Here is a 72,089-nt window from a genome sequence, read left to right as displayed (position 1 = left end):
CAGTCTCACCTGCTCCTCGTTACCCTTGATGTTCCTGTAGCAAGGAACCCATACTAGAGTGGTATCGATCCATTGCCTGGCCGAGTTGAGTGCATCTGTAAATTGCATTGGGATGTTGGAAGTTATGTTATTTGAGTTTATTGCCGTTAAGCAGCCTGGCTATCCTTCAGAATGGTTATTTTGGCTCTAGCTTGCATGCTCTTCTGTAAATACTCAGGCATTAAAAACGTAGATTAGCTTCGATCGCATCCCCTTCAGATTGACCAGTGTACACTTACGTTGATTCGAGCGAATGCTTTAAGTATCACTCTGGCCCTCCCCACGTAGCATTAAAGCGTCGTTTTGATACCATTATGAGACTATGAGACCTCCAACAGGCAGATATCTACAGCCAGCTAGAGCTGTTGATGTAGGGTAGAATATCGATGCGAAATCCCACTGGATCGCTTAGCTACCAAACCCGGACATTTACATAGAAAGTGCTCAACAGTCTTCTCTTCTGCAAGGTACCCACAGCATCTGTAATGGGGGTTAAATTGTAAACCTAGCTTTTTCGGTGGTGAGTCAATCGTCAAATGATCGGTAAACACAACTACGAGTTTGGAAATTTAATGGCGTGGGGTTCGCAAGATTTTCAGATTCCTCCGGCCATTGTACTTGCGCCACAGGGTTTTCGAAATAGCACATGAAGAAATGGAGCTCCATCTGTTCTGCGCTTTCCTGAGAAACAAGATGTGAGATTCCCCTCTAACAACAGTCGGGGTAATACAGATACCGAGTAGCAGGTCTCTGAGACCAATTCAGTTCCCTTCCTGGCGAGCTTATCAGCAGTTTCAATTCCTTCCATGTTCCTATGTCCTGGAACTGAGATCAGAGAAATGTTACTTGCACATCCAAGATATTTGTTCTCCTCCTTATAGGAGTTGGATCTGCTCCATCGCGTCGTCACAGTCTTGGTTGCGACTTGACTATCGGAAAAAATGTTAATATCTCCCTCGCTCCCACGTTTCATAACACTTTTGCATGCCTGCAGGATGGCAAAGATTTGTGCCTGGAAAATACTAGCAGGCCAATTTTAAGGAGGCAGTTATGGTGGAACAATTTGTATCTGAAAAAAAAAGAAAAATGTCCAACACAGTTTTTCAATATTTCGTAAGATATGGAGTCGAACTGAAGTTGTACGTTGAGTAGAGTGCTTGGATTGTTGACACATTTATAACTCCTGTTAGTTTTTATAATTAGGTGAATATTTTAAAGGAGTAACTTCAGAGTGTACTGCTCCGTGTGTGTATCTTCTTCAACTCAGTCTTCCAGAGCTATCAAAAGCCATAGGGCTGCCCGATGCTTTCACATCATATAGTCGACCCTATTAAAGCTCCTGCAAGATGCTTTATTCTCTTTAGAGAATTTTAAAAACGTTTATCATGTTTACAGTTAATAATATTTGAACGATTGCTCATTTACATGCAGTTCATATTTTGTAATATAGTTTAACCTGATTGACTTTACCTCACTGCATACCGTCAACGAAATTATCTTCCACCTACTGCATATTATCAGAAAATCATAAATACATTTGCACTGCAAAGATCACAGCATTTATTTGAGCGCATGTGTTGCACAATTTATGATATCAACATTTAACCCGCCTTTCCAATGTATTCTCACCTGTCCAGATAGATTTCATGCTGCCACATTTTAACTTTACTGACAGCAAACAGCAGCATGCTGCTTACTATACAATACGAGTTCTGTAATGTATTTTTGTAATACACAAAGTAAGTATTGGATATTCGCATATATCGGGCATAGCATTGCATAGCATACATGAGTTACAAGCAACATAACAGATATTCCCAAACATGGATTTACCAGCACTTGATTAACATATGTCTACATGCATTTTGCTGAGTTGCACATATACCTGTATGTATGTACATATGTGAAGGGTTTTCCAATAACAGGTGTTATTTTTAATAGCCCACTATTTCGGTAGATGTCACTTTTAAAGTTGTCATTTTTTGATATTTCACAAGTAGAAACTACTCCATTAATAAAAATGTAACGATACACACTTAAACAACGCATTGAAATTATTAAAATTAAGTTCAAAAATGGTGAAAATTTGGCAGAGACGGTTCGGAAAACTCGAACATTTTTGGTTCATCGTGAAGCACCTGGTCGGACCGCAATACAGAAATTGGTAGAAATTTCGACCTGTTGGGACAAGTTAGTGATGTGAAGAATAAAACCCGTGCACGTCGCTCAAGAACAGCCGGAAATATTGCTGTTGTAGCCGAAAGTGTTGAAGAAAACCCAGGTTTGTCTATTCCTCGTTGCTCTTGGATTTAGGCATTCCACAAACGTCATTACACCGTATTTTCCATAAATATTTGGGTCTTAAGGCTTATAAATTCCAGTTAACACAAGAACTCAAGCCGGCCGCTCATCAACAACGTCGTGTCTTTGCTGATTGGATAGTTGAAATGCATGAAAATGATCCAGAATTTCATCGAAAAATCATGAGTGATGAGGGCCATTTCCGCCTCGGTGGCTTCGTCAACAAGCAAAATTGTCGGATCTGGGGCTCAGAAAATCCAAGAGTTATTGTTGAAAAGCATCTCTATCCTCAACGTTTGACTGTTTGGTGCGGCTTATGAGTCATTGGACATTACTTTTTCGAAAATGAAGTTGGAGCAACAGTTACGGTGAATGGATTGCATTATCAAGAGATGATGAACGATTTTTTAAGGCAGAAATTAGATGATATTGATCTGGACAACGTTTATTTTCAACAAGACGGCGCTACGTGCCACACAAGTAACGAAACCATTGATCTTTTATGCGAATAACATCTCTTATTGGAAAACCCTTTATGTAGATATATGTATGAGTATTGTTTGGCGCCAGTATTTTCCGTGCAGGAAATTAACTGCTGCAAAATCAGTATATTGATGATCATTGCAGTGGACCGAGACCTTTTTAATTCCCATGTACGCCTTGTGCTTTGTTATGATTACCTTTTGCTGTTGCTGGTGAAGTATCTGAAATATACCTAATGGGCTCTCATTCCTCCCAGTGGGCCTTCCTATCTGCTATAAAGTGCGTACTCGCAGTACCAACACCATTAGAAGTGTGATTCGGTTGTCTCACGGTATTTAAGAGGCACAGGATAATCGCTGCTAAGCAAGATTCATACGAGCAAAATAAATAATTGCACAGAGAAAAAAAAAATAATAAAAAACACCACTCACGAACCAATACGTCACTCCAATATTCGCTATATTTTCCAATTGATCTGGAGGTTGCAATACTTAGCTGACTTTAAGCCGCTATTTAAGCTCCTTCTGGCCCACCCATTCTTGGTTTTACAGATATGCGAAACCCCGTTAGTTCGCCAACAATGCCAAAGTATAAAATTTCTAAAAAATTATTAATTTCTAAAAATTATTAAATTAAAATTTTTTAGAAACATTTGGGGAAAGCGCAGTTTCAAGTGCCTCAAAAATTGAAAAACGCGTTGATTTTTTACAACTTTTTCTTCTGGCGGTGTTGGGTATTCTCTTCCATAGGAGTACGCGTTAAATGAAGAACTTGCATAAGACCGCGACCGAAAAAAAGTCTGTATAATATACAAGTATATGTAAAATAGTATAGAATTTAAAACATGTATAAATTTTCCGTATTTGTATTGGTTTCAAGCGGATGTAATAGATTTGATGGAATAAATAATTATTTTAAAAATTGTGAAGAAGGTCACTTTTCTATTTGATCATAGTGGCATGTACTTATCATTAATTTACGAGTATGAATCTGTATATGTGTATCTGTATGAGTATCTTTGACGATCGATTTTAATTTGCCTCTCATTTAAACCAATTACAAATTCTTCATTAAATGCCCACAAGGTCTTAAAAACCCACTCACTCTATAAACACGCTTTCATATGTCAGCATACATACCTACATATACCAACACAAATTAATAAGAACCACTTAACCCTTGTAAATTAACTAAATAAATTCGAACAGTCGCAAATTGTATTTCCACTGATTGAATAGGTAAATAAGCCAGCAGCAAAATAGCCGCAAAGTAATAAGTAAACACCAACCGACTAAATAACATTTTGTGGCATGCAACATTTCAAAACAAGCAAGACAAAGTGGCGTAAAAGGAATAAATTTGTGGCCGACTGACTGAAGGTGGTTGAAATTGTAGATAAATGGAAAATGCATGCAGCTGTAATGCATGCACGAGTGGTGCTCTAACCAATGCCCGCACACCCACACATGCACATGCACATGGCCGTAAGGCTATTTGCTAAACACAAATATTGAAATAATAATTTTTCAATTAAAATGTGTGCTAAGCACATTTGAAGGGCGCCAGCTGTAATGCGCTTACCAAACGCTCAAATATCTAATGTGCGGTACTCTCGTTCATTACTGCCTCTCAAATAGGTTTACGCGAAAAGCAAGGTCACTATGGTGCTTAATAAGGAAAGAGTAAACAACAACAAAAAATTCAATATCTATGAATACTTGAAGTGAAAATAGAAAGAAATAGAAAGGGTTTTCACTCATACTGTGTGACCCGCTAGTCATAGAGTCATCATCACCATGAAATTCAATAAAAAAAGTGGGTGAATCAGGTTTTTTCTTATATAAAAAATATTTCAAAAATAAATAAGAGAAAAATAGAGAATTCTTCGCAAATTGCACAGCGACAATTCTTGATCTAGCTCATCCCTTTTTCTGTGACTTCTCGCTGACCCGCTTACTGGTTCTCCGTAACTGATATAACTGGAGAGGCAGTAAGAAGTGGACTACATAGAGTCTCATCTCCTGGATTTTGATTAAAAAAGGTTAAGTTAGCCTGTGGTAGCTGGAGCCCTACACAGTGTTTGGGAGCTACATTTTTACAGTTTTATTTTTGTATTTATTTGATTATTTATTTATTTATTATTATGATTATTACAACTATTATTGCACCTTCAGGAATTCAGAGTACTTCTCTGAGCTCAACTCCTTCAATAATTTTTAGTATTTGCTCTCTTTTATTACATTTCATTTCCGCTTACGCATCAGTGCTGGTCAAGATGCCAGCACATGTTTGGTGGTTTCACCATCTTCCCTACAGTTCCACTGGAGTATATTCACAGGATAGTAAGATGATTCAATCTACAATGAGTTGTTAGAATTCCTGGAATTATTCTAAAATTATTCTGGTTTAACTCTATAGAATGCTTAAATAAATTTTTTTAAAGCCTCCTGGGCCCATAAACAGGAAAACCGTCCTTTTCCTTTCAAATCCCACATCGTTCCCAGTAACTATTATATGCCCCCAAATCCCTTAGGATGCCTACTCGATAGTTCTAGCCCAATACATATATGCCATCTCATCCAGATATTCCTGTATCAGTTTTAATAAAACACGTACATAATCGTAATAAAGTGTTATCTGGCTCAGTCTACAACCCCTACGTGGTACCTAGGCGATTCTACTATTGACAACTGCGCATGTCACAGAGAATGTAAATATCCCGATATCACAATCATTGACGACGGGATTGTCATTCCACTTCGCGGCCATGACGAGGTGAAGGCTAATAGCGAGAACGCGACTAAAGAAGAACAAATCCGCGGACACCGACGACTGCTGAGCTATTCAAACATGGCGGCGAGGACCTGGTAAGGTGCATGCATCAACTCCTATACAAAATATGGTCGGATGAAAGCATGACTGCACATTGGAATTTAAGTGTGCCCTGCTCAATCCACAAAAAGGGCGATCCTGCAATCTGTGCCAATTATTGCGGGATTAGTCTTCTACATATCCCCTATAAGGTTCTAGCGAGCGTATTGCCTGAAAGGCTGAATCGCACCTTCAACCAACTGCTTGCATCTTATCAGTGTGGCTTTAGCCCTGGAAAATCCACCATCGACCAGATATTCAGAATTCGCCAAGTCTTGGAAAAGACCCATGAAGGGAGACTCGACACGCACCATCTTTCCGTCGACTTCAAAGCTGCGTTCGACAGTACTAAAAGGAGTTACCTGCACGCCGTGATGTCTGCATTTGGTATTCCCACAAAACTAATACGGCTATGTAAAGCAACGTTGCTCAATACCAGCAGCGCCGTCAGAATTGGGAAGGACCTCTCCGAGCCGTTTGATATCAAAAGAGGTTTCAGACAGGGTGACTCGCTGTCGTGTGACTTGTTTAATCTGACGCTAGAAAAGATCGTGTGAGCCGCAGAATATAGCGTACAATTGTTGGAGTATCGAAACGAAGTACCTCCTGTCATCAAACACACAGTCGGGCACTCTCGCGTATCGGCACCCACGTCACTGTTGACAGTAATGATTTCGAGATTGAAAGAGACTATGTTTATCTAGGAACCAGCATTAACACCGATAACAATGTCAGCCTTGAAATTCAATGTAGAATCTCTCTTGCCAGCAATTGCTGCTTTGGACTTCAACTAAAGGTCAATTAGTATATGACCATTTTTAGCTTAATTTAGTTTCAAACTAGGCTCTTAAAAAGCTTAATTTTTTATACCAGCTAAAGTTTTGACCCAAAATAGGTCACTCAAGCGCTCGGCGATTCTAATGATATAAATTCGTAGCAGAGCTCTAAAGCGCTTTCATCGTTCTCCAATAACTATAATAGATTTAAACAAAAGCACCAAGGAGCTTTCACAGTCAATATATTACACCTGTCACTTCCTCGTACATTTTAACATTATTTTGCACTAAATGCGTGTTTTACTCTACTCGAATTTCTAATTTAATATTTTTATTGCGCCTTTCAAATTATTAAAGCTTTACATATCGAGCTTTCATTCGTGACATTACTAACCGAACGACATCTGCTGCAGGTGACAAAACTCTAATACCAATTGTAAACTCATCGACGCGTGCAACAAACTAGTTTACAATGTCTGCAACAACAAGAACAAACAATGTGTGCACATGTAATATTTTGTTGTAATAAATTCACTGCTGTTTATTGTCAAACTCGCGCTATTAAGTTGGTGTACTTGGAAAATATTTATATGTGCAATATATCTGTACACCGTCACACATACATGGGTACATATGTATGCGAATATATGTGTGTGTGCGTGTCAATGCAATTTGCTGTGTTTAGAATATGCATGACAATATGTCATAAATGCTGACACGAACATATATAACAGCACCAATAACAACAACAACAACCACCAGCCACCTAGTCAATACAATGCAAAAGACATTACTACACCAACAACAACTAAGTGTATGCAACCCATACTCGCATAACGACAGCCAATGAATGCAATGACAACTGAAGTGTAGGTGATAAATTACGAGAAAAGGTAATGGGTAAATGCTGAAAGGATTGCGGATGATGTGAAAATGTATATACAAATCAGCTACACCTGTGCGTGTGGGTGTGCTTGTGTGTGTGTTTGTGTGGGAAGCTAGCAAATGGAATGGCACTGCAGTAGGGGTATGCCGCGACTGACGGGTAGGAGAAAAACCTTGCTTTATGTAAATTTGGTATTATGACAAGCAAAATACAATCGCTGATATGCAATAATGCAATATGTAATAACAACAACAAAAGCAAAAGCAACAGCAATGGGAACAATAACAACAACAACAACATTGAATTATTGAGTAGCTTTGCTTGCCAGTTGCCTACTGCCTGAGTGGTTGCCTGGTTGGCTGCCTGGCTGCATGGTTGGTGCAGCTCCCCCACCGCTTAGTCATTTAGATCGTGTGACATGATTGACAGCCAAGGGCCGCATATGCTCCAGCTGCCAACCAACCAGTCAGCTAGATAGCCAGCCAACAATAACGGTAAATGATAATCAGTTGAGAATAAATGCGATGTTTGTTGTTGTTGTTGGTACATGTGTACATATAAATTTGAATGGCATAATACTCGCATAATTTGGGGCTAAAGTGCGACTGATTACTTACATATTTACATGCGTGTATGCATATGTATGAGTACAAATAGACGTAAGTACGCACGTATTTATTACACAATTCATGGGGCGACATTTACGATCTAATAAACAGTTGAAATTCGCAATTGCAATGTGGCACCAAGTGTATTGCGTTATGGTTAATTAATGGCCGTTTATGCGAAATGACAATTAAATTGGAGCACGATGATGATGGAGGAAACGGAGTTGTAGAGGGAGGGTTAATTTTTTCTTTCACATAAAATTTACATAAAAAATTCGGAAAAACAAAACTTTTCGTAAGACAAATTTCAGATTCATCTTCTTCTTGATTGGCGCACGATCCGCTTCCGCGATTTAGACCAAGTTTAACAAAGCGCGCCAGTCGTTTCTTTCTCGTATTAACCGGCGCCAATAGGACACACTAAGTGAAATCAAGTCCTTCTTCACCTGATCTTTCCAAAGCAGAGGAGGCCTTCCTCTTCCTGTGCTACCACCAGTTAGTACCGCATCGAATACTTTCAAAGCCGGAGCGTTTGCATCCATTCGGACGACATGACCCAACCAACGAAGCCGCTGGATCTTTATTCGTTACGCTATGTCTATGGCGTCCTAACGCTTATGCAGCTCATCGTTCTATCGCCTGCGAGATTCGGCATCGCTAACGTGGACAAGTCCAAAAATCGTGCGCAAAATCTTTTTCTCAAACACTCCACGTGACGCCTCATCGGATGTTGTCATAGTGCAAACTTCTGCGCCATACATTAGGACGAGATAACCTTATGAAATGTTAGTTTTAATCATTGAGAGAGGAATTTACTACTTAATTGCCTGCTTCGCCCAAAGTAGCTCTTGTTGGCAAGAGAGATTTTCTGTTGGATTTCAAGACAGATATGGTTATCGGTGTTAAAGTTGGTTCCTATATAAACGACAGCCTCGAAATCATAACTGTTTACAGTGACGTGGGTGCCGATACAGGAGTGTACCGACTGTTTTTTTGATGTCGTTTTGTCCTCGTTCACCTCCAGACTAATTCGGCTTGCTTCTTTATCCAATTTGGAGAAGACAGAACTAGCAGCGCGGTTGTTAAGGCTGATCATGTCAATATCGTCGGCATGCGCCAAGTCTGATTAAACAAATCAGCTAATGCCATGTAGGAAGCGTCACACCACCAGCCAACCAACAGCTTCCTTTCATCTTATTCTACGCTTTGCGGTTAAAGACGCGAGAAATAATTGCCTGATTTGGAGCTGAAATTGAAAAGTGGTCCCAGTGGATTCTAGACTAAAGCAACTTTCCTTTAATTGTTGATGAATTATGTGTCTACTACCATGCGGGAGTGCGCAGGTTCGAATCTCCGTTGATGAACATCAAATAGTAGGAAATGGCAGCAATGGCAGTAGTCCCAGTGTATTTCTGCCATGAAAAAAGTTCTCATGAAAAACAATTTTCCATTCGGAGTCGGCTTAAGACTGTAGGCCTTCCATTTGTGGAACAACAACAAGAAGCATACTACAAATACGAGGAGCAGCTCCGCCAAACTCCCAACAGAACTCTATGCGCAAATTATTTATTTAGTTTTTTAATAGAAGCTGAAGATCTCTTGATAGTCAAGTATTAAATACTTATTGCTATAAAGCCAATGGCTTTCAGATGAGTGATTGAAACACTTCAGTCTACAAGGTTATTTTGGTATTGCTTAGAGAGACTGAAAATCTCTTAGGTAGTTAGTATTATTATTGAGATGTAAAATGCAATTTCGATCGCCCCCTTCCTTGTGCTGCACCCAATATCATATCTCATATACTTTTTGAATTCCCATTGCAAAAGCTGTAACCTTTCAGAGAAGAATACTTTTGATCACTTTCTCTGTAAAAGCCCTTCTTTGGCGGCTACACGATTAAGGTCACTCGGTGCTTATTTCTTCAGCTGGGACAGTCCACGAACCGAAATCCCATCTATATTCTCCATTACATAAACACCTCTGGCTGGATATAGATATCTGGCTGATGAAGGTCCCACAATAGTGTCAAAACGGCGCTTTGGTGCTACTTGGGGAGTGCCAGACTGGTACTTCAACCATTTCACCTACCTACCTGGACTGTTCGACTAACTAAATATATGCTAAGCCAATGTTGATGTCCTCTTCATTTCCTGTATGAAGAGAACTTTTAAAGAGTACGGCTTCAATGCGGATTATTCAGCATTCGCAGTTTATTTTGTTCTAATATCGATAATGAAGATCTTGTAAACTACCATAATACGCTAACAACAATGCCCGCACGTGTACGTTTGTGTGCGCAGGTGATTCAAAACTGAAATTAGCTAATTAAATGGCGTAACTATGTTCTACTATCTATTGCCTGCAACACACTCGCTGCATAGCTGAATATAATGCACGCCAGCATCTGCACTGAAATACGCGTCTGCGTCATTTGATAATATGCCAGGACCATTTGCGACTAAATTATTAACTACAGCTAAGCACTAACACATGCATAATAAGGCCGTTGGAAGCGTACATACATTTGCCATTGTACAAGGACATACAAGGTAGATCAGCAATATGCGGCACAACCATTATGATACTACTCTCTGGTTATATTACTTGAATTGGTTAGTTTCATACTAGTCACTTTTATACCACTACTACAGGAGATCTTTTTGGAAATAAAAATCTTCTTTTAAAAACCAATTACGGCTCTGTATTGGCATTGCGCATCCCTCCTTTCGTAGAAAAATATTAAAACGCAAAATGATAATTGAAACAGAAGCTTGCTTTAAAAGTGTAAGGGTTAGTCCCAGCTTTATGTTATTCAACTGTCACAATTTCCGCACATTTTGTACTGCTTTGAAGTCAGTTCGTATATGTAGAGCTGGTGCGCTCAAGAGCATGACCAAATATCTATTGCATTCGCTCGTACCACAATCTATTATGCTCCACTGAAGCACTGTAAAATGACTTGTTGTTGTTATTTTAATTATGCTAACTAGCATTTTTGTTGTTACTACTGCATTCAATGTTAACTACCAACGAGTAACTGAGGCAAACAAGCGCCGCAATGCTGGATGCCTGGCTGGTTGGCCGGCTATTGTCTATTGCATATCTATAGGCTGAGAGCACACAGATATGCAGGTATTATACAAATCACACACGTATACGCATACTCATAACTATGTACATATGTATATTGGTTGTAGACAAAAATGTGTAACCAAAATTACGAACACATTTTAAGCCGATTTACAATAAAACCCGCCAACATCCAAAGACAAACAAATATTGTAGTTAACGCCTAAAATCATAATTTCCTTAATATGTGTCTGTATGTGCGTCACACACACATATGCTTTGCATTGTTATGGCTGTACCTCGCTCAACAGCCAGTCATATGCGCCGTAAAAGTGGAGACAATGGAGAGACCGGCTTGCTAACACAGCCTGCAGCCTATATTCCGCATTGGTAGTCGTGTCATTGTCATTTGGCATTGAATTTTGTGTTAATCCGCTGCTGCAGCGCCGTTTGCTATTTAAGCTTTTTGCAATGCTATTATTTTCTCTGCGTGTATTATTTTTGGGTGCTTTTGTTGTTTTTATTGTTATTCTAATTGTTATTATTGGTGGCTGCTGCCGCAGTAATTTTGAACTTTGCGTTGCATGTACTTAATTTTTCGAACAATTGCATCTGGTCGTGGCAAATGGGTGGGCACAGATATGAATACCTTACTGAGTGCGGGTGGCTCTTAATTTTATTTTGGAGCTTTAAGTTTTGTTGAGTAATTTTTATTTGCTTATCAAGATAGCGTAGTACATTTTTTGTTGTTTTTTGTTACAAATCGGTTCTGATTTTTAAATGTATTGCAGGAAGAATAAAATTATAGAAACAGTTTTTATATTTTTTAAGTCGATCTGGTGACCGTCCATGTAATAACAACCCACTGAATGCATTACCCTCCTAAAAACGGTTCTTTTATACCAGCTGCCGTTTGTAGGTCGCATAAAATCGTAGAGCTCACCGCAAACTTGAAGAGAAGCTCGGCCTAAAAACCTTCGAGAATGTATGTAACTGTAATATTTTGTCGAGTTGAAAACTCATAAATATTTCCAGCTTTGTACAGGTCACATAAGTAAAAAAGGATTATTAAATTACGTCACTTTAAAAATTCCCAAGCCAAACAATGGTGGAAACAATCTTTTTTTCTATTTAAGAATTTTTTTTAAATAATTTTAAGTATGTACTTGTTTAAATTATTTTTATAAACAACTTTTTTAATAAACTTTTTTTTATCTTAAGAACTTTTTTATTCGACTTTTTTTTAAAGAAATTTTAAGTACTTTTTTGAATACAAATTTTTTTTTAAATTTAAGTACTTTTCTAACACACATTTTTTAAAGAAATGTTAAGGTCTTTTTTAATACAATTTTTTTTTTAATTTTAAGTACTTTTTTGAATACAAATTGTTTTAAAGAAATTTTAAGTAAACTTTTTTTTAAGAAGGTTTAAGTACTTTTATCAAGAAATTTTAGGTACTTTTTGAATAAAAATTTTTTAAAGAAATTTTAAGTACTTGTTTTAATACAAATTTTGTTAAAGAAATTTTAAGTACTTTTTTAATGCAAATTTTTTAGAAGAAATTTTAAGTACTTCTTTGAATATAAACTTTTTTTTAATTTTAAGTACTAAAAAAATTTTAAGTTCTTTTTTGAATATAAATTTTTTTTTAATTTTAAATACTTTTTTGAATACAAATTGTTTGAAAGAAATTTTAAGTACTTCTTCGAATATAAATTTTGTTTTAAATTGCAAGTACTTTTTTCAATACAAATTTTGTTAAAGAAATTTTAAGTACTTTTTTAATGCAAATTTTTTAGAAGAAATTTTAAGTACTTCTTTGAATATAAACTTTTTTTTAATTTTAAGTACTAAAAAAATTTTAAGTTCTTTTCTGAATATAAATTTTTTTTAAATTTTAAGTACTTTTTTGAATACAAATTGTTTGGAAGAAATTTTAAGTACTTCTTCGAATATAAATTTTGTTTTAAGTTTTTTTAATACAAATTTTTTAAAGAAATTTTAAGTACTTTTTAATTCAAATTTTTTAGAAGAAATTTTAAGTACTTCTTTGAATATAAACTTTGTTTTAATTTTAAGTACTAAAAAAATGTTAATTACTTTTTTGAATATAAATTTTTTTTGAATTTTAAGTACTAAAAAAATTTCAAGTACTTTTTTTAATACAAATTTTTTTAAAGAAATTTTAAGTATTGTACTTTTTTTAATAATTTTTTTTACGAAATTTGAAGTACGTTTTTTAAAGAAATTTTAAGTAAACTTTTTTTAAAAAGGTTTAAGTACTTTTATCAAGAAATTTTTTTAAAGAAATTTTAGGTACTTTTTTAATAGTCTTGGTTTCAAGAAATTTTAAGTAATTTTTTGATTAACCTTTTTTAAGAAATTTTAAGATTTTTTTTAATAAATGAAAGGATTGTCAAAATTCATAAAAATTTCATTGTCGTGAAATATGGGCGAACGTACGTATCTCACGGCAAAGTAGTATTCAGTTCAAGTCATGCCAACCAGCACTTTTCTTAACAAAATTTTCCATTTGCCTCTGGGGCGATGCTTATAAATTAGACGATCTCATTTGACAATCAATGTTCCTAGTAACTTTTCACAGGAAGCTAAAGGCGTGTAGCTTCCGAAAGTTTCACGGATGTGAAGCCTTAATACTAGTGGATATTTTTCTATCAAAACAAAGAACAAAACTTGGTGCTAGGTAAAGGAACAGGGCAGCTGCAGCCAATACATTTTATATTCTAAAATCCCTTTTAGTTCAGCTACATTAAGCGCTCGTCGTCACTAGTAACTGAAGGGTTAATAATGCCGCGAAGTTCTTTCCATACCTGGTACAAGTAACCGACAAATTTTCGCAAAGGACGTAGGCAATTGATGAAATTTTTTTAATATCAGCCCAAACCGAAACGGCGTTACGTGAAATAAGAAAAATAAATTTTTTCATTCCCTTACACTAAAATTTTTACCCATATTCTTAGGACATTCCTAACATAGATTTTCCGTTGCACATGCGGATATTTTCGCATGAAATATTTGTCATAATAATGATCCTACTTGGAGTGTACTGAGTAAACTGTAAAATATGTTAAATGCCAGAGCCGTGATTACTGGAAACAATTGAAATTTTATGAATGAAAATATGCGCAGTCAAAATTATTTTTACTCAGAAGTTGATGCATAGTGCGCAAAAGGTTAATGATTTTCAGTTTGTGCTGTTTCAAATTTTCAATACAGTGATGATGATTTCAAATAACTTTTCTGAATCCATGCCTTGCAGGTTTAGTTTGCGTTAGGGAAAGGGCTCTAACTTTCAGAAATTAAAGTGGAATCACTTGATTTTTGCTTCAAAAGATGGGAATACGAGATCTCAAGATTCATGAATCACACTGTTATTAGCTCTAGAATCGAGATGAAAGCCATCTGTTTGTTTCGACTCGGTTCAATAAATCACGTTCTTCTTCCACTTTTTCATTGAAAGTAAGAGGGTTTTGAACGCTGTAGAGGAGGAGGAACGCTGTAGCGCATAGCCCTCCAAAGCTCACATTATGTTTGATTACTTTTGTGAATTGTTTAATCTATAGCATAATTTATGGTAGTTTCAAACTTTAATGCGAGTCTTTCAACTTAGTCATTCTTAGCCTTATCATTACAGGCCTTAGAAAATGAGTAAGAAATAATCGAAAGTGGAGTTCATAGCTATAGCACAGGGACTCCTTGACAAATTTTAACATATTATTTGTTTCATCTCAATAATTTTCATTCTAATTTCAATCTGCTTTCTACAAAAAAAAGTAAAACTCCAAACCATGTGTAAAAAAAAAATTCAATAAAATTTCGGCGAAATTTCCAACTTTTTTTCGTAACTCCTAGTATGCGGTTTTAAAACCAATTTAAATCTAATATAATAAAATCATCAAATAAAAAAAATAAAATTATCAAATATTTTTTATAACATTCTAAACTTTTTAATCCAAATTTTAGGTACGAGGTTTTATAGCCTATTCAAATCTGGTATAACAAAGTGCAAGTTTAAAGTATCCCGAAAATCGTCCGGAATGCATGGGACATATTTTATACTGCTACAAAAAGAACAATAACAATAAAAATGGTACGGTTCAAGAAGAAATATTAACCTCCCTCCTTTAAGCTACACACTCTTCGCGACATTGAGCTTACATTCGCAGTCTAAGTAAAACACCTTGGGGTCATTCAAGACTGGAAACTTGACTGGGATCCGAACATTGGCGACAACAAGAGATGCTTGTTTGTAAGTTGGCTGAAATGAAGAATGAAGCCACATATAGTACACTGGATGTACACTGCCTACATATGGCCCATTCTATTCCATAAAAGGAACCGAAACGAGCTGGCCGTGATATGTACCACATGGGGTGTATGGGTTCTTATTGCAGCGAGACTCTCGGAAACTAGCGGCGAATGAGCTGGTAAGGACTGTGACTGAACTCTAATAAGCTCAGCTCAAAATTCGGAACATCCTCAACTTTCTTGTCATTACTGGCCTAGGTTGCCTTTCATTTTAAAAGCAATTTGCAGATAAGGCATCCGATCTATTTGTGGAGTAACTGTAGATGTACCTACCAGTAAGCAGGGATTAACAAATTTTTTGCATAAATGATAATTGAAGTGCAAAAATTGTCAAGGAAAATTATTTGAGAAAAGCTTTTATTAATATAAATAAATGTCCTGGTTTTTTGAACTGTGTGAAATAAATCCAACCACATTCGCCTCCTTTAGCGGCTGCTTCTTCTTTCAGCGGCTTGGAATGGCGTATGGAGGAGGCCACACGTGCAACAGCTAATATCCTGTAAGCAAACAAAGTCATGTGCTAAGCAGCAATGCAGGCATATAACTTGATGTCGCTACTCATGCGACCGTATAGATGTTGTTATTATTTAGCTGCAACAACGCTCATCGCTCGCTTAGTATTACGCTTTCAACTTACGCCTTAACTAGACTTCTCAAGGATCTAACAGCAGCCAGCACAGCATTGAGCAAAGTGTTGGATAACATTACCATCACCAATACCAACGCAATCTTCAACACTTCCTGGCACAGCAGTAGTAATAAAAATACTAACTGTGATTTGTTGTGCCTTCAGTGAGAGTAATTTATGCGTGCAACATGTAAGCAGTAAAAGGCAAGTGAACAGGAAGTGAGCAGGAAGTGCTCGTGAAAGGGTTGATATCTGCTTTTTTTTCTCTTCATTTTTCAACCACTTGTGTTTTCATTCCAAATCTGTTTGCTAGCGAGGATTTGAAGTGGAGGCAGAAATATGCGTGAGTTTGAAGGGGCTGAGGCAGTTTGGTGGCCAGCCCGGTTACCACAAATGTGCTGTGTGCAACCTTCGGTGTGACCCATAAGTTTTCGTATTTTAAAAGTTTTCTTCTAGATTCTTTTTGTATTTTGCGTTAAAGAGCAAAAAGTTGTGCGTTTTGGTTGACCCTCCGTGGCAGAAAAATTGCCTGTATTCTGGGTTTATTAGCGGTTTGAATTGAATCAATTTTATTTGCAATTATATGTGAAGGCGCAGTGAAAGGGAAAGTTGGAGCGAGTAGTGAGAGCTGTTGGATAACTTATTCTCGTTTTTATTTTTGTAAGAGAAAAGTACCTAATTTATAAGAATATCAGAATATCGCGTTCTGATTTAATTTTTGCAATTTTCATCTCGAAATTTTTTATATCTTATTTTACTACAGAAAATATATAAAATGAAGTTTCAAACTTTGTAAATATTCAAAATATTATATCAAAATTTTAAAATTCTTATTCCAAATTTCTAGTAAAATTTTGAGTATGCAGTTTTATAGTTTATCAAATTGTAGCGTAACAAATTGCAAATTTGAAATGGCTCTAAAATCGTGCTGATTTTTGACAATTTCTTTTATTGCAGGTATTGGTTGCTTTCTTCCACATACAAAAATATCGAACCTCATCATACAGAGAAAATGCAGAAGACCACTCGCAAACAAAAAAAAAAAATTACAATTAATTCCGATCGTTTTGCGGGATACTTTAAACTTGCACTTTGTTATATTAGAGTTGAATAGGCTATAAAACCTCGTACTCAAAATTTGGATTAAAAAGTTTAAAATGTTATAAAAAATTTTTTATAATTTTATTTTTTTATTATTATTTTTTATTTGATGATTTTATTATATTAGAATTAAATTGGTTTTAAAACCGCATACTCGGAATTATTTGTGGAATTCTGATAGTTTTTGGCCGAGTCACTTCGCTGGCGTAGAACCGATTGCCGTGTGATCCACTGCCAGTAAACCAGATATGATCACTTTCGGGACCCTCTGGACGCATATTTAGTTATGGAATATGACTCCATTCCCAAGAAGAAATTAGCAAATTTCTAGTTCTCAACTCACATTAATCTTTATGAAAAATATGCTTGCACTATCTCTTTGCTCTTAAATCTCAAAAACTGCAAAATATTTACCTCAACAAATGTACTTTTTTCGCACATCCAGGGTATGCATTGCACCCATGTCAGCAATTATTTAGAAATATTGACAATAGAGTTAGCAATACATTTATCGGCAATTTTTTTTTAATAATTGGCACACAGAAGCAATGCGTCACCTTTGCCATGCACTGCCCGAGTAAATTCTTCCGGGGTTGGTCAGTCACTTGCCAATAGATGCCATAGATTGCAGGGTTGTAGTGCTTGTGCAGTTGTTGTGCTCTCGCTATATGCATACAGCTGTATATGCACACATACATACACATGTATTTAAAGTCTGTTTTTCTGTTTTATACCCATGCAGCAGCAATTCACTGCGCTCCACTTAGGCAACTTGACAGTTGGCAGTGCCCAATCGAAATCGCAATCTTGGGAAAAATTAAACGAAATGAAGATGCCGGACGCCAAGGCATACCGTAGCGGTAACGGAGGAAGCAGCAAAAAATAGACATAACTGCTGGGAGGTTTCACTTGTCAATTTTATGATGTTGCCTGTGAAAGTACCCGCTGGGCGAACACACACACACACAAGGGAACATAGGAGAGAAAGAGCCTATTTTTCCATTGCATACGAATTGGCAGCAATTTTTTCGCGTTTTTATAACAAAAAACTCTTTTGCCAAATTTTTTTCACATTTTTCAGATATGTACGAAGACTGCTAAACATTTTCTTTTAATTTTTATTTTTTTTAAATGGCTTGCGCGACAAAATTTTCTATCTTATGTCTCATTTTAAGTGTCAACAGCAGAAAATGTTGCAGCAATTTAGGGCAGTGAGACAGCAATTAATGATTAAAAACTGGAGAATGCCGTTTGTAAAAGAAACAGAGAGAATTTTGATCAGAGACAGGGAGAAAAAATGTGGCAAAAATGGTAGGAATGAGCACAATGCAGGCTGTGGTAAGTCTTTTTTGTTACTCCGGCTTGTCATATTGTCCTTCAAAGTAAGAACCCTACAGTTGTATTAAACCGCCAATCGGTATATGGCGTTTATCAGCAGCTTTTCTTATAGCACAAATTCAATACATGATGGTCACTATCGATCTAGAGGCGATCGCGTCGATCCTATAACCACTACCATTCACCCTGAGTCTAAGACAGCCTCTGATGGTTAAATCAATGTTAGTCTTAGTCTGAGGCTCAAGTCTGAATTTGAGGTTCAACTTTCAAACTGTAAAGTTCTGGTGTGTTCTGGAGCTCAAGTCAGATCTTAAGACGGAACTCTTGGACTGCTCGCTTATTGCAGAACACTTTCCTCTGCTTTTATTAAAATCGTTAAGCATGCAGGTAGAGCCATAGTCGAATGGGTTGGTGCGTGACTACCATTCGAAAGTGCACAGGTTTGAGTTACAGTGCATGAAATACAAAATGACAGAAAAAATCTTTTCTAATAGCGGTTGCTCCTCGGAAGACAATGGAAAACCTCCGAGTGTATTTTTGCCATGTAAAAGCTCATTATCATCATCATCTTTTGGTACTGCATACAGCTCTTTGTGAGCTTTGGCCTGCTGCACGTGGGAACGCCATACATCTCGCTCGATTGCGAGTTTTTTCCGAGTTTATTGAGGCCTTCCTTTAGTTCGTCAGCCCATCTTATTCTTGGTCTTCCTCTGGCTCTAGTGTTGAGGGCTCTGGCTTCTAAAATTTTCTTCTGCGCCCTCGTACTGTCCATTCTTGTTATATGACCCAGCCATCTTAACCGGTTCGCTTTGATGAACCATATAACATTTTCGCCATTTATAAGCAGGTCCAGCTCGTCATTTCATCTTATACGCCACTCGCCGTAATCTTTGATGGCTCCAAAAAAATTTCCAAGTATTTTTCGTTCGAAGGTTTGGAGTTTTTCGTTATCTGATTCAATTAGCGTCCACAATTCCGCTCCATAGCATAAGACTGGTCGAATGATAATTTTGTACAGAATCAATTTGCATTGTCTGTTGAGTACTGTCGATTTGAAGAGTTTCGTTAGTGACGCTTACGATCTGTTAGCTGCTGGTATTCTATTATCGAAATTGTTTCTACTCAGTTTGAAGTCTAAGTAGGTAAAAGATTCCACGATTCCAAATAAAAGCTGGCAATTTTCAACTAGCTAAGTTCTAACCTGTTACTCGAGTCGGTTACATGGGTCGGTTTTTCGACTACTGAACGCCGATAGAGCACAAATTATTGACTAAGCTCGTCTAGCAAGCCCTCTTATAAGAAAACTTTGAACGTGCGGCGCTTTTCTTTCATCGGGGTGTTATGTGCGTTGCCAATTCAAGTACCTTTCATTCCTTACTCCTGCTAGTAAATCATTTCACATTTATTTCTTAAATGTTTTTGATTCTCTCTTTTGTCTTTACTGGCTACGTTTCCGCTTAATGTCTATGTATTTGGGTTTGCATATGGTCACGTGTGTCCACGTGCCGTTGGACCGCATAAACTGCGCTTACGTGATGACTTTAGTTTAGTCGAAAGTTACACTATCAAAAAAGTTATGCAGCGCATAGACGAAATCTAATATTTTTCATTTACAAAGAACTTCGCTCCCTTACTTACTTATATGCTTTGGTGCTGATATTATTCGCTCCTCTTATTCTCGATTTTCTTTCATTTTTTTTTTAAGCACTTTTTACTTTTTCCCTTCTTTCTGTAGTATTCCTTTGAAAGCTTAATGTTACTTTCCTTTTTGCATTCTACATATTTATGCACCTCTAGCATATCGCCCTCTCACTCGCACACCTTACATTTTTATACATTTTTCACTGTCATTTTCAAGCAGCATTTTCCCAAGCATATCTGCTCATTTGCTTTTCACTGCTTCATAGATTTTCTACTACCGAAATGTTAACATTGCTATCACACACCAACGAATCTGAGAGCTATGATAGGTAAAGGAGTTTGGCGTCTCTGTATTTGGTTGTATAACCTAGATTTGTTGTGACATAAAATTATTACGAAAAATGCCCGTTAACCCGTTTACGTTTGAGTGAATGCATTCGTACGTGTTGACAATTTGTTTGTGCCCATAATGGTTTTACAACAATCACAAGCAAAATAACGGCACTTATGGTAAAAACAAAGCAAATCGGTAACGGCTATGGCGCACAGTGGCGCAAGTTCATACAGCAAATGAGTGGCGAAAAATAGAAAATGTTGTTGTAGAGAGTACAAAGATTTGCATCACTGAAACTAAAAAAAAATGTATTTCGTACAAAATCGGACAAAGGATTTGCTGCTCGCCCATCCATCCTGCGAAGGAAATCGCCATAAAATTTGTAGCATAAAAGTAATTATCACGAAATTTTACACAAAGGTTTGTATTAGCAATAAAAACTGAAATAAATAAAATTTTTGAAATCGGGTCAAGGACACACTCCCCACACATATATACTGAAGGACAAAACCGCAATAAAATAAGAAAAAAATAATTTAGTAAGAATAAAATTTGGAAAACTTACTTTTAGTAGTAGCACAAAGTATTGTATACAAACATTCTTGAAATCACGTCACAGGACACGTCCAACACATCTGTGTCCTGAAAAGCAAAATCGCTATAAAGTTAGAAAAAGTAATTTATTAATAGTAAAATTCGATACAGGTGCTTAAATCATAAATACGTTTTTTCTTAATCGGATCAAATACACGCCCACTACACCCATGCCTTGAACTGCAAAATCGCCATAGAATTCATAAAAATCATTTCATAACTACAAACTTACATAGATATGTTTATATTAGCTGTAGAAAGAAATTTGCAAAATGTATATCAAGTCGGGCGAAGGACACTTCAATTTCTTCCTCAATAAATATACTTTTTTTCTTCAAAAATACCAAGTCCTCAAGTGCATAATTTTAGGAACTTCTTAATTATTTCCTTGACTAAGAATTGTGTGGGCATTAGTATCTATTCAATTAGCAATATTTTTGTTCTAATTTACGCACTTTTATTTAATTTTAATTTATCCATTATTTTTATTTTATTATTATTATTTTTTTTTTTTTTTTGATCACGCGCATTACACTGTGCTCGACCCCTCACTGAGCCAAGTTTGCAAGTTATCGAGAAAAAACACGTTTGCCATTCTCCAGAGAATTCCAGATTCCGTATTCCCTACTTTAAGATACTGAAAAGCGCACAAACATTTGATTGCCACTACTTGTAGCGCATTTTTTCTTGGCCACTTTAAAATGCTTATTTTTTCAAATTTTAGAATATTTTTTTCCTATCCCACCTCTGAGTTTGAGGAAAAATGGCATGTAATATTTACATACAATATTTTTAAAGGGTTCAGAGTTCTTGATGGCAAGTAAATTGTGTTCTTCTTCCACTTCTAAATCATTTTTTTTTTGTTTTTTCCTTTGGAATTATCATTTTTCGTTTTGCTTTGCGCTCCTCAGTGTTTCATAATATTATATTATTTATTTTGTAATACTTTTTTCGCAAGCTGCCACAGATTTTGCACCCTCAATTTTATTTTATTTTTTTCTGCTGCTTGGCACCCTTCTGGTATCCGCTGTCTCTTGTGTACATTTGGATATTTTTCCCTCCCGTTTAAAATGCGTGTACAAAATTTTAAATTCAAAGCATTCTTTTAAGTGTGTAATGTCTTTTATGTTTACGCAAAATTTAAATTTTTACCTAAGTTCAGTAGCTGGCATGATTGATTTCGGTCGCTTGTAGCTTCTACTAACTCAGCTCAAGGCAGATGAGCTCGATCATTGCTTTTTGAGCGTAGGTATGTAGGTAGTTAGGTAATTGAGACTGCCTTCATAATTGAGACTGCCTTTTAGCTTGCCCTGGAACCGGGCATACTTGGACGGTATGAGCCTATTATAATATAATTACTGAGATTCGTTTTGTACCTCTCGTTTCGTAGAAAATAACACCAGTTTATTATTTTGAAATGCTTTAAAACTTCAAGAACATTCAAAGGGTTCAGGTTCGCTAGACAAACTAAGTGCATGAGCGAAATCAGTAAATAAATATTTTTGCTGCAATTTATTGAAAAATTTGCTTCACTGCATTTTATTTTTATTGAAAATATTTCATTAAAAAATATGTTTATGGAATTGAAAAATATTTTTATGGAATTGAAAAATATATTAGGTGCGCAACTAAGTTCTCGATTTTTTTCATGAAAATACAACTTTATTCTGAAAAAAAAAAATGGTACCAAGTGAATCATTGAAAGTATTGACCATCGCTGGGTACTACTTTTTCCCATCTTTCTGGTAGATCTCGTATACCGTCGCGGTAAAACTGTCTCTCTCTTTTGAGGCTATCCACGGATCAAGCCATTTTTTGATGTCTTCATATGAATGAAACTGTTGGTCAGCTAGACCATGTGCCATCTATCGGAACAGGTGAAAATCGGATCGTGCAGTATCTGCAGAACATGGCTGGCGGGGTAGGATTTTCCATTTCAGTGTTTCCAGGTAGGTTTTAACAGGTTTGGCAACGTGAGGCCGAGCGTTGTCATGCTGGAGAATCACTTTTACATGCCTCTCCGCGTATCGCGGCCGCTTCTCGCACAGTGCTCGGCTCAATTGCATCAATTGAAGTCGATACTGATCCCCAGTGATGGTTTCGCTTGGTTTTAACAGTTCATAATAAATAACACCAAATGGATCCCACCAAATACATAGCATAGCTTTCGCAGCGTGAATATTCGGCCGGGGCGACGGCGTAGAAGCATGACGGGCAGTCACCATGACTTTCTCTTCTTTGGATTGCTGTAATGAATCCATTTTTTTATCACCCGTCACGATGCGATGAAGAAAACCCTTCCTTTTTTGCCGCTGGAGCAGTTGTTCACAGGCGAAAAAACGACGTTCAACATCCCTTGGTTTTAACTCATAAGGAATCCAAGTCCCCTGTTTCTGAATCATTCCCAAAGCATGCAATCGCTTGGAAATGGATTGGCGGATAACTCCTAAAACTGTAGCAAGCTTTTCTTGCGTTGGACATGGATCCTCATTGAGCAATGCCTCCAATTCAGCCTCTTCGAAGGTTTTTGGCCTTCCTACACGCGGACGGTCGTCAACATTAAAATCGCCGTCCTTGAAGTGACGGAACCAATCTCGGCACATTTTTTCACTTAATGCGGCAGCTCCATAAACATTTTGTAGCTCTCGATGCGCTTTAACCGCCGTTTGTTTCGAATGAAAGAGCAAAATCAGCACTTCCCGCAAATGACGATTATTCGGCACAAAATCAGACATTTTCATAAAACCAAAAGTATATGAATGAAGTGATTTCTTAAATCTAAATGCAAAACCCTTTAAAAATGTAATATTTGGAGCCTGCCTAAACTCTAATTTACGTGAATCTGATATTCTTGGCATTGGCCCAGTGTATAAGAATATAGCAAAAAGACTGTGAATAAAGGTAAAGTTATAAATGTATTTAATGGAGGAAATTAAATAGCACTGTGCAAATTTTTAAGTAGCTGTTTTAAGTCCAGGGAACTAATATTGAAAGAATTCTCGAAATGAATTTCTTGCTACTCTCTTTATTATATGTTTTTGAATAATATATGATTTATTGTAAATATGTATATCAAATAAACCATTATACTACAACTACTATTAAATAATCTCCCTTTCCATTTCAGGTATGTATGTACGCCACTTTTAAGCAATTCAAGTACCAAAGCAGTATCAGTTATCAGCAACAGTCGAAGAGCGAATCTCAGCAGGCGTGTTTCATTCAAATGTCATATAAGTACAACTGTTTGTAAATAAGAGCATATCCCGCTCATATAGAGCAGCCATTAAAGGTACTAGGATACCGAGTTGGAACCTCCACTTACTTCAATGTAATAATGATAATGATGCCAATTTAATAGCGGCAACAGTTAGTGAGTACTAACGCGTAGTAATTAAGGCTGAGTTAAGAAAGAAAATGAAAACAAAAATGGCACACAAAGCACGATAGGATACGCGAGCGAGCCGAGTACAAATGTGTCTTAAATAGGAAATAAATGGCGGCAATGACAATGAATGTGCGGTACACCTATACCAGTGCACACACTTTGCTGTCTTATTCCTATGTGCATTTGTATGTATGTGTGTATGTCACTGCGTGTTATATGAGTATATGAAAATTAATTGAAACGCTTAGACAAAAGTTAGACAAGCACTTAATGCACATTTAACAGCAGCGCAAGTGAGGAGCGGCGAATGAGCGAACGCCTGAAAGTGCGTCATACGAAATGAAACTCCAAGCAAAGAAGAAACTGGCGTAGATGTATGTAAGCATGTAGGTGTGTGTGTGTAAGTATAATGTGATATATACGCGCTCGCATACAATTAAGGTGACATTAAACGACACAGATGGAAAAATTCCAACGTAAAAGCGAGGGAAGAGTGAGTAGTTGTAGTTGTAGTGGTAGTGAGTAGTGTACGCTTGGAAGTTGGCAAGAGAAAAATCCAATTTAAATCTTACTAATTACTTGGGAGACAAATTACATTTAGCGCACACACATATATGCGCATATACACGCACACAATCACTACCAGGGATATTAAACTATGCGAAGATGTTGCCAGTACGGAAGTGACAACAGCAGAAGCTACAGTAGGTGGAAATCTTTTGCTTTATTTTTGTCTTCTGACACACTGGCTGTACATGTGAGCTGAGCTGAGTTGAGCTGAACTGCGCTGAGCTGCGCTACCGGTGAGTTGTGTATGAGCTCACATTTGAAAAATTAAGTGCCCTTCGGGAATGCCAAGTAGAAGGCAACACTTGCGCACGGAGCGGCATTTACACAACACTGGCACACACACATACACACAAACGCTGCGCCGTAGATGTAATCAGTCAAGCAGGTATCTCTCCAACTAACCAGCCAGCGAGCCAAAAAGCTAGCCAGCCAGCCAGCCATCCAGCCAGTGAGCCAGGGGAGTCAGATGAGCCAGGTGACGGCTGTTGTTGCAACACCTACCTATGACTACATACATATAATTCCAATGTTGCAGCCAACAGTTTCATTTTCCTTGCTAAGGTGCGCGTGCAGCTAAGTTGGGTAAATGTGCAAGAGTAGTTGGCAGCGCAATGCAAGTCTGTTGGGAGTAAGTGTGGCGTGCTTTACTCCATGCCAGACAGTTGCTGCTGTAGGAGCTAAACAGCAAAGACTCCTTCTTGCTTCGCACAACTCTACCCACACTTAGTGCCCTAGAAGGTGTGATTTTGTAGGCGTCAATCCTAGCTAATAAGTATGTTGTCGCCCCGTTGCACATTGGCCAACTCGATATATGGTCTACTATGCCACTAGTTTGCCTCGAGCGTTTACTTCCTCTTTCACTCAGCCTCACACCACGGTCTGCTCGGCCTTGATGTAGTGCAAGCATTACAACTAATGACCGTTTCATCCTTGCCACTCGACTCTTGTTTGTCGTGGCTTTTACTTCTGTGCCTTTTCTGCGCCTTGATATATTATCTACTTTTTTCTCTAAACCTTGCTTTTGCTTTCGCATTCTTATGCCAGTTACCTGTAGTTTTGTCACGGCTGTACGTAATTTTTAATTCATTTTCGTCTGACAATGAGATAGTTAAGGATAATTACCAAGGCGGCAATGAATGCATTAAATATTAATTTCCACTTGCCTTTGTGCGACGATATAAATGAAGATTTTTTTCTTTATCTCATGCGTTTTTGCTTTTATTGTAGGTGCTGATCAAAAATTTTTAAAATTTAATGTCTCTTAAAATGAGACCAATGAAAGATGTTGCTCGTTGTTAATGTTTAGTTGAGCTTGGAAATCGTAAAGGATAACGCTGCATTCGCCCAAGTGGCTTCAATTTTCTGCTAATATTTTACCTCACTAAGAACGGACTAGAACTGAACCTTGATCGGCTTTATGGTATGGTACGACAGTTACCATTTCAGGCTCATATATTTCACGCAGTTTTTCGCAACGAACAATACAAGAGCCACCTCACCCCGTATTGTCATCGGCCAAGCTTCTCTGTGAACCAGTCGGATGAAGTTGATGAGAAACTTGCTTAGGCAAGCAATATCTGTGCACAGAATGCTTTAATTTACGCAGAGCTTTTTGTATTATGAGGTTAATCCCTCCTAGAAGGTATTTTTTCAACATGAATCGCAAAATTTGACTAACGGGCGTGTCTGTGTGCCACTAATAAGCTAAAAACTCATCAACTTAGTTGTCGAACGGCAATAAACTAAAAATGGAGTATAACTTTTTTCTATAAAGCTCTGAATTGCTTACTAGACAAATTTTAAAACGAAAACAGGATTTTTTTCAAAAAATTGCTAATTGTGTGATATTCGCTGTGTGACTAACTCCACTATGCGGGGAAAGCGGGAATAAATAGCCAAAGACAAGAGTAAAAATGTTGGCTCTCTGATTTTTATATCTGCTGATTTGTTACGGCGGTCGCCGTAGCCGAATGGGTTGGTGCGTGACTACCATTCGGATTTCAGAGAGAAAACGTTGGTTCGAATCTCGGTGAAAGACCAAAATGCGGGAAAATTTTTTTCTAATAGCGGCCGCCCCTCGGCAGGCAATGGCAAACCGCCGAGTGTATTTCTGCCATGAAAAAGCTCCTCATAAAAATATCTGCCGTTCGGAATTGGCTTGAAACTGTAGGTCCCTTGTATTAGTTGAAATCAAAGAAGTTCCGTTTGATCGACTCGTCACTACGAGTGTCTTTTATTGATTGAATCTTTAGTTATTACAATCTGGTTCTTACAGCTAAAGACAGCGTGGCTGCGCTGTCAGAGACGCCGGCAGAGGCGCGGTCAGCTTATGTATAATTCTTTGTGTATTGTTTACATAAGAACGTCTAAGGGCTGACGCGGCTCGCAACGGCGGGGAGGAGGTAATATGTTCACTTGGTTGTTGAACCGTCGGCGCATGTCAAATATGCCGACGCGGCAATGTCCATGCAGGGCAATGTCCAAGGGATCGTATTACCACAAGTGCTTGCACATTGTTTATATGAATATTGTAGTCAAGTGCTACAATGTGTTTGTAATAATATTTATGCATTCAACTGAGTACAGTGAGCATTCGATAAGTGAACATACTACATCTCCCTCCTTTAGAAAAATAACGTAATTACATGAAGTTATTTTCTTAGTGTTATTACTTATATATGTTTAAAATTTATATATATTTATTTTTTTTTTTTGATTTTATGAATTTTAATACTAATTAATTAATAGATTTGATGATATATATATATATATGGTATTAATTACTTATTATAGCTATGGCCATACTTTACTTTATAATAGTAGTCAACTGATTGTGAAGTAACATGTATTTAATATATCAAGAAATGAAAATCTTTAACCTATCTTTATGTACTTTTTGTTTCTTATTTTTACTGTCTTTAATTATTATATTATCGTAATATTCTATTTTTACTACAGTATAAGGGCCTAAATATGTTTTATCTAGCTTATGACCTGTTTCATTTTTTAATAAAACTAGGTCATCTATTTTTATGTTACTATCTATAATATTCCTATCGTAATATTCTTTATTTCTATTTTTATGTTTTTCTAATAGTAATCTAGCCCTTTTATAGGCTGATTCTAATCTAAACTTAACTTCTTTAGAGTAATCATCTATATTATAAATAGGTTCTATTTTATCTATATTTGTAAAATATTTTGGCAAGTTACTCTGTTTGCCGAAAACTAGCTCATATGGACAATAATTATGTGCCATAGAGGGTGTCGTGTTGAAACAGTATACGAAATATTGTAGCCATACGTCCCAATCTGTTTTGTCAACAGATATGTAAGAACGGATATATTCATTGAATGTTCTGTGGCTTCTTTCTACTGTTCCAACGGTCTGATGGTGGTGTGCAGTAGACGCTATGTTGTCTATCTTTAAGTATTTGCACAAGTCAGATATAATTGAATTTTTATATTCTGTTCCCATGTCCGTAATGAACGTCTTCATTGGACCGTACTTCAGAATAAAAGATTCGAATATAGCTTTTGCGACAGTTGTTGCACTTTTGTTTGCAACTGGAATTGCTACTAAGTACTTTGTCAGATCACATATTAAAGTGACTGCGTATTCATTTCCATTTTCCGTGCGTGGTAGTGGACCAATTGTATCTACTATCACTCTGTCGAAAGCATATATTGGAGTTTCAGTTAAAGTCATTGGGGTCTTTGTGTGTAATGTCGTCTTTGACATTTGGCATTTTGGACATCTACGTATGTACTCTTTGATATGACGAGTCATATTTTTCCAATAGTAGTGTCTTTTTATTTTAGCTATTGTTCTAGCTATTCCTGTATGACCTCCTTGTATTGGATCATCATGGAATGTAAACAGTATTGCTTCTTTTTCTTTATCTTTTTGTATTAGGGTCACCGGCTGGAGTAGCGCTACTCTTAAAGATTTCAATATTTCATTGCCCATTTTTTTAAAAGTATCTATTGAAATTAGTTCAAAGATCTTTTCGCTCGGTGCCACTTTGAGTTGGCTAATATTAAGTATACCGGCTTCCGTTTCAAGCCTTTGAAAGAACTGACCTAAGTCAAGAATTTCATTGGTGTACATATTGCTAACGTCAATTCTTGCTATAACTTTATTTCCATGTTTTAGTAAGCATAGAGAGTCTGTTATTCGCAAGGTCACTACTTTTCGTACCTCGTCATTTGCAATGACTTCGTATACGTTGGGCTGAGAAGCATTTAGAGTTTGCTTTCGCAAATCCTCTTTTTCTTTTTCTTTTCCTGCGCAGGAATTTAACTGTTTACTTTGATTTCTGGTAGTGACTTTCAGAATTTTATTACTTATTTGTATGTTTTTTAAGTCCTTTATTGTAATTCTTGATAGCGCATCGGCTACAAAATTATCTTTGCCCTTTAGATATTCTACTGTGAAATTATATTCCTCTAATTCAAGTCTCATACGAGTAAGTTTCGAACTTGGATTTACCATTGAGAATAGGTAAGTAAGTGCTCTGTGATCTGTTTTGACAGTGAAGTGTCTACCATAAATATATGGTCTGAAATATATTATTGCCCAATGAATAGCTGCTAATTCCTGTTCTGTTGTGCTTTTGTTGCTTTCACCTTTTGTGAATGCTCTTGATGCGTATGCAACTGGGAGTTGGAGTCCGTTTTTGTTCTGAGTTAGAACTGCTCCACATGCTTGTTTACTAGCATCTGTGATAATACAGAATTCTTTGCTGAAATCTGGGTATTGTAGGAGTGTTGGTTTCATTAGTGCTGATTTTAGATATTCGAAGGCGTTTTGGCAATTAGCTGTCCATTCGAATTTTACATTCTTTTTACATAACCTCGTTATGTGACGGGAATAATCAGCAAAATTTTTTATGAATCTTCTGTAATAGTTACAAAATGCAACAAATCTTCTAGCGCTGTCCGCATCGTGTGGGACTGGATAATTTTGGATGACGTCGTATTTTTTGTCGTCGGGCAAGATTCCTTTGTCTGTGCATTTATGTCCTAGGAAAGTGACTTCATGCATGAAAAATGAGCATTTTTCGGGATGTAACTTTAGATTGTGTTGTCTACATTTGTCAAAAACATCGGTTAAGTTTTTGAGCATCTGTTTTTCAGAACAACCAATGACTATTAGGTCATCCATATAAAGGAATGCTTGTGAAGGTTCAAGTCCAGAGAAAGCTATAGTCATCATTCTCTGAAACGAATTTGGCGCTATTTTTAAACCGAATGGTAATCGCGTGAAGCGATATGAACCATTGTTTGTTGAAAAAGAAGTAATATCTCTTGATTTTTCTTCAAGTTCAATTTGATGAAAACCTGACATTAAGTCTAGGCATGAGAAGTACTTTGCTCTACCTAGTTGATCCAAAATATCATCAATTCTAGGGAGCGGAAATTTATCAGACAACAGTTTTTTATTAATTTGACGATAGTCAATTACTAATCGCCATTTTTTTGTTTCCGAATTTGGAAGTGACTTTTTGGGTACTAATAACAAAGGGCTATTATAAGCAGATACAGATGGTTCGACTATTTTGTCGCCAATTAGTTTTTGGACTTGTTTCTGAATTTCGTCTTTGTAACTGTGAGGATTTCTATAATTTTTAATGTATATTTCTTCATCATCCTTCAATCTCAGTTTTTGTTTATAAAAATTATTTGTGGTTATTGGTTCGGTTTCTAGTCCGAATACATCGCTGTATTGTTTACAGATTGTTGTTAGTTGATTATGAAATTGTGGTGGGAAATTCTTTGATAGCTGTTTTAGTACAGATTTCTCTCTATTCTCTGGAATTGTTTTAACTACTTCGTAGCTTGAAAGTGGTTCATATTCTAATTTATTTATGTTGATTAACTGATCTTCATTTGTTGTATTAAGCATTCTTATGAATGCATTTTGGGTTGTTGCTACGGTATTTGCTATGTAGATACCATGCAGAATTTCTTGGTTTGGAATAAATACACTGTCTTCTACTGAGTTTATTGTAATTTTTCGGACCACTTGTGATCTTGCTGGCAGAACTATGGAATTGTTGCCAGAACTGTATGTTATCGGAACATAAATTGGGTATTTTAAGTTAGTTGGTCTGATTATAAGCCAGTCTTCAGACGGCTTGAAATCTAATTGACAGTTGTATTTTTTAATGAAATCTATTCCTAGTATTCCATCACATGGAATAGCGAATTGTAAATTTACAATGTGAAAATCGTGGGGGATTATGTAATTTGTGGTTTGGATTTCAATGGAAGTAAGTCCTTTAGATTTGGTTACTTCTTGACTTATTCCCTGTATATTTATTATATGATCAGTTTGAATATATTGAAAAACATCTGAATTTTCTTTTAATATAGATATGTCTGCGCCTGTGTCTATCAAGAATACTAGTTCTTTTCCTGTGTTTATATTTGTGAAGGTTACGTATATGTTTTGGCTGAGATTGATGGTATGAATTTTATTATTTACTGCTGAGTATCTAAAGGCTGTTGGGAGTTTCCCGAAGCGTTTTGGGTCACCCTTACATTATTGTTACTGTTTTGGTTATAACCTCCATTTTGGTGGTTATTTCCTCTATGGTTGACTCTGTTGTTTCCTCTATTATTACCTCTATAATTATTATATTGGTAATTATTATTCTGGCCATTATTGCGGTTGTTGTTATTATAATTATTATTATTATAATAACCTCGACCATTGCCTCTACCATTGCCTCTACCGCGATAATTATTCCTGTTGTTATAATTACCACGGCCCCTTTGGGCGAGCAATATTGAATTGGGATTGCCAGTCATTTCGGTACTACATTGTATATACTTTGTGACGGCTTCATCCATTGTTTTGAAATTGCCTGCCTCGAGGATTGTTTTTAACTTTCCGTGTTCACAATTTTTAACCATTGCGTTAATGGCTTCTTTAGTGCTGAATTTGTCAGCATGTTCGGCTGATAGGCCTTCGTCAATATACGAAGCTTCCAAAAGCTTTCGTAAATTGTCAATTTCTGTCGTGAATTTTTCGGCAGTTTTCCCTTTTTGCATTGTTTTAGACAACTTGGCTTTTACTACGTCGGATGTTTCACCGACTATAGTATCTTGCAATTTTTTGATTATTGCATTAATTGTCGTTTCATTTTGGACTTTGTATAGAGTTGAGCCAACAATTTTTGACTTAATGACCTCAACAGCTATTTCTTCGAATGTGCCTTTTGTCAGATTTATTAACTTCAAGGCTGTTACAAATCTTTGAAGATGTATTTTCTGTCCATTGAATTCTGGAATGGTATTCGATATGTACTTTATGTATGCCCTTTGGGCGTTTACATCTGTCATGATGTATTCTTCTGTGTCTGCTGAGCTTGTGCTAGAATTCAATCCTTCTTCCTGTTCTATCTCATTATCTTCTTCAGATAAAGTGATTTGTGCAGGAATTGTAAGATCTTTTAGGTCGTTTTCTTTTATGTCAGTTTCTTCGTTTGATTCAGGATCTGAATCTAAATCTGTTTCAACTGATTTCTGATCTTCTTCTCCATGTAGTGTTAATGGTGAATTTAACACTGTTGGAATGAAAATATCTAGCTGATACTTTTCTTTGACGTTATATAAATTTGAACGTAATTTGATCAACAATTTTGATATTTTTGACCAGTTAGTTTTATTTATTATACGTCTATTATCATGCACTAATATTCTTGCATCATTAAATGTTTCTACAAGAATTTTCGCATGTTTATTTAAAGTATCCTTTTGTATTGACCTATTCTGGCTTACACATTTGTAAGATTTATCAAATTTTTCTTTTAGTTCACGGATATTTAGGGTTAGTTGCTCCCATTCCATGCCTGGGATTCATTATGTATATGTATGTATATAAAAGTTTTTTTTTTTTTTTTTTTGTATATATAAACACATTACCATGAGAATCGTGTGTGCTTGTATATTATTTTCAGATCTTATCAAGATCGTTAGCTTGGCTTAAGGCTCTCTTTTTTATACATTTATTATGTAGGATGTAGGCTTTGTAAATAATATATGCACACATAATAATAACGATTATCAGTAACAATATGTTTGTTATTTTCATATCAGTATTTGACGATTCTATTTTATTTATTACATTTGCAGTGGAGTCCACTGTTTTGGTATCAATTAACCCCATTCTGGGTGTTATTATATATATATCATCAGATTTACTTATACTGTTTCTGCTCATTTATTTTAGTTTTGTTATTTCTAACGCTAATGTTCATTTAGGAGTCAATTTTAATTTAATTAATTTTTCCTGATTCGATCAACAGCGATCTCCTACCTAGTGGTTTGTATGGCTTCACGGGCCATACTCTAGCGGGCAATGCAGTTATCGCTTCCGCTTACTATATTTGTCTTAAATTAATTACAATATTTTTTTTTTTTTTTTTTTTTTTTTTTGTGTATTATATAAATATATCTAAATTCTGCTGCTGTTGATCGTCCATCTGCACCAGCTGGTCTTCGCCGGATCTGGCACGCTGGCGCTCCCTCGTGGACGCAAGCGGCGGGGTGCCTCTCGCGTTTGATGTCTCTAATTGTTGTTCGTCTTGGTGTTCGGATCCGCTGCCGTGCAGTGCTTGCACGTGTATTGGCAGAACGCACTGTCCAATGGTCCCTCGCAGTCGGTTGGGCACTTCTTGGCTGGCTTACTGAGCTGGGCTTTTATTGCTCCTGGCTGGTTTAATTTGGGAATAGTGTTATCAATTATTTTTATATGTCTTTGTGTGGTGGTAGAGGTTGAATGCTTATGGTTTGCCTTCTGGGCTTGATCAATCTGATCTAGCTCGGTTTGTAGTGCTATTGTTGCCTCCCAACGTAATGGTGGGTTGGTGGCAAACAATAGTTTGAGAATTTCCGCCTTCCTCTTTTGGAGGCGTACTCGTATGCCGCTTCTTCCGGCTTTTTTCTTTTTGGTTACTGCATTCATTGAACCTCTACTCACTCAGACAAGAAAAATGTAGTTTCCAACGCTGTTCCTGCTCTTTGCCATTTTGCGATGTAAAGTTGTCCAGCGTCCAGCTGCTTCAATACTTTGTCACGGTCCCCATGTATTAGTTGAAATCAAAGAAGTTCCGTTTGATCGACTCGTCACTACGAGTGTCTTTTATTGATTGGATCTTTAGTTATTACAATCTGGTTCTTACAGCTAAAGACAGCGTGGCTGCGCTGTCAGAGACGCCGGCAGAGGCGCGGTCAGCTTATGTATAATTCTTTATGTATTGTTTACATAAGAACGTCTAAGGGCTGACGCGGCTCGCAACGGCGGGGAGGAGGTAATATGTTCACTTGGTTGTTGAACCGTCGGCGCATGTCAAATATGCCGACGCGGCAATGTCCATGCAGGGCAATGTCCAAGGGATCGTATTACCACAAGTGCTTGCACATTGTTTATATGAATATTGTAGTCAAGTGCTACAATGTGTTTGTAATAATATTTATGCATTCAACTGAGTACAGTGAGCATTCGATAAGTGAACATACTACACCCTCCATTTGTGGAACAACATCAAGACGCCTGAATAGGAGGAGGATCTTCGCGCCAATTATTATATATATATATGTATACAAATATATTTGTTATTGCGTTATCCACTACTTTATGGTACTATATATCTTTGCCTTAGTGGCAGAGCAGCGCATGCTGGGCATTTCCTAGCCATTCACAAGCCATTTTTACCTTTGATGGCATATCTGAATTTTTTGGGAATCATGTTTGTGGAAGCGAAAGAATTCACTTCGGACTTATAAATTTCCTGCGCTACAATTAAGTTTACTCAGTTTACACCAACTAGTTTTACAAAATTTAAAACTTCAAGCCTTTCATATTCACGCACACAACACAGCTAAGTACTTACAATTTTAAATATGCATGTGTTTGTTTGTTGAGCAGCAAAAAAATAGTAATTCTTTTCCACTTCAATAATTTCTGCTCATTTTACCGCCAGCTATTTAATGCGCCTATTACTATGCAATCGCCATACAAATACATCGCCGCTGGAACGAGTTAAAGCGGTCAAAGCAATCATATTTGTACGCCGGGCGTCATCTGACTGAATGCAGTTGTATGAGTGAGTGTGTTTGTGTAGATGTTGAAAATTTAATTTCAAAAATAAACAAAAGGCCCGATCAAATGGAATAGGCTGAGAGTAAAGTTTACATTATGAAAACACAAAACGCCTAAGGTTATGCTAAAAACTTCATGTCGATGAGAAGAATAAAACTAAGTAAAGGAAGGAAATAAAGAAAATAGACGGAAGAAGTAATTGAAGTGAAAGATAGGCAAGAGGAGCTGATTGAAGAAAGCAGTGGGGAGTGAAGCAAGCGGACGAAATAAGAGACAGCCCGCTAAGACGTTGGGTGAGGCTGGGTGGAAAAGTTGGTGTGGGCAAGACCGGAAATAGTAGACAAACTGGCAGGACACGTCATGTCCAAACTTTTTTTATGATGTACCGAAGGCACAAAAAGAAAGAAATAAAAACAAAATATGTACAAGTTAGTGGGAAATAAAGTCGTAAAGAAAAAATTATAGTTGCCGCAGACAACTGAAGACCAACCAAAATGAACTCACCGAAAGAAATCTGCAACAACAAGAGCCAACATAAAGTTGAATCTTGATCAGCAAAGCACAAACAAAAAACGATTTATTTAGTCCAGAGCTGAAAGTTTTAGATTTTTTACAAGATTTTTCATGCCAATTTTTCCATTTTTTTATTTTTTATTTTTATTTTTTTTTTATTTTGTTATATGCATTTGCTTTGCTCACCATACACACAGAACAAAAAAAGAGAAGAAAATGTCAAACTTCGCTGCACAGTTGCCGTGTGTCGCGTGCGCTGCCACGCCTGAAACTATGCTGTGGCCATTCGCACGCCTGCTTGGCGCGTTCTTAACTCACGTTGACGTAGAAAATTTTGAAAGTAGTCGACGCGCACATACACATGCATACATATATACGTACGTACGAGTAGTTGTGGCGAGAGAAGATGGAAAAACTTCATTCAAAGAACTTAACTCTGGAATAGCACCAGCTAGGAATATTAATGCCGAAACGTGATGACCATAAAGTGCAGCAGTGCGGCATAATGTCCATTTCTAGTTTGGTTACACGCACACATACACATACACACACTCTATGTATATACCTACGTTCAAGCGTGTATGTGTGTGTATGTTTGGGTTGTTTTGCACCGGTCTCTAAACGAAACCAAACGTAGTGAAATCAACTTTCAACAAACGTCGCCAGGCGTGTCAGCGCGATAGCGCACTGAGTACGCAAATGTTGTGTCCCTGCTACTGGCAGCAAAAATTTTCTAAAGAGCATACAATGGAGTCTCGCGCTCGTTGGCGTATTCGGGTAGTGGCTGAAAAGCAGATCAGCACAGGCAGCGCGTGTTGCAGGCTCATCCGTTCATTTGCTCCGGTCGCTTCCGGTTTGGCTCCTTCCCAACAACACTACAAAGCTAGTTGGCGCACGTTGGCGTACAAACAACAGAGAAAAAAGGTAGAAATATCCTCACAGCAACAACTTACCATTTTTGGTGTGCCATTTGGCTTATGCGTTTTTGTCAACGCTGAAGAAGAAGAGCGAGTGGTAAAGTGAGCCATTGGATGAGATGAAGCAAAAGTTTTTCTTAATTCCGCAAGAACTTAAGAAAATAAAATTAAAATGCTTCAGCAGGTTGGCAAGCATAGTGCGGCTATAGACAAAGAAACAGGAGGAAGAAAGAAAAGACGAAAAATATAAATGTCAAAGGGGGGGAAGGGAAGCGAATAGCGGTAGGACAACAAGATGGTGCCAAGAAGAATTACATTTGGCATATTTCAAATGCGGCTGTCGGATTGAGGATAATAGCGCAAAAGTATGCAAAAAATTAAAGAAAAACACAAAAATATATAAATTGAGCTTACAGACGCAGCAAACTATTGTCAAAATGGGTTGTAATGAACCCGCAAATGAACCAACTAACGGTCAGTCAAGACAACAGCAAATAAATGAGCTGGGCATGACGCGAGTCGGTTGCCAAAAATTGGACGAGGTGGCATGGGTATAGATGCAGTTGCAGATACATGCACAGACATACAGACAAATAGAGATACAAATATAAGTAAATAGGTATTCAGATGTGGATATAGATACAGATTAAGATAAAGATACTGATATAGAGACAGAGATACAGAGATAGGACCAGATACATATCCAGATGCAGGCGGAGATAAACAGATATACAGATACAAATAAAGATATGGACACAGAAACAGGAGATGGAGCAGAGATCAGCAACCCATACGCAGGAAACACGCTCACCCGATCACCCGAAAATACGCCAAGGGCTAGTAAAGATAGGTGGGAATGGAAATGCTGAAGAGTTGTTGCAAGACGAGCACCAGATACAACAAATTCTCGAACTGACATACTCAATAACGAACTCATGTCGTATTACTTAACAGCAAGGTTCCGATAGGAGCAAACGTTCGGACAAGAGAAGGCTTTGATTTGGGTTTAAGTCCCACACGGACGGCCATAATAGCAATCTAGGCTTTCAACATTTTCCTCGTGCTGAAAAAAAAACTAAGAATGATATGGACACAGAAAAAAGAAGATATGGAAACTGAGAGTGGTCCAAGTACAGATATATATTCTCAGATACACAGATACAGATAAAAATCCGGATATAGATAAAGACTCCTAGATACACAGGTACAAATAGGGATATTGTTACAGATACAGCTTCCAAGTCTGCGACCGTTTTCTACTTCGGAATCAAAAGCACCAAAGCGCTCGATCTGTCTTCATTGTCTTGACCTCCTCGCTTGGTCCGCAAAGTTGATTATGAGACCCTCTCATCAGATATATTATTAACAATTTTCTTCGTATCAAACTGAAACTCTGGGGATGTTTTATTGTATATTTCGCTCCATGACTCAACTGAATATCTTGAATTGTTACTCCGGTAATGAGTACCTGCTACTGCTCTACTAATCTAAAGATTCGTCTGCTGAAACTCTTTGATATACATTCCCAGAGGTTTATCAGAGGGTTGCATCTCTTTCGCTCTTTGGACAGCTCCTGCATATTTGTTTAAGGAAGAAGTAGTTCTGTCGCAGTCTAAATTTACTGTTATCAACCAAAACCATTTAGATTGGCACCTGTGGTTATACAAACCTCTGCAGATGTCAGGACAATGCGTGTAACCAGGACTGCAGAAGCCAGTGAATCATCCACTTGAGTGATTTTCTTTATGGGAAACGAACTTTTTCTAATTTCTGCTCATCAAAGACAAGATATATTTCTTTAAAAGACTGATTGTTAAAAAAGGGCACTGCTTCCACAAAATATATTTAAGATATGAACGATGCATAGAGTATGGATGCCCAAGGCGGCTGAAAGCGTATAAGGATCTCTCTCCTTGAAGACCTTTGACGACGGTGTTGAACTCAGCTTTTCGTTCATATATTTGAGCTAACGTTTAAAAATTATGTTTTTACAGATTTATTTTTTTCCATTATATTCTACCATTATTTATTTATCTTCAATTGAAATCCACTCACTTTTCACCTCTTCTACTTTATTCATTGCGAAAACCAAGTTAATGTTCCTTTACAGTTTTGTCACGAACTGTGTGAAGTAGGGCGCAGAAATTAGAGAAAAAGCTTCAAGCGCGGCGAGTCAATTGAAGCAAGCACGCACGCGTGAATTTCAAATTACACACACACACACTTACATGCAATTGCATTCTCACAGCATAAACTCAAGTGCCAAAGCAAATATTTATCAACTGCTTCGAAATGAATTAAAAACACACACCGCTTACCCAACTACTGCATTCAAATTGTACACCAACAAAAACAAAAGTTTTAAGAAATTACAAGCCCAATGCAGTTTTCAACTGTCATTATTGCACTCTGCTCTTGTAATCGGCTGGCTGGTTGGCTGGCTGAATGTGACCGGCTGCAGTTTATTGCCAATGGCTGAAGGTGGGAGGCCAGTAGGAAAAATTGAGAGTAACTCGAAGGTGAGATGGTTGAGTGCTTGAGAAGTGCTTTTCACTTCAACACTTTAGCGAGCATAGCACAAAGTAGAATAAAATATCGTTCGCGAGTTTAATTTTTTTACTCTACTTAAAGGTATTTTTATTATTTCAATAAACATTCACTTATAAGACTTATTAGCAAGCAGTCGTGAGTGTTTCGCGAATTAAATTTTGACGCGCTAATGAGTACGTATTTCATAAGCATCTGTTTATTGTTTTTAAAGTTGTTGACGGAGAGCTTAAGTGCTTACGAATGTATCTTTCTAGCTCGCAGTTTTTTCGCACATTAATTTTTATTGATCCCAGAGAGTTGATCATTGAGAGTGATTTAAAATATATTTTTATGCCACTAAGAATAGAAAATTAATTAAATATCGCGCGCGAGCTAACTAGAATACTAGACTTTAAGAGTCGCCGAATTTTCTAAACTATTTAATACTGAAAATATATTTTTTTAACTTTGAATAGGACATCGAGTTATATTGAGTTATAAGTTCGCGAATACTTCGACTCGCGAACAACCTTTTCCCCATACTAATTTTTGTTGCGCTCCAGAATTCATTACATTCCTCCACATTTTCTGCGTGGCCCTCTTTTGTCATTCTACCACCAGTTGGCCCAATCGTCATCAAATGCTCAACTAACCCTTAGCACCTCTCTTGAGTCCCCTTATGGCAATGTATTGTCCAGTGAACATTTGCTAAAATTTCGCTTAGGCAATAATGGCGCAGATTACGTGCTAAAATTACTTAAAAAGATTTTCAATTGTCCTTGAGTGCAGTCGCGCCACCATCCGCACCAGCGCTAGCAATAACAGCTGAACCTGTGTCTTTGCGTTCGCACCGCGCATCTGCTGTCGCGAGTGCAGCTATTGTTTTAATATACCCAGCCAAGCTTGTCAGTATGTGCATTTGGCCAACACGTTTCGTTTTCGCTTTTCTATTTTTTTTTATTTTTTGCTGCAACACTTTATTCATTTCGCTGTAAGCTGCTTGGTGTACTTGCCTTAGAGCTGGTGTTGTTGCTATTGTTGTTAAATTTATTATCCCAAACTGTACTGATATAATGAACTTTTGTTAAGACAACAATAAATTTATTGCTGCGACAATGGTTTTCAATTTTTCGCTTCCTCCGAAAATCGCCTCGTGCACCTCCCCTCACCAAAGCCATTCGCAATGCACTACAGCAGCCGTGATGCAGAAATTCTACTCCCATATTCTTCTTCTTGAATTTCTTTTTCCTCACATTTTGTCATTCATCTGTTTATTGTTTTCTTTGCTGTTGACTTATTTGTCCGCTTTTGGTCATAAGTTGTTCGCCGTGTGTGTATGTGTGTATATGTATATGTATTGCAGTATTATTTATATTCTGTGTTCGGTTGTACGCTGTCTGCAGATAATGTTTATTGTTATCCTTAATATTAAGCAGCTGACCTGCTTCTTCGACTACCTCGCAATGTCTCTTGTGCTGGTGGACTCACTGCTTGCAATCAAATGCATTGGACAATTTGAAATTTATTTGCTATGAATAGACAATGCGAACGCATTCTCCTGTACCACCCTCTGCGCTCTTCGCTTTTGTTGGATTTTCGAATTTATCGATTCTCTGTATTCTTTTGTTCGTTCTGTGGCATTCAATAGATTTTGATTTGGTTTTGTGGAATTTATTTGATTCGGATTTTGTGATTGGAAAAATGAAAAAAAAAAAATGATTTTAAATTCTTTCTTTTTATTTACTTAGAAAATATGAAAAAAATTAATTACAAAAATTACTTACTATCAAATCAAAGGGAGTTGCATAGCGTCAAGTGCGTAAAGTTGGATCTAACAAGTAAGCCATGATACCACCCCACAGAGTGGGGCTTGCTAAATGGTTCCAGACCCAACTCATAGGGAAAACTTACTGAATGTTGTAATGCCAAAACACGAAATACCCAGCATGCAAAGATCTCACAGGGCGGAATATATTCAGGCTGTGTGTCAAAGCAAAGAGGAATTAAAAATATATCTTTCTTAGATATTTTAGAAATCCTACATAATTAAAAACCCTGCAATTTAAGATGGAACGTTTTTGTGAAATTTCTTTATTTATTTTTATAAAATTTTAATATTAGATTAATACGGTTTTTCTTTGACAATGAGCTGTAATATTGCACGAAAAAAATAATAATGAACATTGAAAGAAAACAAAGAAAAATAGTCAAAACTGGTTAAATGTTGGCAAACAAAGATAGATTTTAGATTTTTGAGATACACATGCCCCACAAAGTCTGCGTTCACCCTACAATAACTTTTTAATGAATGAAACACACAACCTGATTTTATAATTCTTATAAATTTGTATATATTTATATGTTTATGATATGTTTAAGTTTCAAAAACAAAAATAAATTTCAAGATTCCTCACATAAGTTTTTAGATAACAGCAAATAATGGCCGTAACAAGTAAATAAACCGACCATAAAGTCTGCGTTCAGTCTTAAAGTCTAATACAAAAACATGATATGCTATGTTTATGCAAAAATTAAATCTAATATTTAGTTGGATATCCACGTTGCTTCAGGACTTCACTCAGCCTATTTGGCATTGAAATTACTAGTTTCTCTGTTTCCTCTGCTGTTATCTTCCTCCATTCTACCTGCATAACACTCCACAAAACCTCTTTACTAGTAATCACTTGCTGACGAATTCTTTTTTGCAATAGATTCCACAGATGCTCGATGGGGTTAAGATCTGGGGACTGTGGTGGTGTTTTAAGCTGTTTTGGGGCGTTGTACAAGAGCGAAAGCTTAACGATCTCGGCTGTGTGCTTCGGGTCGTTATCTTGTTTTAACCAAAATGTTCGTGATAAGCCGAGATTTTCTGCACTTAGCTTTAAACTCCGTTTTAGTATGTTCAAGTATCCCCATTTATCCATCGTCGAATCAATAAACTCTAACTGACCCACCCCATTTGCCGCCATGCAGCCCCAAACCATAACCCCGCCACCTCCGTGCTTAACCGTGCCAAAAAGATTTTGCTTTCAAGAGCAGTTCCAGGTTTTCGCTAGACAATTAGACGGCCTTTTATTCCGAATATACAAAATTTACTTTCGTTTGAAAATATTACTTGTTTCCAGAACTCGGGAGGCTTATTTATGTACTCATTAGCAAACTGAATGCGTTTACGTCTGTTCACAAGAGAAATGAAAGGCTTTCTTCGGGCGACTCTACCATGGTATCCAGCTTGACGTAGAACTTTTCTGGCAGTTTCAGCGCAAATACTTTTTTTAAATGTTTGATTTATGTTTTCAACTAATTTTGAGGATGTAATCCGGGGGTTAACCTTTACCAAGTTGATTATAGAACGCGCTTCCCGATAATTCGATAGTCGATAATTTTTTCGGACGCCCTGACCTGGGCTTATACCGAAAATTTGTTACAACTCGCTGAATAGAGGAATACGTTCTCCCAATAGATTTTCCAATATATTGGAAACTTTTTCCATCTTTCCACATTTTGATAATAAATTTCCTCTCAGAAACGCTTATTTCTTTTCCCTTTCCTTCCATGTTCTTTAATTATCTCCAGTTATAAACAAAATGTTCAACTAAGCTTTGTTAACATTCAGTCGAAGTAATGCGCAATCAAAAATTAATATAAACAAGGAAAAATATCTTAAAATTAGCGGTACCATTAAAATAAACAGGCTGTGGGTGAAGTGGGGAATCTTGTTTTTTTTTTTTGCCCTTGAAAGCTGGGAATGTAGTGAATAAACAAGAAATTGTAAAGATTTCAATTTAATCATAATATTCTATTTTGTTTTTAATAAATTTAAGAAGGTTATTCGGGTGAACGCAGACTTTGTGGGGCATGTGTAGATATATAGAAATCAACGCACGGTATGCAGCCGCCGTAGAGGAATAGGTTAGTGCGTGACTACCATTCATTAGTGCACAAGTTCAAAAGCCGGGACACGAAATACCAAATGATAGCAACAAATTTTTCTAAATCGGTCGTGAACCTTATGCGTTTCTGCAATGAAAAAATTTCCTCATAAAACACCATCAGCCATTCAGAGGCGGCATAAAAGATCTGGAAACAGATGGAGTCGCTAGGGACTATATCTGCTGAATCCGGTGAATGCTCCAATAATTAAAACTTTGATTCATTGATTTATCGTTGTCAAAATGTTCTGTGGCACAGTGCATTGTCTTCATGATAAATTATTTTTCATTTTGTAAACTGGGTCTTTTTCACGAATTTTTTCCTTCAGCTGGTCTAAAAGGCTACAATAATTTTCAGAATTTACTGTTTTATCAGTTTGCAAGTAATCCACATACGAAATTCCTTTCTCATCCTGACAAAAACTGATGCTAACATCTTCTTGGCAATTTCTGGACACAAACTCGTTTCGGAGCCAAAGAGCCAGGATCACACCCCACTTTAGCCTCTCTACTATCCATGAACCATGGAGATAGATCCTGTCTCATACATAGTGATGAATCGACGCACAAAAGCCACTTTATCCTTTCGCAAATGCTCTAAATGTTGCTGAGAAAGTCGCGTTCGAATGTGTGTTTGTTCCATTGTTAGCGAATGCGGCACCCGTTATGCATACAGCTTTCTGAATGCAAATACTTCCGCCAAAATATTGCTTACGCTGCCCAATTAGATACCAAGAATGATACTAAATCTTATTCAGTCACTCGGCGATTATTCATTATCCTACGATTCTGGTGTTGTTGCAGTTTTTGGACGTCCTTGGCGTGAATCGTCAATACGGCCACGTTTAAAGTCAGCAACCTATTTTTCCATTGTACTAATTGATGGCAAAAAGTCCTTGCATACTTTCATTTGATTTTAAACCTTTAAGAAATAAAAATTCAATCACGCAAAACTTATCAGCCGAAATTCTGATATCGTTTGGCCGCCTCGGAGCTGCGATTTGACGCCGTTGGATTATTATCTTTGGGGTGCCGTCAAAAACCAGTGCTATGCCAACAAACCAGCAACAATTGATGCACTGAAGACCAACATACGCGATGTCATAGCTGAAATACAGCCGCATATAATCGAAAATGTGTTGAAAAATTGGACCGATCGTATGGGATGGTGCATGGCTAGCCGAGGCAGCCATATGAATGAAATTGTATTCCATCATTAACCGGAAGGATTGTACTTCAAAATAAAAAAAACAGTTTGGAAAAGTATTTAGTAGTTTCTTTTTTATAGCATTTTTAATTCCGTAAAGTTATATGGCGGACCCTATATGTATATATTCATTTTTATATATAAACTTATATTCGATACATGCAGAAACTACCAGCACTTCTTTTATGTTGTGTTAAAAACATTTATTCTAGTCTATTCCAGTTCTCATCAGATGAAAATGTGTCCTTTACTTTTAGTTACGGGGGCATGGTGAATTGTTGACTACGAGCACGAAGCGGTTTTTTCCTGAAATTTTGGTTTTTTGAATTATGACACTCTTGTAGCAAATTGGCGATGTATATGTATGTATGCTATTAGAAGAGTGCCGATACAGGCTTTTGCAGGTAGAGAGTTCTGCAAAGACATAGGAAACACAACCAAACACCCATGAATGATTTCCCATTAAAGATGAAAAGTAAAAAAAGCAGCTACAGATTGATAAAAAAATTCCTGGGAAGTGAAAATTAAAGATCCACGCAGTCGCACCCACCTAATAAACAAAAAAAAATTTCAAAGAGCGGCTGGTATGTAATTGCGCACTTCTCATGCCACATTTTTGCCATCACTTGCAATGCTTAGTTCAATAAATTGGAATTTTCTTTTGTAATCTACTAGACAAATAAAAAAAATACTATCAAACAAGAAATAATTTGCTCTTAAAAGTTAAAATCTTTGATGACTCAACCTGCAAAAACTGCAGATATTTAATTGCTACCCGCACATAACCTTCAGGCTGACTGAAAATGTGTTTACCAGCTCAAGACCAGACTGAGGAATGGTGGCCCCAAAAATTATCGACTGTAGTGATAGGGCACCACCATCGTATCGAATTCGAAGTGAATCAATGAAATTTCCAAAATACGTAGTACGATATTCCAGCCCACACCCTGATTTTTTTTTTTCTATTATTTATTTACTATTTCGCCTTTTCTCCTTCTACCTATTTCTGCTTCATCTTCAATTAGGCATGGATTCTTTAGGAAATTCATCAATAAATCATGCCAAGTCAGCTGAGGACTCAGGCGAAGCTTATATGTATATGCTTTTATAGGCAAACATATGCACATGTACATATATGCATGTATATATGTGTTTATAAATGAAGGCAGGAAGGAAAATAAAAATACCCGCAGGAATTTTCCGGTTTTAATGCCATTTTTCGTGAAATGTCTTTGATCAGCGGACAGGCGGTAGGCAGAAAGCGATGATGCAATAAGTAGAGCAACCAAAAGAGGGGTGTAGACTGGAGTAGCAGCAAGGGAGTAAAAGAAAAGCGTTTGAATGGGGCGGGATAGCTGGTGGGTGTGACGTTTGTACTTTTTGGCTGGTGCGTTGTGCGCTAAGGGCATAAGGTCAGCAAACAATGAAATATGCAACGAGAAGAAAACAACAATTGCACCCTAGTACATAGTTTTGTATGAGTGTAGCTGTGGAATATAGTGACATTTATGAGTAAAATGCCCACAAATATAATTTTGTAGAATTTTTTCCATTTCTTCCTCTGAATTTAGAAATTAGTTTTTCTATACGTTTGCCCCTTTTCGCCAAAATGTCACTTGAGAATATAAATTCTTTGCAACGGATATGCTGAACTTTTTTAACAAAGCAAAGAAGCGGGAATTTTTTTAACAAACGCACCGTAAAAAGCGTCGTGACATAATTTTTTTTAAGTGCCCTAAAAGGCGTCGTGAAAAAATTATACGTATCCGAAGTTTTGTTTTTAGAAAAATAATTTTAGTAAGATAATTTATAGTTTAAAAATTTTGCCATTTCTTAGATTGGGACTCATTTTCACAACGTCTTCATTGTAAAATACATACAATTAGTTGTGATTATATTGTATTTTATTTAAAAGTATAGGGTGGGCCATGAAAACACTAATCAATATTTTTTCAAACTTTTTTTTATTTTGAAAAAATAATATCGTTGAAATGACTGCCACGGCTGGCTTTACAGTAGGCCATTCGATCAACCCAATTTTTAAGCACATTTTCGATTGTTTGGGCTCCAATTTCATGAATGGCAACTTCGAATTCGTGTTTTAAAGCATCAATCGTCTCTGGATGGTTCGCATAGCATTTGTCCTTAACGGCTCCCCACAAAAAATAGTCCAACGGGCTTAAATCACAGCTCCGAGGAGGCCAAGTGATATCGGAATTCAAAACGGTAGCCAAAAGTTCGAGTGTAACTTTGGCAGTGTGACAAGTTACACCGTCCTGTTGAAACCAAATGTCGTCCATGTCATCCTCTTCAATTTTTGGAAACAAAAACTCGTTGAGCATGTCACGGCAATGCTCGCCATTTACTGTAATCGCATTGAGTCCAATTAAACTAAGAGGCTGAGGCAGAAAAAAGTACATTTACAAATTCTTGAGACGAATTTATTCATAGTTGGAAGTAAATCGAGACTTAAACAAAAGCGAGGGACGGTTTGAGAAATTTTAATTACTGACCGCAGCAGACAGCATTTGTGAACATATAAGGATTGACTGGCTCCACGGACTTTGAAAGCAGCCAATTCTGGAGCAACATTAAAATATTAAAGCAGATAGCGAGATCAAATTGTGATTTAGTAGAGCCAAAGTAAAAGCAGAAGGAGGCGTAATTTTAGTACTTTGCGGCTTCTGACGTTAATGGACTGTCATGAAAGGTACTGAAGCGGAACCTAAGTATCACCTAAGTATCCCATATTACATCCTAAGTCCACACGATCCGCATGACTATGATTTACTTTATGCGGCTCAGAACCATAATTCCTAAAAAAATCAAGAAAACCAGAGGAATAAAAGTGGGCCCCCTCGCCTAGTAAGCCCAACCGAAGTATCACTGCAAGTCCAAAGCGGTAGAGCAAGCAAGTTACCAACACTTGATGGAAAATTGCTAAAATGCTCCACTTTTTATCTGAGGTTGAATCAACACACCAAATTTTTCTAGCAGAGTCTGTGCTAAGTAGTTACTGTTCCATTAAATATACCTATAAACTACACAAGAAAATTGGTTACTTTGAGGTTTTAAGTAGTCTGGTAAAGCCTTGTGCTATTGTTGCTATTTGCTGCACGAGAAGTGAGGGCAAAAAAGCCCTACTTCTGTGAGTCCCTGTTTCTCCTACTACTACACAGTCGACTTTTTTAATTTGTATACATACATACATATATACACACATACATAGCTGCATACATACATCGCGCAGTCCTTTTAAGCAATAACAATTACAAAGTGTCCTTACCTTTGTTGTTGCCCACTGTTGTGTTTGATGTCGATGGCGATAGTGATGATGACGATGACAATGGCAATGATGATGATGATTTTTCATTGCTCAGTTTTAATTTTACACTTGAGCTGATTTTGGTGCTCGCTTCACAGCTGATGGGAAAGTTTAATGTTAAGTACCTACCAAGCGCCCAAATGCTTTTTCCCCATTTCCACGTAACAGACACATTTTTCTTCGCTAGCTGGTTTTCTTCTAAGAGTTGGAGGAAGATGAAAATTCCTTGCTGCAATGTAGCAAAGCCCGGAATGAAAACAAATATTGTTAGGGGAAAATAAAGTAGCTCAAAGATTTCAACTCTGTGACGCATCGACACACCGACGACAGTCGAAGCATTTACTCAACTGTGTGTTTATACTATTTGTTGAAGTGTTAGTGGGTGCATATGTATGTACTTCCATATATAGATACTCATACAACCATATTTTGCTAGCGAACGCATTCCTTTTGTTAGGTTTCATCAAACTTTTTCCACTCCTGCCATTTCTTTCTCCGCCAGCATCATCATCAACTCCCTAAGAACTTCAGTTATATGTATTACTGCATTTTATGCTTCATAATATTATTTTGCTGGTTGTTGTTCTTGTTTTTGTTTTTGTTTGTACTCCTGCATTGTGCGCTTATACATGCATACACACTATTGACAGGATTTGTTACAAAATTTTCATTACTTCATTCGCCTTCATCTCGTCTAGGGTGCGCAACATGGCGCTGCTTCTTTCACTATCTTCACTTTTTGCCAAACAAAAAGCAAATATCTGCCAAAGTGAGTATTTGCAGAAAATTAAGTTCTGGCATTAATGTTTACTTAGCTGGCTAGGATTAGCGAGTATGGGTAAAGTAATAAAGTGAATGTAAATGGAGCATTACAGTTCATCATTGTTGTAATTAAAGAGTCATGCATACTTGCATACACATACAAATGTACGTATGTAGATCTGAACAGCGGTAAATTTAAGAAAATTATATGAAATTTAGAGGCAAAATTCACGGGAAAAACAGAGAAGAAGAGCTTAGGAATAAAGAAAAAAATATAGTTGGTTTTTAGCGAAGATTTTCTGATTTCCAAGCTGATACCATACCTATAAGGATATCTCTCCCCAAATTGCACTTCTCTGAACTTCTTTGACTGCATATGCTGTTAGTTTCCAAATACAGGGTGGCTGATGAATTTTGCTACATTAAGAAACTCAAATAACTTTTTTTTTAGTGTATGGAATTCATTTATTTTTTTTTTCAAGTTGAAGGTCATTAAATTTTATTAAATGTAGCTTAACTAGTTTTAAAAATAATTGAATTTAAATGCCTCCCATGCTCGTTGACACAAGTGCGGCATCTTAGTAAAAAGTTGTTCATTGCTGCTTTGAGAGTTGCGACAGGAATAGCCGCAATTGTTGCCCGAATGGATTGTTTTAGTTCATCCAAATTTGTTGGCTTTGTTTTATAAACTTCTTGTTTACATAAACCCCACAAGAAAAAGTCAGGTGCAGTAAGGTCAGGCGACCTGGGGGGCCAACGAAATTCGGAGTTTCTTGAAATCTGTTTATTGGGAAATTTTCGTCGCAACTCTGTCATAACAGTCTGGGCTATGTGAGACGTTGCCCCATCTTGTTGAAACCACACAGAGTTGAAAGGAATTCTCCTTCGGCGTAGTTCTGGATAGAAAAATTCTTTCAGCATTTTCAAATAACGGTCTCCAGTAACCGTAACGGTGTGACCATTTTCTTCAAAAAAATAAGGCCCGACAATACAGCGTGAAGAAACCGCACACCACACTGTCACGCGAAGAGGATGCAATTCCGTCTCGTGGAGTATCTGTGGGTTAGAAGTACTCCATATTCGACAATTTTGTTTGTTCACATTGCCGCTTAAATCGAAATGGGCCTCATCAGACATGAAAAGGCAGTTTAACATGTTTTGGTCTTCTTCCACCATTTGCAGGATCTTCTGGCAAAATTCCAAGCGAATCGGCAAGTCTGCTGCATTCAGTTTGTTAACCATTTGAATTTTGTAGGGAAATAAGTCTAAATCTTTGTGCATTATTGTTTGCAAAGACTGTCGGCTGACACCAAGTTGAGCAGATAAGCTTCTTGTTGAAACCCTTGGATTGCTTTGTATAGCTGCAGCTACAGCAGCGATCGTTTCCTCCGTCCGAACTGGTGGGTTTCGATGATAAGGCCTTCTTGCGACTGTTCCTTGCTCAGCAAAATTATTCACCAGTCTCATTATGGTCCATCTGCTCGGGGGATCGCCGCCAAACATCCGCCTGTACTCTCTCTGTACCAAAACTACGGACTCCAGTGCGTGATAGCGGCGGACTATCCAAATTCTTGTTTGCGTGTCCCAGTTATCCATTTTAATAAATTTTAAAGATCAATGTGCAAATTAAAACAAAAATGGAACAGATAACTTAAAAAGAAAAAAAGTTATTCAATTTTTTTTTGGTAGCGGCTTTCATCAGCCACCCTGTACCTTAAAGAATAAGATGCAGGCATAATGCAAGTATGAGTACAACCTCCGGCGATGCCCTTAATGCTATGCTTGATTTGGTACCCTTGGATTTTAAGATACAACAATGTGTAGATTCCATAAAAATGGAGTCTGTTCTAATACGAAGACAAAACTTCGGGACTCACAGAAATCTTTAAGATGCTATCTGAGCAGTTTCCACTGTGTTTTGCACCTAAGGACGATATTTTGCCGATAGTTTCATTTGCATGAATAATGGAGTAGCCCACACAGCATTCAAAGAAGTTTTAAGGATGGGTCTACCGATGGGTACAAGATTGAAATAGTTTCTGCAGCCGGATGGTACTTAAACGTCAGTAGTAAATATTCTTAATTATTGACACTCTGAAAGTAGCAGAATGGATAATTGCGAGGAGATGGAGCGAAAAACAGATTGGAGTCTTTAATGACAACCAAGCCGCACTGAAGGCCCTGGAGAACGCAAAGCAAACCTCAAAGCTTGCTTAAGAATGTAAGACACAGTAAGCTTGTTCTTATATGGATCCCAGGACATTGCGGTGTTCAAGGGAATGAAATTGCCGATGAATTGGCCAATTGCTTATCAGGGGTCACCCCACAGGCACCAGAGCCTCTAATGGAAATCAGCTCTAAGGCAATCATGAATTGGATCAGCGCTTATTTATGCTATTTACATTCACAGTCTAGAACGCTGCAGAACTGCAAAATGTTTTGTGAAAAGCTCGAACAAAAAACTGTCAAACTCTGTTCTAAAACTTGGAAGAACAGACATTCGCTTGATGGTCGGTATTATTAGAGGACACAACAGACAACCACTTTTGGAATTATTGAGAACCCGATTTGCTTATTTTGTTTAGAGGAGGTGGATAGCACTGAGCTTTTTCTCTGTAAGTGGCCTGCATTTACTAGAGCAAAGCTACAAATTTTGCATTCCGATGTTGTGAGAATGAGTAAAATTGTTCTCTCACACTGGATATATTAAGATTTGCCAAAGATTCTGGAAATTTCTTATTGTCACCAGATATCTCGATCTCCGTCTCTATTTTTATCTATCTCTTTCTTGCCTCGGTAGGTAATAGCAAATCTTTGAGTGTCCAAGTATATCTGCCATGAAAAAGTTCCTCATAAAATCTATCTGCTATTCGAGGGCGTCGTAAAACTGCAGGTCCTTTCATTTGTGGATAAACGTCAAGACATACACCATAAGTATGAGGAGGACCTCGGTTAAGCCCAACAAAAGACTTAAGCGCCAATTAGTATTATTATTATCATGTAGTTTATATCATAAGACAACTTCAATACTTTCTCAATTAAAAATAAGTGGTAACTTGATTCTGAAATTTAATTAAAAAATATATATAATTTAATAAATGTGGGTATCACATCCAAATACTTAATGCACTCTTACTGCCTTTAAAGATTTTCACCTTAAGGCAGAGATGGCAATGCCATTTATAAAACTAGGTGGCAACGCCATTTGAAAATATTGTGGGGTAAAAGCTTTCTTTACCTTTAAATTGATATATATACACATATCTATTTTTACAATCAACAATTTTTTGCAATAAAATTCTGAACTTCATAAAAATAGGTGGCAACACCGGCTAAGAATATTTTTTTTTATTGAAGCGTATTTAATATTAGTTCACTTGACACTTATAGCAATATTCAATTTAAGTTTATTGGGAGTTGCTGCTCTTAATCTAGTTCAGGTGGCAACGCTATAAAAAAATATTTTTAATAAAAATAGATAGAAAAACACCGCTAAAAGAAGTTACTCAAAAAACATATAAGATCTATAGATTTTTTTGACGGTGTACAAAATATTAAAATCAGCCCGTAAGTTTATATGTGATGGTCTTTCATAGAAATTTTCCATACTTTTATGTAAGTACATATACATATATATATATATTTGGCGCGTACAACCTTTTTGGGTGTTTGGCCGAGCTCCTCCTCCTATTTATGGCGTGCGTCTTGATGTTGTTCCACAAATGGAGGGACCTACAGTTTCAATCCGACACCGAACGGCAGATATTTTTATGAGGAGCTTTTTCATGGCAGAAATACACTCGGAGGTTTGCCATTGTCTGCCGAGGAGCGGCCGCTAATAGAAAACACTTTTTCCTAATTTTCGATGTTTGCCGAGATTCGAACCTACGTTCTCTCTGTGAATTCCAATTTGCACAACGTTTTTTGTATTTCGAAGCTCATCTCTCTTAGAAGGTCTTCTTTCAACATAAATTGCATAAACTTACAAAAGAGGTGTATCTACAAATAATAATGTTCAAGCTGCAATAAGTCCGAAATGGCTCAAGCAATTGCATTGCTGTATTTTTGAAGCGGAAACAAAACCGCCCTCGTACATAGGCCCAAATAAAATAGCAAATTTACCACTCAGCAACCAGCAATTATAACGGCATAATAATGCTAAATTACTACAACAATAACAGCAAAATGTCAATAATGGCTGGAAGTAATTGAAAAATTGGTCGCATAATTGTTTTACAAATTCCCTCCTTCCTCATCCTCCTCGCCCTCCTCTCATCGTCCATCCTAATACCTCCTCCAACCCTCCTAACGCGGTTGTGAATCCCTTCATAGTGCACGAAGCGATACAAATCACTCAACAGTCGCAACAGTCGACATCCAACGGTCACGTGCTACAACAGTCTGGTTCTCTTGTTATGCAAATAAATAATTTCTGCTGTACGCTGTAAACATTTTGTGGCACGTTGACCAAATGGCTGCGTAAATATTGCAAATAGTTTAAAAAGTCATTCAATTAATTGTTATCCTTTTGCCGTTACGGTGGTCGTCTGATTTTGTCGTCAATATTTGTACTTTTGAGCGCTTGCTGTTGTGGCGAGTAGTCAGAGCAGTTAGTCGTCGACAGTCAGCAGTCAACAGTTGGCAAATTGAATGTTGCGAATGTCGTTATTTTTTTCCTTTTTTGTTTTTGTTTTCCTTTTTCTGCGGCAATTTTTAACGTTTGCTTAATTGGTGCAAATTTCACAAGGAACTGCACTTAGCTGGTGGAATTGCACACCCAGAAGCAGTGGAAAGGAGTAAAACAGGGTGCAGAATTTCCACTACGTAGTATCGGTGAACAGTTATTCGCGCTTTCATCGCTTTCCTCGCATTTCACAATATCTAATTTAACACTGACATTCTTTATTGTTATTGCCACTGTTTGCGACTATTCTTCTTGTTATTATTCCAAATGTAATTCTTCTTCTGTCGCCATTTCACATTATAACTGTTTGTCTGTTATAATTATTTGCCACCTAAGTTGGCTGACAGGTTGTTAGCATACCTAAAGGCGCTTTAACAAGACGATGCGTGCTTCGAGGGAAAACTCTCTCTCACAGACATGCACACACAAACTATTGCATATTGTGCCCTCCACATTCACTCCGTGGCTGTGGCGGCTCGACACAGCTCAGCCCTGCTGGTTTGCTGCCATTCCCATTTAATTGCTGTTGTAGCTGTTTTAATTTATTTCCATACTATTCGCTTTTATTATTACTGTTGTTAGTTGTTAAATGTTTTGTGTTATTCCTATTCGCATTCGTTTCACTTTTTTTCATGCTGGCCTTCCATGTATGTATACGTAAGTGCACATGTATGTGTATAGTTGCATGTATTTGTCGCATAGTCGTGTTGCATAAATTATTGATAAAGTTTTTTCTGCAAACGATTAAAGTTTTTAATTAAATGCAAAAACAACACTAACAAATAAATTTCACTAGTTGTGGCAGGTAAAATCGAAAAGACGCCGCGTAGTGCTAAGGTGAGGCCAAAATGGCAAACCAACTGCAAAAATTAATGAGTCAGAAAGGTCAAGAAACGATTTATAAAAATTTGCTTCAAAACGGACCATAATTTTATTTTAATTAAATATCTGCCAGACACTTCCAACTCTGGGTTATTTGAGTTTGGAAAAAGTTGTCATGAAAATTATTCTGAACTTTCCATAGTTTGAATGTCGCTTTTGTCATCTTTTTTTATTTTATTCCCATAGTTTAAGGATGGAATTAAACTCTCGTAAAAAAATTATTAATAAACTATATGAAATTAATTTTTCATCATTCGGCAATCTTTGTTATTTTTGGAAACGTCCAGGTGAAGCCACTTCACCTTACTACTTTTAAAGTGGTTTTAAGGTCATACTTTGTAGGAGTAAATGTAAAGTGTTATAAAGGGTTTTTCAATTGGCGCGGGTCGATTTTGGCGCCCATTGGTAGCCATTTTGTTTTGGTGACATCTGTCAAATCTTTTGTTTATTATTCAGTTGTTTATGCCAAATCATCATGACAAGTTAGACGATTGAACAGCACGTTCCAATGATAAAACAATATTATCAAATTGGGTGTTCATTAACGCAAACGTTGCGCGCATTGCGCCCATTTTTCGGTAGACGTGGTGGCCCTTCCAATTTCTTATGACCCATATTGAACCATATGGACCTATTCCATTTCAACATCTACCCGCCCTTATTGAAAAACCCTATATATTTTCGGAAAGCTTATTTTTTGCAGATTATTAAAAAAGTAATATGTCTTCAAATTTGTTTTAGTAATACAAAACACAGTTTCAACTAAGATAAGTTAAAAAAAGAGTTAATAAGTTTACTGAAACTTTCAACAGTTACCCGCGCCTCCCCATGTTTAAAATTTAAGTGGGATTTGTAACTTTATTATTAATAAGAAACATTTATAAAAATTGGCTGCGGATTTTTGCGATTTTCAAAGTTATTGATAAAAATGTAAAAAGTCAAAACATGGAAATCCGATTTGAATTGCGATTGCAAAGGCAATCTGTTTACCGTTTTATTTCTTAAGTTATTTTGCTGCGTAAGACGAAATTAGTGAAATTCTTTGTGCAAAAATAGTGAAACTTCTGAGAGTAGATTCCGTCTTGAAAGATGAGTTGAAACATCTAGTTCTATACAGTAAGTGGGGATATGATGGTTCATCTGGACAAATCCGGTATAAACAAAAACTTCCAGAAGGGTCTGTATTAAGGGTAAGTATTACTGACGCAAATTTGTTTATCACTTCTATGGTGCCTATTAAATTGATTAACAACCTAACAGAGGATGTGGTGTGGGAAACTTCAGTACTTTCCTCTGTTCGATCTTGTCGTCCAATATCTATTGAATTTAGCAAAGAAACTCCCGAAAAAACTAAAGCTGTTGTGGATGAGATAAAGTGTCAAATAAATTCTTTAAAACCAACAGTTATTATTAAAGAAGATAAAAAAGTGGATAGATGGCGAAGTAAGTCAAGTTTTGAAGGACACTTCATCAGCTTCCACATGTACAATATGTGGGGCTATTCCACGTGATATGAACGATCTAACTAAAGTGATTGCTAGGCCTGAAAATGAAGATTCTTATCAATATGGACTATCTACATTACATACCTGGATTCATTGCATGGAAATGATCCTACATATTTCCTACAATCTTTCCTTCAAAACATGGTCAGCTCACAGTGCAGAAAATAAACTGCTAAAGCAGGAGAAAAAAATTCTAGTACAAAAACGATTTCGCGATGAGCTAGGATTGATAATCGACAAACCCCGACAAGGAAGTGGCAATACCAATGACGGTAATACTGCCAGAAGATTTTTTACAATGCTAGCTGTTCAGCTGAAATTACTGGAGTCGACATCATTTGATTAAGTGCCTTCATATAGTTCTACAGACTCTTTCATCGGGAATGATGATAAATTCAGAGAAATTTGGTAGCTATGCTATGGAAACTGCTCAGATCTATATAACTAATTATAAATGGTATTATATGCCATCTTCGGTCCACAAAATTTTAATACAGGGGGGAAAGTATTATAAAACATTTTGCACTTACAACCTTTATGACCTTTTACATCGCAGAGTTTTCTATACTTTTTGGGGCAATTGCCAAATCCGCTTTGATATTTGTGTGGTAAACAAATGCAAAATACCCCTCAATAAAACATTGATCGCTATAGTTACTTCTCAGAAATGCGTAAAATTGTTTAAAATTTTGTTTGTCTCATTTTAGTGAAAAAGAATTCCAACATCAGATAAACTTAATCTTACGGCAGAACCAAAATGTTTCCTTAAAAAGTGTACAGCTACAGAACATCAGGTGACAACTTTTGCGCCACCTGTAGTAGCTCGCTTCTTGATACCTTTCGTATTTCGCCTTTGGAAATCTTCTTTTTCAGTAGGCACTAAGTAAATACTATTTTCTTTTTTTTTTTTTTTTGTTTTCTCAAATATTCTACACAATTTTTTATTACAATATTAATAAATGAACCTAAATTTTTCTCAAAATGTAAAATTTTGCTCTGAGTCATTTTCAAGAACAGCCATAACTTTTCAAGTTCCTCAGTCAAGTTTGCATATTCAGTATATCAGTGAGTAATTCTTTGTTTATTTAATTTTCAGTGTGTCTCTTTTGAGCCAAATTTCTTCCCACGCAATCTACTATTCCACATATCTTCCGTTAAAGTTTTAGCAATCCAAAAAATAACGATAAATTAAATGAAGAAACATCTCCGTTTCTATACTCTCCATCTCAGCTTTATCCACTCAACGCTTTGGCCACCGCCTCTGTACCGAAACGATTTATTTTCTGCTTGCAAAATGTAATTTGTATCCTGCTGTCATTGACATATTTCTTGTCATCGAAAATATTAACTGTTCAATGGCAATCACAGCCATACAACATCCACTCCATTTCATCGAGTCAGCTAGTCATTCATTCAAGCCTTGACATGTTGTGCGCCAACGACGGAAATGCGCAGGACTTCCGGCGCTATTATGCGGCAATGAAATGTAATTTGTGTTCTACGCATACATACATACATACTTATACATATGTGCCGTACACACTGTAGAGAATGGCAACATACTTTAAGTCGATTATATGGATTTGTTTCGTACGTACGAGGTTGGGTCAATAAGTTGCTGAAAATTCGAAAGAATGGCAAAGCCACGTTAAGTCACGTAATTTGCTTGTCAAGAAGCTTTTTTTTTAAAAAGAACTTAAATTTATTTTGATCTGAAATGTTCCGTCAAATAATTCGGTATTTTTTTTAAATGTGGAAGAAGTGATTATCGCATACTCTTTAAACTCTATTTTGTGGTAGAACAAATCCAACATGGAAACTAACACAAAGGTAGAGAATAATTGTAAGAGAAACTCTCCACCGTCGATGAAGAGGCCACTAGCTGATCGAATGGATCTGTGATTTTAGTTTCGCAAAAATATTTGTATATATGGAAAGCAATCCGCGAGATGGTGTTATAGGTGATAGGTGACTGCACAGGGCTTCGCCGGCTACAAACCGAAAGAATTTTCAGATACTTTTGTAATGAAACATATATTTTTTTCAAAATACTCCCGAGATAAAGGAGTTGAAGGGATAGTGAAGAGGGGGCTTTCGGTGGACATGGCGAAAGCTTCATTAGATTTCAATCAATTTAGTTATATTAACTTTAAAAGGGTTAAGGCAAATATTATGTAAAGCTATTGGATATTTTTGGCGATGAGCTAAAATATGTCAGTAAAAAGTTTGCGGCTCTCGCTAGCACAACTCTTCAGGTTTAACAGAAAAATTTAACAGAAGAATTTCACAGAACAAAAAGGAAACTAGAGAAGACGCCAGAAGGCATAGGCTCCTGAAAAAGGTTGTCTGCGTAGATAATCAACTTTCAGAGCATCCCTGAAGCAAAAGTGTATGACATCATCTGCATGAACGACAGCGCCGTACTGTTTTAAAGGCCGCCCCTAACCTGGAGGTAGATGCCTACTTTGGGCTTTTCTCGCGAGCCAAAAAGGCACCAGTATTTAGAGTTTTCGCAGTTTATGAAGATAACTCCACTGGCCGGTTGTTTCATCCGCTACAATCCTTGTTGCGCAATCCTGCTGCATCAGTATCTCTGGCTGACCTAAGAATACAAGAAGACCAGATACCCTCAGCCAAGTTTAGGCTATGAGTCGACATGGTTTTCCAGAATGTGGCGCTTGGAGTCAGAGGCAGAGAGGCTTTGGATAAGAACCAAGTCGTTTCAACGACAGCATGCAATACCAGGTCCAGCTGCTTACAGGATAGGATGCTATCTATACCCTCTACCCGACTCACCTGCACTGACACTACACTGAGAATCAAAGCTAGATAAACCCCTCACTAAGATTATACAAATTTAAGAGCTGTAACCAGTTTAGATGCATCACAAAAATCAAATTCGATAGAGTAGTTATAGGCATCTCCACGGATCAAGTGCACACCTCACGGTTTATGAAACGAACACTGTGGCTAGTCTCCCGATAGTAGATTCACGACAGTCGGTGCTATTTAACCGGAACATTCCCGGATTTATTTACCAACAAAGACTGTCACTTCAGCAGCATTCCCTATATATGTATGGAGAATGTTTATGCTGCAACAACAACAACTCGTCTTCAGAGACACCAATGCATCTCCTTTTAGAGTGTGATGCTATTTTGAGAGGACGGGGAAAAAATTTCGGTCCAGTATGGTTAAAGAAAGATCACTATAATCCTAAAACCTCATACTCTATTCAATTTTATATGACCATTGGCTCTGGTTGAAGTATTTAGAATTGTAGAGGAGGCAATAGTAATTAAGATGGAAGTGCATACCTTCCACATTTGGGTCATCGCTGCAACAAATGCCTTGTTTGAGGTCCTTAAGAAATCCCCTTACTTGGAGGACAATAAGAAAATTTAAAACCCTTATTGAGGTGTATTGAGTTTAAGTTTTTAGATACCACGTATTTTTTTAGACCTCGTGTTTGTAACTCAACCATTTTTGGGTTTTAAAAAAGATATTTGAGTTTTATCTTAAGCAGATTTAATAAATTCTTACATTCGAATGAAAAGTAATTTTGATAATTTTTTGTGCAAACCAGAGCTTAATTTCGTACCTAAAAGAACTTCCATTTTGAAAAAATTAAAAACTCAAATGCAAATAACACTTGCACAGCGCCTGTAAAAAAACATATAAATACCGGAATTAGTCCTTTGAGATATTCTTGTTTATCAGTGTCAAGTGGTTGCCCGTACGGCAGCTAAACTTGCAACTTGCAACAGCAGGGACTAGTATTTTTGCTATTTGAATAGTTCTATCAAGTATCCTGTGAAAGCAAATGGGCGTGTGGAGTAAGAGCTGGGTATACGACAAGCTCCAATGCTGCTAATATTGTTTTAATTATGCGCCGCGAAATGAAAATGTACAGAGATAATCCGCAAAAATTGCATAGCAAGCGCCAAGGCGAAAAATTAAAAGCAAAGCCGGATACGCATACATAGGTACATATGCACACACATGCTCACATATTCATATACATTTATACCTACGTAGTCACATATGTAAGTAAGCGCACATAAAGCTGCTTATCTAACTGCTTATGTAAAAATGTGGCAAAAACATTTTAAATTTCAGTCGCATGCGTGTGCATGTGTAGGTGCGCTTTTGTGGTGTGCGTGCGGCGACGTTAGCATTAGTCGGATTGCTAATGAAAGTGCCGCAATGCGAAATCTACGCCAGCGATTAACTAGCGACAGAGCAGCTATTTAGTTGTTGGCATTATTTTCCGCTTTTTGCCTTGCCTTCACTGCGCTGTGCTTCTGCTGTATTTACAGTTTTTCATTGCCAACTAAGCTCTGTTTATTACATCCAAAGTGCAGCTTGTGAAGCTCTTCTACATCTAGTTTCTTTTCTTTTTTCCAAGGCGGTTGGACCAGTGTAGGGGTAGAAAAAATATGCGTACTTTGGGAATTTTTAGCAGTGGGACTGGGAGAAAAATTTAAATCCTGAAAAAAGGACTTTATTATACAAACTCATATCATAAACTTCATAAATTTATATTTTTAAGTAATATGAAAGAAAGTAGTAGTTGCTCATAGCTTTTTTTCGACGTTACTTTTTTAAAGGCCGCGTGGCCCAAAAACAACTTGCACCTGTAACTTTTATTTAAGTTGAAAACATCTTTACAGAAGAAGAAATTTTTTATAGAAGGAATGCACGAATTGATTTTTGCGAAAACGGGCGCACTAAAAAAAGAAAGTTGAAAATTTTCGAAGGAAAAAAAATTCTCAAAAGTCCTTTGTGATAAATCGAAAAAATCCAACTGTACTAATAACATAAAGTAATTTTTAACTCAATATGTACTTTGTTCTTTACAGTTAAAACTTCAAGTCAGTCGAAGAAAATTAAAAAACGAAGTTGCAAAAAAATGCGTTTAAAGTCTTCGGGCTGGTATAGTTTGTCCTCAGAAGAGCTGCGTAAAAACTTAAAAGAAGTGCTTAGACATTTTTCTTCACTTTTCTTTGCAAATATACCACCTCAGAATATCTTTTCTTATAATACTTGTAGGTTGACATATATCGGGTTTATAAAGGGTTTTCCAATGACAGGTGTTATTGGTGAATGGATTGCAGTATCAAGAGATGATTAACGATTTTTTATGGCCAGAATTTGTTGGTATTGATCTGGACAACGTTTATTTTCAACAAGACGGTGCTACGTGCCACACAAGCAACGAAACCATTGATCTTGTCCGGCAAAAGTTTCCAGACCGTATTATCTCTCGAAGAGGTGATCACAATTAGCCACCGAGATCTTGTGATTTAACACCTTGTGACTTCTTTCTTTGGGACCACGTGAAAGAGAAGGTCTTCGCCAACAGCCCAGGGTCGATTCAATACCTCGAAGATGGAATTCGTGAGGCTATCGAGGGCATAGGGCAGCCACTTTGCAATTCGGTTATGAAAAATTTCATGAAAAGGATATTGTCCTGTAAGCGTGGTCGTGGTGGTCATTTGTCTGATTTTATTTTCCCCTATTAACGGTATACCTTCCTCTTTACAATGAAATAAACAGCCGATCATTTATATTAAAAAATAGCATTTTTGTTTGAATATCAAAATAACACTTCTTATTGGAAAACCCTATTGATATGAAATTATAATATTTCTTGTAAGGAAATTAGTTAAAAAATTTAAAAATTAGTTTAATTCGACGGTCAATCTTCTGCGTCCATGAACCCAGGAATATTGTTTTTCAGCCACTGCTGGGTGATTTTTACCTTAAGGGCTGGAACAGAATCTTGCTGGAAGATACAATGCTCTCCCTTGAAGAAAGTACTGCTCAACTGCTTCAATACGTCTTCTAAGACATCCTCCTGGTACACTTTTGCCCCGGTCTTAACGATCCAAACTATTGCGGAGGCTGGACGGTGGCCATGCTACACTCTTGGTACAACATTTTTTGCGTCCTTAGAAGTTGTAGCATAGATTTTGTCGTTTTGCTTATTAAACACTTTTTCCACAGTGATAATTTTCTCATCTGTGAAATGAGTATTTTTATGACCGTTGACCGGGGGCCACCGAAGAAGCTGCTTGCATCCGTCGAATCTAATTTTCTTCAAGCGCGGTGAGTTGAGCGACAGAAAGTTTTCATGTGGAGGTCATATCTAATTAGTCTTGACATGGATCTGATCGATACATTCATTTCCTTGGAGATGGCTTTCTGCTTTCTAAGGGGATTTATGCGAGTTCTTTCTCGAACGGCCTTTATGGCTACACTGGTTGTAAAATGTACTACCTCGTCGTAAGTTAAAGGTTACTATTTACAAAAAAATTCACGCAGTTCTAGTCTAATCTGACACCCTTATATTTTCCTCCCTCTCTGTTTGGATTTCATAGCTTAACGGGTATACAATTTATTACATATCGTTGTAGTTGTATTGGTACTCTACAAAACTCATTAACGTGGCATTTAATTCCGTTTAATAATGCACCCTGCGCACAGGCACTGCAGAAGATAACTGCGCCAGAAGCCAAGTCTTACTTGAGTGTTTGCATTTAGAAGCACCTATTGCACTCCTCGTTTGTTATTGGTGCCACTCGCACATGCAACGCAGCTATTAACTGTGTTTAATAACTTTCTCTGCAATGCTGCGTATGCTTGTGGGTATTTTCGCTGACTATTCTGTGAGTAAACATAAGCCCTGGCATACAGCTGCTGAAGGAAGGCATTTCCTCTGTTTTTTTTTTGTGTTTTTTTTTTGTGTTTGTGTTGGTTTTTGTTCTTTTTTTTTTTGAGTTTTTTTTTGTTTGCTACTCGAATGCTTATACGCTAGGCAAGAAGGTCGACAAGTTACTCTAAGCAGCTCAGAGACCGCGAGTGGAGTTACGGCTGTAATTCCACCAACCGCTTAAATACAGTTATTGGCCCTCGGTCAACAGCGCGGAATGTTTTCATTGGCATCGTTCCGCAATTCGCCAGCATCAACGCCAGATTTGCTGCCGAATGCAAAGTTATTAGTTTACTTTTAGAATTGCAATGTGGGCGGAGAAGCAAAAACAAAAAAATACCCCTACACTCGTATAAAACTAAATAAATGAGAGAAATTGTAATAAGCAGTATGAAAATAATGCTAACGTATAATTCATTGCAACATCAAGTTGCAATTCCTCCGGTTCTTTATGTCTCCTCCTGTACACTTTTCTTTATTGCCTCGCTCGGTGTCTCAGCAACATTCAACATCATTTGCCTACACTGCACTGGCCATAGAAAAGCTGCGTTAGTGCGCGTTGGCAGTTCGTCTGCGCCAAGGACATAGGCAACCAAACTAATAACACTTCAGCTCCGTTTACTTTACTCCGTTTATATATGTAAATAAGTTCTTCCTCGTACTCCTACATATTTTCTTGCCCGTGTGTGTGTAATAACTCATTTTTTTCTAACTCATTCATTCGTCTGTTTATTTAGCTGCTTTTAAATGCCAATACGGTTTTTTTTTTACTTAGGTTTGCAGCCGAGTTAAGTAATGTCAAAGTCATGGGCGCGGTTTTTTTTATGTTTTATTAGTACGAGTATTTTGTCATAATCTCCGTTGAGCGTCATGTAATTTTGTGAAGCGCAGACTGTGCAGCAAACAAACCCAGTTCTGATTTCCGTCATTTTTTATATATCAGGAAAAGAACAGTGTGGTAAGTGGGATTCCTGGGTCAAAGGAGATGGACATTTTGTGTCATGTGCATGCTCTTTATGGACAGGTTTTTATTAACGCTATCCAATTTCTTGTAGAAGCTATTTAACAAGTTCACACGCAGCTGCAACAGCGAGAGAGGGTTAATCTCCACGAAATCGAAACTGCTCTTTTCCACTAAAGAGCACCCGTACCCTTCTATGGAGAGTATTATGATGGCGCTTTGATAAGGTTAGAAGAGGCAATATACCTTAGATTCATCCTATGTTAGATTAGTTTAGACAAGACACTCGGCGGCCCTAAGACCCATTGTGATACCTGCATTTGATTTCCATACCTTTAACACATCTCTTGTTCCTTTACACATATTGAAGTAATGCACGTTGAGGCAAGTGCTACACCGGTCTGGGAGTCTAAAAAACAATTTAAGGATAGTTGATCCGAGTACACTCCCGATTCAGTGCCATTGGCCATCTTTGAGCCATCAGTATAAATATGATGACCACTGTCATATATGTCTGTGATCTGCCAATACTTTCTGTCAGTACTGTAAGGAGTCCAAAGTAAGCATTTTGGCTCGGCTTCCTAATCACTGTAGCAGATTTTAGGCTGAAATTCTAGCCATTAATGAGGTAATTGTCTGATTAAGCAAACATATTTATTCTGATATCCAATTAACGATTAAATCTCTTGGTGGCGTTGTTACTAATTCCATCTTTGTTTGCAAGTGCCGGGCCTCTCTTAATGAGATGGCAAAATATTTCCTCAGGCAGACACATCAGCGAAAACGGGCACCATCACTCGCCTCTCTCTTGGTATGAAGATGTAGGGACTCGTGGTTCAAGTAGCATTGTCATTTCAGCCAACACGAGGTGGGTTGATAGTTTGATCAGAAGCCACTGTATCCTAGGTCGTCATGCGCAAAGATTGAACGTATCTCATTCCGACTATTGCAGAAACTTGCAAGAATCAGGAGGAGGAAGAGCCTGACACATATTCTCTGTTACTGTCCCGTGTGGCATGCCACTAGCCTTAGATACTTTGGCTGATAATTCTTGAAAGATACTGATGACATTAGGGATAAAAGTTAGCCAGATCAATGGGTTTGCACTTAAAACAGTATGATTTAATGAGGAGTAGCAGGTATTACAATGGATCGGCAACGGTCTAGTGGGCTTAGAAACCGACTGCCAACTCTACCTACCCAGGTATTGGTCAACATTCATCAAATGTTTCCTATTACTATGAACACTTTGAAAGCAAAGAGAACATATTTTCAAAAAATTTCTGATTGTGTGAATGTTCTCTATGTCAAAATCTCTGCCCTATCAACAGAACAGCGCTTGTCGAGTATTTGCAAATTATAAATTAGGATAATATCGAAGCTTTAGTATTAAAGTGTGAATAAATGAAAAATATATTATATATTTTTTAACTCGAAATAAATTTGAAATGCAACAGCAAACACAAAGTAACATTTATAGGGAGTTCAAAGAATTTGTTAAACGTTAATTTGCGCACCAAACAGTAAATCATTGAAGCGAAATTTGCGCCAACACAACAAAACACATAATCGCACAAGTACACATACATTCGGAAACACACACATTTAAAGCGAAAATAAAATTTTCTATCGCTATCAGCGGAGTTAGTGTATGAAATTGTGTCTATGTGTTTGGGTACTCATAAAAAGGAGTACAAAAACGGGTTGCAAAATATATTGTACGTATGCGTCATGGCAACATAACGGACGAGCAGGTTATTAGGACCAGGACTATCAACAGCAGCAACAACAAAAACAACACCAATCACAACTGACTGATGGCGAACGGTGAATAGCGCGCACGCAACGACCGTTAGTCATACTCCAATTATGGTGCACAAATGGCAAAAAGGCAAACGACACACAAAAACCAACACACACACGCGCACGCATATGCATATATGCGCTCATACGCGCTGATGAAAATGTGAAGTTTGCTATTATTGCTGCTTTTTTGCAACAATCGCTAGCTGGCTAGGCGTGAGCCAAGGTGAAAGAGTAGAGAGCAAAGAGGTGAAATGCGCTGCTGCTGTTACTGTTGCTGGTGCAAAACTTTCGAGGCTCATTGGGGACACACTTCAGCGTTGACATTACTCTGGCAATTTAAGGGTTGAGTGATTTTGATGCGCGCGTGCAATTTAAATTGTACTCGTACACATAAACGTATGAGTGTTTTGGTATGAATGCGTGTGTGTTTGTGTCTGTGTGTGTTTAGCGCCACGGAACGAATGACAACGTCATTGGCAAGACTGGCTCAATGGCTCGATGGCAGTTTTTCGCGCTACGTGACAATGACCGTGACGTTGATGCTGGCAGTCGAGTGGCTCAAAGTGTGTATGCATGTAGTTGTGTTCTGCATGTATCTGTTGGCTTGAAATGTGTAGAATAGGGTTCTGGTTTTATTATTATTTTTTATTTGGACCCTTATTGGAATTCACATTTCGCAATTATACAAGCAAACCCCAATGATTTGGGTAATTATTTCATGTAAATCTTTTATTTTATTTTAAAAATAAAAAATAATTTTGAGTCCGCGAGTATAAAGAACTGTTCAGAACTACAGAGATTTATTGACAAATTTTGACAATTTATACCTTTCTAATTTAATTTTAATAATTTTTATGATGCTTTTGGGGAAGTTCTAAGGCTAACAAATCCGCAGCTCTCGAATTTAGTGGGTGAGACTTAAGACTGCTTCACATCCGTTGTGCAGAAGTCGTCTAGACGATGAGGTGGCATCATCTTAGCGGCATCTTTTCAGCTGCCATGCTCTCGCCGCGCTAAGATTCAGACATTGTGGGTCGCTCTTTCTACTACACCACTTTCTAAGAACCTGAATTTCACCAGCAGCGTAAAGCAGTTAATACATTTGTAATTAGCCACCGTTTTGTCGTCTTTGTTTCTTCTTGATTGATGCGATAACAGAATAAGCGATTTTAGCCTAGTTTAACAAAGCGTCGCCGGTTGGACACACCAAGTGAATCCCAGGTCTTCTCCATCTGATCTTTCCAATGCTGACGAGGCCTTCTTCTTCCCCTGCTACTACCAACTGGTGCCTGATCTTTCCAACGCAGAGGAGGTCTTCCTCTTCCCCTGCTACCACCAGCTGGTACTACAACGAATACTTTCAGAGCCGGAGCGTTTGTTTTCATCTTTCTGAATCTTTCTCTCAAACACTCCAAGAAACGCCACATCGGATGTTGTCATCGTCCCAGTTCTACGCCATACGTTAGGACAGGCATGATGAGAGTCTTGTAGAGTCCCAGCTTTGTTTGTCGAGAAAGTAACTAAGTTGCTTACTTAGTCCAAAATACCACTCTTTTTTCGATTTCAAGGCTGACATTGTTATCGGTGTTAATTCTGGTTTCTAGATAAGAGACCGTTTAGTCGTCTACCTCCTCTAATACAAGACCCCTTCCACCTTTTTGCTGCTGTGCGGTTTTTCCCCCTCTGTTTTTTCTCTATCTGATATTGGAATGAATGAACTTGATTATTTGCCTAAGTGGGCGTGATCAGCCATTTATATTATTTAAAGCTTAACCTGTGATTTGCTTAGAAGTTATAAGGACGAATCTCGATGTTCTGCCTGGTGGCCACCAAACTATAGCAGCCTGCGATTTTGGCAAACACTCAGCCCATTGATGCTAAGAGGCTCAGCTACACTCATCTCTAAACTACTACTAGCTCATCTCTCACTACCATTGGGTTGCTGGACTTCTTTAATCTCATCAGTAGTCTTTAAAGGCTATCAGACAGACTAAAACTCAGAAGAAAGTACTTCTGAATTGCTTTTTTTGTGACAACTTTAAAAGGCCCTGCTCACTTTCAGTTTTTCAGAATTATCCAAAGTCAGACCTAGACCGCGTGCTTCTTTGTTGAGCTCTTTAGTCTACAATTCGCATCAGGTTTATTTAACTAGGTGTGTGCTGGCATGGACGCTCAACTCAAAGCCGTATTTTCGTATAACTTATAACTAAGCAATCGTCAGCTTTAACCAACCGCTTTAACCAACTTACCAGGCTATAGTGGTCACCTCATAGGCAACGCCTAGTTCAACAGAGCTACAGATCTACAGGGCTACAGAGCTACACAGCTCAAACAGACACATTTATACCTAAGAGAAAGAAAATCACTCAAACACATGACCCGACACCATGCAAACCTCCAGTTTACTCTCATTTAGCCACATTACCTAGCTACTAAATAAACTTTTCAATTTCCTTCTCTGCCAATGTATTCAGTCAAAAGGCTCACTTTTACAAAGCAGTTCTTTTTAATCGACCTAATCCCAATAGAGAAAAATTAAAAGGAGTCTGTATGGAAGTCACCTTCTTAATCGATCTTAATTCACAGAGGCAGATATAATCACTGCAGAGCACACACAAAATGAAATCGCAAGGTTTAATAGATTACGGAAGAAGATCTTCCCAAGTTTTAGCGCTATGAAGCATGACGGCGAATTGTTGACTTTATACATACGTACCAATATAAAACATTCCCCATTAATTTTTGGTCAATACTACTGAACTGACAGTCTTTGGACTGATTAGGATCGTTTCGGTAATGTAAAACCGACCGTGGAAGGAACGACGAGTCCACACTCATTAGATTTACTTCAACCTTCAATATCTCGTACTAAACTTCATCCCATAACAAAAATACAAACATTTTCATTTTCCTTTCCTTGCAAATCTTCTTTTCCATTCTATTATTGAATAATTTTCATTTCGGTAACAAATAAAGAGGAAGACTTACGTAACCAGAAACAACCACAGCAACAATAAGCAGCAAATAAAAGTTGTCCCATAAAGTTAATAGTTGGAATAAGAAATGTACTCACCTAAATATTATATGTAGCTAAACACACATACATTTGCACAATCCCGTGTAAAATATACCTCTGATCATAGTAATAGCAGCGAGACATGTTTAACAGTTTTTACTATTAATTTTTTTTTTTTTTTTATATGAATCAAAGCTTTACACTAATTAAAAAAAATAATTCAATAAAAATATGTTTGTATGTTTTGTATGGAAATATTCAAACTTTTTAGAAAACATTTTTAGAAAATTTCTTGGTACTCAGTTCTCATCGGCATCATCGTTTAACACCAAAGCTCTTTGTGAGCTTTGGCCTGGTGCACGTGGGACCTGCATACATTTCGAGCACTGGCCACTTTTTCCAATTCTGGCTCCTACAATTTTCTTTTGCGCCTTGGTACGGTCCATTCTTGTTATATGTCCCTGCCATCTTAGCCACTGCGCTTTGATGGAACCTATAACATTTTCGCCGCTTATAATTTGGCCTAGCTCCTCTTTCCACCTTATACGCCACTCGCCGTGATTTTTGATAGCTCCAAAAAATTTCCTGAGTACTTTTCATTCGAAGGCTTGCAGTTTTGCTTTATCTGATTCAATTAGCGTCCACGATTCCGCTTCATAGCATAAAACTGGTCTACTGACGGCTTTTTAGACAATCAATTTGCGTTGCCTGTTAAGTAGTTTCGATTTAAAGAGTTTCGTTAGTGACGCTTACGATCTGTTTCAAAAGAAAAATCACCAATTTTCATTAATAGTGGCAGTTTAAAATGGATTGCAATGCGTCTTGATTTTTGATCATATGGTTTTGTTTTGTGGACTGTCGAAATTCTTTTTATAAGGAAAAACGTACAATGTGACCTACACAAAAAAATATTGAATTATTTCTAACCTCTACAATATTATACCAAAATTTAATGGACTATAAAACTGCGTACTGCACATTCTTCTACACATTGTGATTAAAAATATTGCCATTTCACGGAAAATTGGTTGAATTTTCTTGAATTTTTGCAATGTTTCGTTTTTTGTTATACCATAAAAAAAATTAAAAAAAAACTTTTAAAAATAAATAAATAATCAATATTTTGCAATATATCGCGCTGCTATTATTGCGAGCACTGGTGTGCATACAATATTTAACTAAATGCGCTTTGACATTTTCTAAATGCGTCACTTGCAGTGTTCGCTTGCCGCACGTGCCACAGACGTGTAGTAGTTGCCGATGGTGTTGCTGGCAATGGCGGTGATGCCACATTTAAATGCACGTATATTTATATTTATATATGAGTTTATGTGTATGTGTGTGCGTGTGCTCAAGCAATCATATGTCACTGCAGCAGCATCATCGTGGCCATCATGGCCAAGCGCAGTCACAACATTAAAGATTGACACGTGACCGTGCAATGATTTCGAAGTTAACGATGTCACATCCGTTGCAACTTATGTAGGTTTTTACGTTTACGCTCACAGATGCCGCAAGGCGACCGAAGACATACATACTTTTACCTGGATTTATGGTGAGGGTAATGCCGCAAGAACATTTCTAAGCTAGAAGCGAGTGATTTATTTATTTAAATGAATTCTTTGGACATTTCAGTTATTAACAAATGGTGGTTTATTTCAAACGAAAAAAATAAGAATTTCATATCAATATTTTATTTTTTTTGTTTTGCTTTCCTTAGTTTCTCATAATTTGTGTCAATTTCAGTGGGCAATGAATTTATTAGTATTTTGATGCTTTGTTAGAGTGATGGGTTCGATTAGTTATGGTTTCTGGCGAAGACACTCAATGGTCAAGTGGTACCTACGAAAGTGTGGCTTGGCGAAAACCACACCCGGATAGAATAAACTGAATGACAAAATTCAATACGTTGCAAAGGCTATGGTTGAGCTACTTCTGCAGAGAGTCGATTTCAGGCGTACTTTTGATATCCTCAGTATCACTTTTGAAACAGCGTATATACCTTTAACTTGCATTCGTATCAGGTTATCCAGTACTTTGTTGAAGCATTTAATTATTTCCGATTAGTACTTAAGTCATCCATAAGTGATCTACCCCGGAAAATACTCATTTCTCTTTCCCTTCTTTCTTTCATGCCATATACATATAATGCCACCTATCACCAAACCTTCACATCATTAAAGATTTCTCTAAGTATTTCTGTCTAGAGCAGATTGGGAAGGAAGCGCATTTTCAGCCGTTCATTGGATACTTTTTTTAAAGCATTTTTTCGTCCTGTTCGAGGATCCTTTTTAAAAGGTTGAATCTATAAATCGATAGAAATTTAAATTTTTGGAGGCTACCTGGAAGCTTAAGTCGTTAGCTATCATAGAAATATGTTGAACTCACTTCCAAAGCCGAAAAAGTCTGGCCCAACGGAGGAACTGCGAGCGTCGAGGCAGATTTCTATTGTTAGGGATTTTCAGTAGAAATCTACTACAACTATTGAAACCAATGCGTCATCCAGATAAAGTTAACTTATTCCAAACAGAAGAATTAGCAACTAAATATGCCTACCCCGCCACCTCCGACATCGGGCAAGCTGCAGCCAAATAGCTAGGCTATTAAATTTAGGCTACTATAAGGGTTACTATAAAGGCTACTACAAAGGTGACAAACTCAAGCAATACAACTGTCCAACATGTAAAGCAGTGTTTAGAAGAATTCAATTGCCTCAGGCTCAGGCCACAAGAACATCCAGGGTAACGAGAAGGTGTTTAAGATCGCTAAGCAAGGATCCACCTTAAGCTGTACCGAGTTGAACCAGTAGAAGTTCGCTTTATCCGGATAAAGGCAAAACTTGAGTCTCACTATTACGGCATTGCAAGTAGACGTTGGAAAAAACACCCAACCTGTGACATGTCCAAGGAGATACGGTCTTACAATAACTTATCAAATAACCAACATCTCAAGACTAAACTCGATTCTCCCAGGACTTTTTAGGGTAGAAAAGCACGCGTTGCGGTGAAACATACCAGTCAAGACAACCTGAACCTCCTCTCCATAATTTTTGCAATTATTTAGGCTTATCAAAATCAAGAATGTAAGCTTGTGCAAGGTCAATCAACGTTGCTGAAATTTCTGGCTTGGAATTGAGGAATCTTCTGCTCTTCTTAGACAAAATGCAGTGTTCTTAGGTACAATCTTGGAGACTTGGCTACCAAAACAACAGAGGATTGTGGTACTAAAACGGCACTAGACGCTAATTAAGAGTCTCACAGTCCGGGAAACACAGCCACTCAAACAACAGCAACAATAACATAGATGTTAACACAGTGACCGGCTCGCTCACCTGAGCAAATATGCTGCCACTGCGTCTAGCAAAACTTGGTGAAATATTAAGAAAACTAAGTTAGTCTTTTTTCGGTAGTTGCCGCGGTTTGGCGCTATATTAAACATAACAAATCCTAATAAGGATATTTGGACCAGTAACGGAAGCTATGGATACAATGATGAAATCGAGCAGCTGATATCAGGTCAAAACATTCTCTAAAGCTCAGCGGCTGAGATGGTTTGGACACCTATCAGGATAAACGACAGCAGGATTGCGAAACCTTAAACTCTTTTGTTATGGACAGTAAAAAGCGTGAAAGACTGCCAAGAAGATGGGCAGACGATGCTTAAGCAGATTTACGCCTTATAAATGCCAGAAGAAGCGACGCAATGAACCAAGTTGTCTCCACACACTTGTGAAAGAATCACTGCCTCACATCGAGCTATAATTGGTACGATGATGATGATGGTGAACTTTTATATATCGCCTTTTTAGATTTGATTAAAGTTGATTGTGTTGCTACTCTCAGTCTGGAATATCCAGAAACCGCACAATATTTGTTTTATAAATTCCCTGATAAATTTTGTGCTTCAGTTACTATCGACCATAGCTTATTGATTTTATGCTTTCTCTTGCACATTTCATCTAAGTTTGCATGAAATTTGATTTAATCAAAGAGCAGCTTCTGCTGGACCCTCAATGATTCGTTTAATGCAATTATAATTTTCAAATGCTTTCAAAATTTCCTTCGTTCTCACTTGTGCTCCCATTTAAGTCAAGCAGCTTTAACTTTTCATACTCGTATTCTTTCACTTACGCTCGCTTTCATTGTTCTTAGGTGTATTTTCGTGGACTCTCCATTGATTTCCTCTACTTATACATTACTTTACCTTCTCGGTATTACTACAACTACATTCCCACAACTTTTACTCCTTCACTGCCTTTTGGATTTTGC

The 72,089-nt window shown here is 37.2% G+C and overlaps 1 protein-coding gene across 1 annotated transcript; it reads right to left on the bottom strand.

Moving 5' to 3' along the window:
- Window positions 1-31,442: 31,442 nt before the first annotated feature.
- Window positions 31,443-32,813, bottom strand: LOC129242238 (kinesin-related protein 10-like). Its single transcript, XM_054878793.1, has one exon. The coding sequence runs from the start codon at window positions 32,811-32,813 to the stop codon at window positions 31,443-31,445; it is 1,371 nt and encodes a 456-aa protein (XP_054734768.1).
- Window positions 32,814-72,089: the final 39,276 nt, after the last annotated feature.

Source organism: Anastrepha obliqua, chromosome 3 (assembly GCF_027943255.1).
Source record: "Anastrepha obliqua isolate idAnaObli1 chromosome 3, idAnaObli1_1.0, whole genome shotgun sequence".
Classification (NCBI taxonomy): Eukaryota; Metazoa; Arthropoda; class Insecta; order Diptera; family Tephritidae; genus Anastrepha; species Anastrepha obliqua.
This window is presented reverse-complemented; position numbering and strand designations above follow the sequence as displayed.

What these genes read in the sequence shown, in the direction of transcription:
- LOC129242238 (XM_054878793.1), bottom strand. Translation starts at nt 32,813, where the DNA reads ATGGAATGGGAGCAACTAACCCTAAATATCCGTGAACTAAAAGAAAAA.